The sequence below is a fragment of the Triticum aestivum genome, chromosome 1D (genome assembly GCF_018294505.1).
Source record: "Triticum aestivum cultivar Chinese Spring chromosome 1D, IWGSC CS RefSeq v2.1, whole genome shotgun sequence".
Lineage (NCBI taxonomy): Eukaryota > Viridiplantae > Streptophyta > Magnoliopsida > Poales > Poaceae > Triticum > Triticum aestivum.
This window is the reverse complement of record NC_057796.1, coordinates 229,575,649-229,647,737: the sequence shown is the minus strand read 5'-3', so window position 1 is coordinate 229,647,737 and position 72,089 is coordinate 229,575,649. Positions and strand designations below refer to the sequence as shown.

The window sequence follows — 72,089 nt, the reverse complement described above, 5'->3', positions numbered from 1 at the left end:
CCAGTCCGATCTCTTCATGCGAGGGAGAGGGCGTGTTTTGACGGCCGGCGGACATGGCTATCATTCCTCCTACTGCAGTGAGCGTCGGGCCAGGGAACTGGCGGCTACTCGCATCGCCTGGAGGACGTTCCGGTCGCTCAGCCATCAGAAATTCTCGATTGGATTGATGGAGGATTGGAGGCGGACAAGGCTGCAGCTGCACGCTGTGATCTTATCAGAAGCAATCACGTAACTATGGGAGTCAATATCGCACGTACAGGTTCAGTTTTGGAGCCGAGCCATACGCATGCGTGCAGCGATTGGAGCCGAGCTGCGTATCGCCTGGGGCAAAATTGAGGAGGCCGTGCGATGTTCAGCCTGAACACGTAGCAGGAGATGACGTCCGGGTTGCAAAGGGGAAGGTTTGCTTCTGGTATGCACGGATTTTTTTTCCGGACAAAGAACCTATGTGCATGCAAAGAGGTGGGGGAGGAGAACGTGGGCACAAGGATATAGTGGCTCTAAGCCGATTATTGCAACTGCCCGACGCCTCTTCCGTAGCAATCCAAGAGTAAGACAATTTGATTTTTGCTGTGAATACTACTCCATGAGGTTGTCAGACGCGTCTAGCGATTTAAAAGATCGGACAAAGTTAACAGTATATCTGAGAACTCTTTTTCGTCCGACTATATCATCCAATGTCGGTGCCCGCGTTTGTCTGACAAGTCACCAGGTGCTATCTTTTCTATATATTTCATTAGCACATATTAAATTGTTTGAGAACAATTACTCTGGTCTATGATATTTTTTCACAGGACCATTATTCCTTACAAAGGTGTCGCAAAAATGGTGCGCGTCAGCATTAATTTTGCACTAGCGTTTGTCCGTGCCGCGCTGCTGGACGGATACGTGTGCAAGTCGCCGCCCCCGCTACATCAACACACGCGACTGACTCATTGTCTGTGCCCACGGCTGACTTGCCCGTCTGTGCCGGCTTACAACGCCGCGACCGACTCATCTGTCTGCTCCCGTGGCCGACTCGCCCGTCATTGATTTCAGCTTCATCGCAGTGATCATCAACTCAGTGACAGATAAATTGCGGCTGAACATATCAGGTGAAATGCATCCAGTATATTTTTTACATATTCATTTCTTTAAAAAAGCAATCACTCTGGCTTGCAAGTTTTCCAATGCAGGACAAATTGTCTACTGCAAAAAGGGACTATTATATCACTGAGCTATTGGATAACTCATACCGGTCTATATCACGGTTAAATATGGAGAATCTCAAGCCAACTCCTCAAGTCGTCTTGAGACTCGGGGGCTACAATGATATGACTCGGCAGAATTGGCCGGTTTCAGTGAATTCAAGAATTCCCGATCATTGGAGGGAAGATAACCCGGTCCCGGAGGCTACCGCCATATTGGTGAAAATTTAAAAGCCGTCAAGAAATTTCCGGCTTAAAAAGAAGGATTCCGGTTTAAAATCCGGCTCATGGGAAAGTTGTCTCCCACAAAGCTTTGAAGCTCTCAATATCCGGTTTAAGAATTTCCGGTTCAAAAAGAATTAATCTCTCGCAAGTTCGAGTTCTTAGAAAAGTTAAAGGGACCAAAGAGAGTCTGTTGCAAAAGCACAACTCAAACATAGGTCCCCCCTGAGCACAGCTCAAAATATTGCTTGGGGGCTCTTTTGTTCTAAAGAACAAAGAGTCTATAACCTTGTGATAGGCTATAAAAGCCAGGCTTGGAAGCCAGCTGTATTCACCTAAAACCCCGGGTTATCCTGCCTTTTTAAGTAAGTCACTCCGCCCAGGTAATCCTGGAAAGACCCGTCGAACGTTTGACAAGTCAATCTTATACAGACCCTGAACTTGTCAAAGTTAAAATGACGATTGGTTAATGTGAGGTCCATCTTATAAGGTTTGTAAAATGGATTAACTCAGTGGCCTGGCAGCCCATGAAAAGCCTCTTTTTGGGCCTGCAGCCCATGAAAAGCCTCGCTTCTTGTATGTTTTTCGCAGATTCTTTCTTTTTGAGGTTTATTTGATAAGACTTATAAAGTTTTATGATTATAATTCACCGGTGTTTATTGACCCGGCCTGGTTTTTGACTATAAGTCGCCAGTATGAGATAAGATAATATCCGGTGTTTATTAACCCGGCCTGGCTTTGGACTATAAGTCGCCAGTATATATTTGGATTGCGCCATTGGAATCATGCGCTTATAAATCATTGGGTTATATTATTCAAATCTTTAATAGCCAACATGGCTGTATTTTTATTATGGTTATCAATAACCAGTATTATGATTGAGGTTTTCAAAGTTGCTTTAGCGCAATGGCTATTATTTCACCAATGGATATAATTTATTCTACAATGGAAGGAATAGTCCCGAGTCGCTGCAGGCTTACGACCCGGCACTTGCGGGCTACATTATTCAAGTTGAGATTACATCAAATATGCAAGTCTCATGTCGCTGCAAGCATGCACCATGACACTTGGGGGCTAATGCAAAGTCATTTTTACTAGCCTTACTGAAGACCCGACTCATCACATCATATTGAGCCGGCCCTTGGGGGCTACCAATTGCTCCTGTCAACAATTCAAGGTACACAAGTTAAATCCATTATATTGAAGGGTCCATTGCTTAGTTGATAAAGCACAAAGCTCTTAACATGGTGGACGTGGGTTCAAGCCCTACGATGGAGACTACATTATAAGATGTTATTTTTATTGAAGTATATATCAAGTCCCAGCTCAGTATTACCTTAATGACCTGGCCCTTGGGGGCTACACATCACTGCTCAAATGTACATGATTATATTTACAAAGTCCCTGCTCATTATTGCATAATGACCCGGCCCTTGGGGGCTACATTGGTTGAAGTTTTTATGAGCATAAGGCAATTTCAAGTCCCAGGTTGCTGCAAGCATGACAACCCGGCACTTGGGGGCTACATATGTGGAATACTCAGTTTATGACTTGTCATTGAGATGAACAAATCGGATGTCTTCAAGGTTGTGACATTTATATTGAAGCAAGTCTTAAGTCGTTGCTACGATACCTTCTTAAGACTTGGGGGCTACAAGTGATAGGCATATAAGAGGTGTATTTTCAAGCTTGATGTTAACTACAATTATGACCCGGTGCCATCAATATTTATAAACCGGCAATTTTGGCAATGATAAACTGAGAAGTTCTACATCCTTAAGTCGGCTGAAGATCAGATGAGTATTTCAAGGACCAATATTTTTGTTAAGCATTGGGAGCTGAGTCAAATGAATTATTCTTCATAATATTTCTCTGTGACAAACCAATGTTAGCAAATTGATTCTGAAGCTGGCCTATTGACCCGGATTTTCTAAAAGAAGGAAATGAAAAGGACTTAAGGATGATCAGGATTAGTTTAACATGGATAAATCCAAATTAAACTGGGGGCTAATGTCGGGGATATACCCCGCGGTATGACCCGGCAGGAGTTATAACCCGGTTGGGACTTGGTAAACTGGCAGACAGTTAAGACAGATGGCTAAGCCAGACGGTAAACCGGCAGGTGGTAAACCGGCAGACAGTTAACCCAGATGATAACCCGGCGGATGTTAAGTCAGATGATAAACTGGCAGATGTTAAGTCAAATGATTACCCGGCAGAAGATAACCCGACAGATGTTAAGTCAGATGATAACCCGACAGATGATAACCCGAGATGTTAAGTTAGATCATAACCCGGCAGACAGTCATAACCCGACAGACAATCATAACCCGGCAGACAGTCATAACCCGGTAGATAGTTATAACCCAGCAGACAGAGTCGTCTGGGGTTAACAAGCCCGAGATGTTAGGAAGCCCAAGATGTTAAGAAGCCCATGAAGAGAAGTCAAAATAGTTGAAGTCTTAATCCGAGTTGGACTCTACATGTAACCCGCCCCTTCAACTTATATAAGGAGGGGCAGGGCACCCCAAGAGGGGGGAGAAATAATCTTAAGGGTTAGACACATCTAGGAGAGCCGGTTTACGGCGTCTCCCTCGTGATGATAATGAGACCTAGCCTCAAACAGCATGTAGGGTTATTACCGGATGATGTTTTCCGGGGCCCGAAGCTGTCTAAATCCTTGTCTTGTGTGTTGATCCGCCTCGCGTCTCTCGATTCCGACCAACCCCTTCAAGCTACCGTGTAGATGCGTTGGCCTCACGACTAAGTCCTCACACTAGGACATCTGTCGTGACAATTCCACAACAGGAAGGGCCAGCTCAGAGCCGTTGTTAAGGGCAAAAATGACGGGTGTCGTCTGCCGCCGCTATAATCCGTGCAAATTCACGAGGGATCGGAATTTCTTGGGACCTTTTGCGGTGTGGTTGTGGTCGAACATCGAGAGCGGCACGCATAAGCCTTCACGTAGTTGTGTGTAAACGAGACCAAAACGCATCCCAATGCTAGCCATCGAGAGGGAACAAGTCCTGCTTGTGGACGGAGACCGGGGCCCGCACCTTCATCTGCTTCAGAACTCTGTGCCGCAAGTTGTGCGCCCTAGCCACGAAGGCACGTCCCGTGCACCGCACGCCAACTGGACCCACACCATGCATGCATGCATGGCCACGTAGACAACCACCGTTCAACCTTGACAATGTACAGATGACGCATGCGCACTCATTAGCCATCTAGCCTCCCAGCCACCTACACTCAAACCATGCACCGTTAGCCAGGTTGACCCACACCATACATCCACCATTGACCCCACCACGGTTCGTTGGACCTTCGATGAGTCCCTCCCGTCGGTATGCCAGGCATGCCAAAGAGACACGCGGCTACACATATTGCACACCGAGATCCGACATCATTCACTAGTGCTAGCAAACCTGTCCACATGAGCATCTCTACGCATGGTGGACACTAGCTCATTGTTTGGATCGAGAAGGCTAGCGGCGCATGTTTTGGCCCGGTTGGCTAGGGGTGCATGATATGGGTCCAGATGAAACGCATGGCATCGTGTGGATCAACATTCCCCTCCTCGGTATCGGACATCGGGTATATGGCAAACGAATCCGCGCGGTTGCTGTCGAAGTTTTGTCACATCCATTTGCCATTCCATTGTTTGTAAAGTTTTACAACATATTTTAGGACAAATATAAAACATGACACGTGCAGATGAAACAAGCCTACAAATGCAGTTGCCCTACTGTATGACTTTGTTCTGTGTAAAGAGGGAGCAGTTGCATTACACAATTTTTTGAAGGGAAGTTGCATTACTCCTAAATCATGGCTGTGCACGATCGGGCTATTCATTTTAGTGAGAAGTTGCGTTTTGACGTGGCAGAAGTGGTGGTGTGAACAACACACGGGGAGGAGTGAACGTGGCAATAAATGCGGTTGACTAGCCAAGGACTAAATCGGCTGCTCCGCTTCCCCATAGCACGCTCCGCTTCCCCATAGCATTAATCTCATCGCCGCCCCCCTCTTCCCGTACTCTTCTCCATCCACAAATAGCCACAATCAAGGGTTTTCTCCTCCCACGCCTCACCACTCGCCGTGCACTTCCCGCCGCTGCACCTCCGCCGTCGAGATGCCCAAGCGCACCATGGGAGGGAGGGCCGACGCCATGGCGCATGAAGCATCCAAGCCCCGTGCGAAGCTGCACAAGGAGAAACTCGTCCCCGCTGGCGAGGGGTCCAGCCGGCAGCAGGGCGGCCTTGACGTCGTCGACCACGTCCAGGCTCTTCATCCTGTGCAGGTGGCACCTACGCTAGAGCAGGTGACTCCTCTACCACGCCATCTGCCTCCTCTGCCGCAGCCCATCGTTAACGTCGACGGCGACGACGACGGAGAAGAGGTCAGTCATCTAACTCCTATTTTTGGAAATATCCTAGGTTTCCTTGTTCAGTCCTTTATCTATTTATGGGCATGGCTAGGGTTTCTGATTTTCTTCCATCTATGAAATCTGTACCTAGATTCGTTAGATCCGTTAGGTTTCAGGGCGGATCCACATGGTGTGGGGGTCGGCTCCTCATTGTATAGGTTATCTTTATTTAAGATATACCAACCACTCCGATCTCATGGCTCTCGTGCATCCAAAATGTGTTGATGCCAAATTTTGATAGCCGCAGCACCGGTACAGATGTACAGTAGTGGACCCGAATTTTGTTTTGGCCAAAATTTCTTATATATGGTAGTTGACCAGCATGAAACTGTCCTTGCACAGCCATTTATGTGGGCCCCGGTAGCTGCTCTGGCTCCTCATACGGAGCAGGTGTCTCCTCTGCCGCGTGTGATGCCTCCTGTGCCCGAGCCTGTGGTCATCGGCGATGTCAACAAAGACGACGTTAGTCATCTATCTCCTTTATTTTTTTGTAAAATCCTAGGTGTGCTCTGGTAAGTCCTTTTCTCTATTTTTGGGGAAGGCCAGGGTTTCTTTTTATCTTTGATCGATGGACTCCGTATCAATATTCTGTAGATGTGTTAGCTAACTAGCTAGGTTACATGTGTTGAGCCCTGTATAGGCAATATTTTGATCTAGATAAATTATTCTGCTAATAAATCCACCTACGTTTGGTGACTGTGCTAATACAAATACATAGCTGGACCTTGAAATTGAATTGCCTACGTAGGTGATTGTGAAAATATTTTCTGCAACTTAACGATAACAACACCATGCCTTGTTTATGAAAATGTCATATTGTATGGTCATGAAGTAAATAATCTTCATTTTCTGTCATTCATGTCAGTATTGTCATTACGATGGACAAAGAATCTTTTCACATGAAAAATTTACATATTACTCCTTCCATTTGAAAAATATTGTTGCGGTTTTAGTTTGCAATATAAATTTAAACATTGATCGATCTTTGGTTTAAATGTTCCATAAGTGGTTGCGGCAATGATTTTAAACATTGATTATCTCTAAGCAATGGTTATTTTAGAAAGAAATCGGATATCATCAATGTTTTACTTGAGTTGTTTCAATTAGTTCTTTTGTAGGGTTTTTATCATTTATGCCACCAGTTGTAAACCACTACTCAGTTTTTCCATTAGAAGTTACAGCCGCTCAAAAATGACATCGATTCGTGAGATGCTTACTCAAAAATGCCATTAGATGTATAAAAAATGCCATCATTCTGTTAGATGTTTGCTCAATAATGCCATTACACATTGTTATTTTCATGTAAAACTTATTGATCATCCAGTATGACAAAAAAAGCCTAGACCCACATTTCAGTTCTCTCTATCTCAAAATGATAAGTGTGGCCCCACTAGTGAGGAGTAAGTAAGCGAATAATTTTACAGGAAAATAAGAACGTTGTTGGGATCAAGTGGGCCCACACTTTATTGTAGTGAGATAGAGGGAGAGCTGGCATGTTGGTCCATAGGTATTGATGCCATTATAACATGTCAAAAGAGATTTGAGATCACACTAACATGTTGGTCCATTATCACATGCCATTATAACATATTTTGATCTAGACAAATTATTCTGCTAATAAATCCACCTAGGTTTGGTGACTCTGCTAATACAAATACATAGCTGGACCTTGGAATTGAATTGCCTACGTAGGTGATTGTGAAAATATTTTCTGCAACTTAAGGATAACAACACCATGCCTTGTTTATGAAAATGTCATATTGTATGGTCATGAAGTAAATAATCTTCATTTTCTGTCATTCATGTCAGTACTGTCATTACGATGGACAAAGAATATTTTCACATGAAAATTTTAGATATTACTCCCTCCATTTGAAAAATATTGTTGTGGTTTTAGTTTGCAATATAATTTTTTTAACACCCAAGTATGAAATCCTAGATCCGCAGCTGTGTAGCTAGATTACATTTTTTGAGGCATGTATATGTCATTTTTTGACCTATATAAATTATTCTGCTAATAATCCAGAACAGGTAGCTCCTCTGGCTTCTCTGCCGGAGTAGGTGATGGCTCCTCAGCCTCAGTCGGGTGTTCATCTGCCGCTGGTGTTGCCTCCTCTGCCCCCACCTGTGGTCGTCACCGACGAGAACGGATAATAGGTTAGTCATGTATCCCCTTTATTTATTTATTTATTTATTTATTTATTTTGTAATATCCTAGGTTTTCTCTGGTCAGTAAAAGGCAAATAAGGTATTAAAATGTTGAGTACATGTTTGGTTGCACTTGATCGATCTTTGGTTTAAATGTTCCATAAGTGGCTGCGGCAATGACTTTAAACATTGATTATCTCTAAGCAATGGCTATCTTAGAAAGAAATTGGATATCATCAATGTTTTACTTGAGTTGTTTTAATTAGTTCTTTTGTAGGGTTTTTATCATTTATGCCACTAGTTGTATCCCACTACTCAGTTTTTCCATTAGAAGTTACAGCTGCTCAAAAATGACATCGATTCGTGAGATGCTTACTCAAAAATGACATTAGATGTATAAAAAATGCCATCCTTCCGTTAGATGTTTGCTCAATAATGCCATTACACATTGTTATTTTCATGTAAAACTTGGTGACCATCCAATATGACAAAAAAAGCCTAGTCCCACATATCAGTTCTCTCTATCTCACAATGATAAATGTGGCCCACTAGTGAGGAGTAAGTAAGCGAATAATTTTACAGGAAAATAAGAACGCTGTTGGGATCAAGTGGGCCCACACTTTATTGTAGTGAGATAGAGGGAGAGCTGGCATGCTGGTCCATAGGTATTGATTGATGCCATTATAACATGTCAAAAGAGATTTGAGATCACAATAATGATGTGTAGTGGCATTTTTGAGCATGTGTCTAACGAAGCGATGGCATTTTTTAGCAGTAGAAATTCCTAGTGGCGATACTGAGTTGTGGGACACAACTGGTGGCATAAATGATAAAAACCCTTTTTTCTAAGTACAACATTTGGGATCACTTATTGTCAGAATTCATAATAACTACTTTAGCTAGAATGTTGAATGGTTCAGGAACATCGATAGGTGGGATATCGATCAACAGGGGAAACTTCCACGACGATAACATGGGGACTTTCAATATCCATCATCATAAGCACACAAAATTCTAACCCTAAATAGATACAGCTCAGTAGCTATTTTATCTAGTCATGAATGTAAGTTATAATTCTTTTTTTTGCATTAGTACATCTGTATGCTGCTCTGCCATGTTACATCATCAGTTCATGCATTTTTACGTAATAAGTGAATTTTGTTGCACTAAAGGGCTGTTTGGTTTGTGACTAACTTTGCCAAAGATTGCCACACCTAAAGTTAGGCAAGTTTGACCAACTTAAGTGAGTGTTTGGTTCCAGCCACACCTTAGGCAAGCCACACTTGGGCCCCACATGGCATACACACAAAAAGTGTGGCAAGATTCCCTTAGGCTTGCCAACTTGTGGCTCTCATTTTGATGAACTAACCTTAGGCAAGCTTGGGAAAAATGTGTGGCAAAATGTGGCAATGCTAGTGCTCTCTTCGACATGTATGGTTGATCCTTCATTTTTTTACTATATGGTACTATCCCATTTAGTTGCTTATGTAGCAACTAATAAATTATGATTTATTTTTTCAACATCATTTGAAGATATTTTACGCTGTCATCAATTACATTATGTTTCATAGACTATGTGCCTGGTGATTTCTCATATTAAATATACTTACGCAACATTTTGTACTACATGTAGGTCCTAAGTGACGACGTCGACAGTGACCCAGAAACCCAGAGGATCTACAAGAGGCAGAAGGTGAGGGAGCTAGACAGTGGTGCGCTCGAGAAACGTATCAGGCCTAGAATCGGAAGGGGGCTACGGATGCCCTTACTGCAACAAGCTGATGAAATGCAGCCTGCAGAGTGCCATTTAGCATCCACTCGGAACCTCTCAAGGCAGCATCAATAATGGCTACGCTTTCAGGGTGAAGCATGCCGCGTACGCCGAGTACTTGTTGAGATTGGTTTGAAGATAGAATGGCTACGCTTTAGGGAAGTGCGCACCCTCGTAGCTAGAACTGATGCTCTTTTGGTTTTAACTATGCTAAGTGTTATGGTTGAACTATGCTATACTTTGTTGGTGAACGTTTATGGTTGAACTATGCTATACTTTGTTGGTTTTGTATATATGGAAGCGTTGAACTAAGGTAGACCTATGTTAATTGGTGTGTGGTTTGGCATCTCTGCTTGTTAAACTCGTGCTTATTAATCATCGGCTCATTGAGATTAAGTAGCATAAAACCATGATTGGCTAGGTTCGTTTGAAGCTAGTTAAGCTTGTGAGCGCTCGTTAACAGATTCTGATGTGTTACGATATACATGATGAGTGTGTTGATGTGGTTTTCAAGAAGGAAGATGGTGACTCAAAAAGGAAATGCACTAGTTTGCTGCCTCCAAAAATGGCCGCGTAAGATGGAAATTGGTGTTATGTTGATACTAACGAGCTACTCGTGAAACTCGTTAGATCGTTCACTAAGAAGCGAGCAGTGTGCCCGTGCGTTGCAACAGATCCAAAGTAGAATAATGCATGGTCACAAACTTGAAAGAAAAACACTAGTTTTGGTATATATATCACTAAAAATCTAATCGTATTAAGTTTCACTCAAAATATATTCCTTGTGAATGTCTTGATGAGATTGGTTTGAAGATACTAAGGTGTTTCTGCAAATTGGAGCAAAGAAGTGTGGTCATGTTCCAAAAATGTCACAGCTTACATAACAGTCGTTAGATGCAGATCTGATGGTCAGAAATGACGGATGACATGCGCACCACCATCACAAACTGAGTGTTTTATAGGAGTAGAGAAAAATAAACTTAAATTACCCGGGAGGGGGAGGGGGTTAGTTCATTGCGTGCCCTTTATCGCTCCGCTACCATATTCGGGACATTTATAGCATTTCTAGGGTTGTAACCTCAAAAAATCAAGATCTAGATCACGGCCACATGAAACGGGACCCGATCAAGCCATCGAGAGGGAACGAGTCCGGCCTGTGGAGGGGGTGCGGGGCCCAATCCTTCATTTGCCTCAAAACTCAGTGCCACTTTATGTGGTCTCTAGCCACCAAGGCCCGCCCCATGCATCGCACGCCTGCTGGACCAACACGATGCATGCACACATGGCCACGTATACACCCATCGGTCAACCTTGACAACGTGGACATGACGCAGGCACACTTATTAGTCATCTAGCCACCAACCATGCACGCCTAGCCAGCTATACTCAAATCGTGCACCGCTAGTCAACTGCACATATTGCACACCGAGATTGGGCATCATGCACTATTTTGCCATAAAATGTGTCTAGTTGAGCAGCGTGTTGCCCATGGTGGACATGAGGGCATGGTTCGCATCGAGGTGGCTAGTAGTGCATGTTGCCGGCCGGGTTGGCTAGGGGTACATGATATGGGTCGGTATGAACGCTGTCGCATCGCACCGCACCCGATTCCCCTCAATGGTACCAGATGCCGTAACGACATGCATATGGTAGACGAACCCGCACGATGAGACAAATGTGAACTAACCGCTATGGTTTAGGTGCATGTTTAAATTCAATATTTAGGAATTATTAAATAAATTAAACAAATCAATTGTTTTTACATCAAAGCCGATGACCACTAGTTCTGAATTTACGTAACTTTTCATTTGCCATTGCTTTGTTTCTGAAGTTTTACAACATATTAAAAAATACAACATGACACGTGCATTACTCCTAAATCCTGGTTGTGCACGATCGTGCCCATCTCAAACCTGCCTAGCAGATCAGGGGCGGTGTGAACAACACACGGGGTGGTGTGAATGTGGCCAAAGTAGTACTAATTAAGTCATCCCAAAGTCTAGAGCCGGCCGCTCCGCTTCTCGATTATTAATCTCATCGTCGGCCGCATCGTCCTCTTCCCCATCCACAAATCCATAGACGAGGGTTTTCTCCTCCCACGCCTCACCGCTCGCCGTGCACCCTTCTCGCCGCTGCACCTCCTCCGTCGAGATGTCGCGCACCTCCGCCGTCAAGATGCCGCGCACCTCCGCCGTCGAGATGCCGCGCACTAGGATGGACCACGCCGGGGGCGACGCCCGGGCAGCCGGCGAGGGGTCGAGCGGGCAGCTGGGTCGTCTTGACATCCTCGCCGCCGTCCTGGATCTTCATCCGGAGCAGGTGGCTCCTCCGCCGGTGGAGGTGACTCTTCTGCCGCGGCTGCTGACTCCTCCGCCCGAGCCCGTGGTCGATGGCGACGACGATGGAGAAGAGGTCGGTCATTTATCTTCCTTATTGGGCCAAATCCAAAGTTTTATCTGGTCGGTGCTTTCCTCCTTTTTTGGGGAAGACTAGGGTTTTTGTTTTCCTTTAGTCGAAGAAATCCCTACCTAGATTCTGTAGATGTAGGTTCAGGGGTAGGTCCACATGGGTGCATGGGTGTACATCTCTACACCCCAATTTTTTGGCAGAAAGTTAAGGAAGGTGTATGCAAGGTAAAAGGACTAAAAGTGGTGTGCTTTTTTCCACTAAACTTCATGCCAATTCGTATAAAACTGCTTGCTTCTGGGAGCCCAATTACCATTGATTTCATTCTATGGTCGTGCAGTAAATAATCCTCATTTTCTATCATTCATGTCAGTACTATCATTATGTTGGAATAGAAATTATTTTCACATGAACATTTCAGATATTACTCCCTCTGTATCAAAATTATTTGTGGGTTTTTTGTTTACGATATAAATTTTTGAACACCCTAGTGTGAAATCCTAGATCGGCTGCTGTCTAGCTAGGTTACATTTGTTGAGCCATGTATATGTCATTTTTTGATCTATATACGTTATTGTGCTAATAATCCGGCACGGGCGGGCTTGACGTCCTTGCTGTCGTCCAGGTTCTTCGGTCGCAGCAGGTGGCTCATCAGCTGGAGCAGGTGGCTCCTCTGCTGCAGCCGGTTCCTCTGCCGCTGGTTCCTCTTGTGCCCGAGCCTGTGGTCGCCGTCGACGTCGACGAAGAAGACGTTAGTCATCTATCTCCTTTATTATTATTGTAAAATCCTAGGTTTTGTCTGGTCTGTCCTTTTCTCTATTTTTGGGGAAGGCCAGGGTTTCTTTTTTTTTAAATCGATGAAATGCCTATCTAGATTATGTAGATGTGTTACCTAACTTGCTAGGTTACATGTGTTGAGCCCTTTAGAGGTCATTTTTTATCTATATAAATTGTTCTGCTAATAATCCGGCTATGGTTGGTTATTGTGCTTATACTATTTCGTAGCTGCACCTTGGAATTGAATTTCCTATGCAGATGATTGTGATAATAACATAAAGATTGATTTGCGCTGAGCACGAGTTATGCACTAGGCAAATAAGGTCTTAAAATGTTGAGTAAATGCTTTGCTGCTTTTGTTCTTTGAGCACTGATTTTTGGTTTTAATTTAATGATCTACCTAAGTGATTGTGACAATGATTTTAAACATTGATTATCTCTAAGCAGAGGCTAATGCATAAAGAAACTGGATTTCATCACTGTTTTACTTGAGCATTGTTAATTAGTTTCTTTGTAAATACAAAATTTTGGATCGCTTCTTGTCAGAATTCATAATAACTACTTAGCTAGAATGTTGAATAGTTAAGGACCATTGACGGCCGGGGTATCAACACGGGAATCTGCCACGACGATAACATGGGGACTTTCAATATCCATGATCCTAATCGTAAGGTTAATAACACCCGTATGAGTCTTATCCAGCATGCACTCGGACGAGCCGCTAGCCACGCCCATGGATATGCTTCCAGGGTGGCACACGTCGCCCTTGCCGAGTTCTGGGAGGGGGTTTAGGGCAGTGCGTGCACCCTGGCAGCCATAATGGAAGCTCTTTTGGTCTAAACTAGGTTAAGTACTACCTTAGTTTGTGGTATGTTGGCGAGACTTTATGGATGAACTATGTTAAGAAGTATTGTATGCTTACTGTTGAACTATGGTACAACTATGCATGTTAAGTTGTGTGCCGACTACATATCTAACGTACCAGTGCAATGGAATTGCAGCCTTGAGCTGCATTCAGCTTGGTAGATGGAAATCCAAGCTTCTCTTATAGCAACCTAGGATTGGAATATTGATGCTTCAGTACTCCCTCCGTCCCAAAATTCTTGTCTTCGATTTGTGTAAATACTGACGTGTCAAATCATGTTTTAGTCAAAATTTTGGGACGGAGTATTTTCTTGTTTTTTTAAATTATTGTCACATGCTTGTTAGTTTATGGCATCATGTGATGACATTGCTAGCATCACAAATGCATGCGAGACATGATGACTATCGATGCATGGCTTGAGGGTCTAGGCGGCCAACGGTGCATGGTGTGATGTCTAGATGGCCACGGAGACCATCGTGTTGGTTGTGGCATGGCTACATGATGATCACAAAGTCTCGATCCAAGTAATACTATAATGGCCTCTACATACATTTCTTTCTCAGTTTGAAATTTTTAGATCACTTGATGACAATTTGATTTGATGTTTCACAAGTCTTCAGCACCAGGGTTTATGTACAAAATTTTCAATCCCCAACCCATCCACCCCGGACACGATCTTTGGATTGCATCACGTAGATGTACAAAATCCAGTTCCTAGCGCCTGCCCCAAGCGCCTACGATTGTGATTTTCTTCCAGGATCCTAATTAAGCGCCTAAATAAGCCCGCTGCATTGAATGTTCCCAACGCCAAAGTATTTCCGCTATAGTAGGTGACTACCAATTACTCCCCGCATCTCTCCCCCTAGGGTACGCTCTAAAACCATCGTCGCTGCTCACACGCCCGCCTCCCTGCCACCGGATATGAAATCCACTCGTGGAGGTCGATTGGCCGTCGTGACAGATCGGGGCCATGGACGTTGGGGCCTGTCATGGACGCCGCATGACAGATCATGGACTTGCGGGGCTAACCACCGATGTCGTCGTCCATCGCATGGACCAGGATCCCCATGAGAAAGCTTTGGACTACTCATGTCCGACCCAGAGAAGCATCATGTCAACGAGGAGGTGCACTACTCCGTCCTCGATCACAAGCAGCAGCACATGCACGGCATGGACTGGAATTCCTTTACGGTAATTTTATTTTTTTAACCCTACATCTGTCTTCAAGTTTAAGGTTAGAGGTTAATCATTAAACCATCAATTTGTTGTTGACTTGGCATAATGGAATCTAGCTCAAAATATACTATTGATCATCAGTACGTAATGATCATTATTTATTCAATCAATCTTTGAAAAATTAATGGTTCATCCACTCCACAATTTAGTGCGTTTTTGTTTTATGCTAAAAGTCAGACATCATAAAGGTTGTCCATGTTTATTGACATTTTTTTAAAAGTACATCATATGATTTATGCTTCCATATGGAATTGATATTGCTTTTTTCTCCTTAAATTTTCAAAGTTAATAAAATTTATTTTAAAAATAATTTATAGGCACTATAGTATGGAACTTAGGGAATATTAGTTACTGTAAACAATGGTTCAGCTTATATCATACATAATTTAAACTTGCAGCCTTATTCTGATGATTATGCGGACATTTCCGAAGGAGAGATGGATGCACACACTCAGAAAACCCTTGAAGAATTGCAGAATGGAAAGTGCAACGTGCTTAAGCGTATGGCTTATCGTTGCGCTTTCTATGGCAAATATCTGGACCCGGCTTTCATTAGTATTCTTGAGCACGCCGAAGGAGTTGCCAAAGGCTACCAAATGAAGCATGGTGTGAGGGTGAAACACAAGGCACTAGCCCAATATCTCAGGAATTTGTTGGACAAAGAGAAGGTCCGAAGAAGGCGTTATGAGAACCAGCATGCCAAATAATAGATGAATAATCGAAACCCTGAAGAAGTTCTGGTTGGCATAAGTAGTCATTTGCGGTTGTTTTTTTAAATACCAATGAATATTTTAATTATCATAGTTTTTGAAAAAATGTTATATTTATTAAATTTAATCATAAAAATGCATACAATTCAATTATTGATTTTTTTTAAAAATTAACCTTGCATCGAATAGTTTACCATTTTATTGGTTAACCATAATTTTCATATATATACTGTGGAGTGCTTAAAATTATTCAAGATCAATTGGTGTACTGAAAGACTCATGCACATGCAATATGAACAGCACTGTATTTTTAGGGTTTCTTCAAAAGCACACCAGTGGTGGTCCTGCTAGCCTGGTGATGCTGATCTTTTCTGTTTGGCCAGAATTGGTAAGCTGCCAAATCTGCATCTGATCCGGCCCAACACTTTGTTCCTTTTGTGGGCCTGTACAAGTGGGAGGCAGAGAGAAAAGCGAGCGATGGCCCAAACCCCAACCCCACCCCCATTCCCAATCCCACCACACTTCGTTCTTTGCAGAGACAGAGAGGAGACGCGAAGGGCGACGGCTAGGGTTTGCTAAGCCGTCACCTTGGCCGCCCCCGTCGTCGTCAAATCGGCCGGATCCGCTCCGGCCACCCACTCCCCCTGCTTCGGCCATGATTCTCCACTGCTTCATTAACAACAAGGTCTGACAACGGCAACTCTTCTCCCCAATCCCTGGCCGCGCCGCCCGAAGCTCCGGTGTTGCTAGCTTCGAACAAGTCTACTCTAGCCCCATCTGGTACCACTTCGCGGGTAAGATTGATCTTCCCTGCCCTTCGCATGTCAATCTGAACTTAATTTTGCGATCTAGCAGCACCGCCCAAGTTAAAAGCTGACACTTGCTTGTGTGCATGTTATGGGTATACGCAGATTTACTGTCAACTAGTAGGTCATATTGCAACAAGTAATTTTACAGCAAGATAATCTGACAATGTACTGCATAATCATGGTTTTACTTGTTTGTATGGGTAGTAATGGGTAAACACTTTGGTAGCAAGTAAGAGAAAAGGGTGGGTGTTGGCCAGCATACCTTGCTCGTCGACATAGCCTTCACTATACTATCATCTTGCTTGACAGATGCTATCAAGTAATTTTTCTCCCTGGAAAATGATCCCCCACAGCTAGATATAGAAAAAGTATATTCACAGGAGCATACACATGTTTTGGTTTGTTGGGATAGTTTGAAGACTGCGTATATGTATTTGCCGATACTTAATTATTAAAAACTAAAAGGCGAGCACAGAAGCAGTCCATGAGGAATTTTGTAATGATGGAATGAGGATCAGTTATAGTTTCATGTATTACTCGATGGTAGTATGATGATTAGTGCATATTCGAAGGACTTGTCAAGTATAGACGGCTCTTGATTGGTGCATGTTTTTGATGATATGTGCACACATGTAATATTTTTGGTTGGTGCATATTTTTGATGATTGTTGTTACTGCTTACTTGAATTATGTCAGCCTATCCCATGATATGGTATGGGCTTGTTGGGGTCAATGAAGATTTGTTGTGAGCTAGTAGTTCATATTGCAACAAATTCCTCATTGTTGGATTTTCTGCCATTATACTTCATAATCATGATTTCACTTGTTGGTATGGGTATAATGAGTAAATACATAGCAAGTATACAAAAGGGTGACTGTTGGACAACATACCTTGCTCGTTCTCATAGCCTTCATTATGCTGCCATCTTGCTTGAGAGATGCTACCATGTCCTTATTCTCACTGGAAAATTAACCTCCACAGCTACCTCTAAAAATGTTATGTACAGGAGCAAATGCATTATTTGTTTTGTTGGGGCAATTTAAAGACTTCATATTTATTACCTGATGGTACCACACAACAGCCCATCAGGAAATTTGCAGTGATCAAAGGTAGATCAGTTATAGTTTCACGTATTACTCGATGAGAGCAGTCAATCATGGTTCATTTTTTGAATGATTTGTTAAGTATGCAAGGCTACTAATTTGTGCATACCTTTGATCAAATGATTTGTTAAGTGATTGGTTGGCTACCAATCATGGTGTAACAATTATGGTTGGTTTATATTTTTGATGATTCTTTTTACTGCTTGTTCGAATTATGAGCGAAATTGGTTTGATACCAAATATACATGGCTAATAATTGGTTGGTTACCAAGTTTTCTTGTCCAGCTCACATAAATTTGCCAATATTTGGCAATGCCAACATTGGTAGCAAGTCAATCATGATCTGTCAACATGAATGGTTCGATGCCAAAATTTGGCATGCGATTATCTGCCAAAATGCCAAATGTTTGCTAGTGATTGGTTGGCTACCAACTATTTCTGCCAATGTCACAAACATATGCAAAAAAAATTGTAACTTTGAAATATCCTAATTGGTTCTGTCTACCCAATGATTATGAGTCTAACCACTAGTCTTCACTAGTCGTGCAAATAGTCTAGTAGTATCAATCTGGCTGTCGACTAGCTTTTTCATGTAGATGTTTATACATTAACTACGTACTTAGCAAGAAGTATGCGAAAAGATTATTCACATTGTATATGGTGCTAACAAGTTATAGTGTAAGACTGATTTCATATATCAATAACTAACATTTGTTCATTGCAATGTATGCAACCGGTTTGAATGGCAAGGGAAACCATCCTCATCAGCAATGAAGATAGAGATCACCGGACCACCTCAGATGATGCTTCATATTGCACTTCACATGGGAGTGACGGCTATAGCGGTGATGACGACACCTCTAGCGACTATGACACTGATGATAGTTCTGATGGAGATGGATATGTGGACCACGATCCCATCTTAGCACACAGGGGTAAAGTTCTATATGGCTGGTCAGATATTAAATGAACCGTGAACTATCTAAAGTTGATGTTTGAGTGACACTTGATTACCACACATTACTCTTTTTGGGTTCTAGATGACCTTCCAAATCAACATTGATTGAACTAGAGCTTAAATAGAGCAGTGTTTAGTTGTTAGTTTAATCAAATATTCAATTTTCCCATGTTTCTATGAGATAATTCTGGGTGGATGTGATTGGGTTATCTATGTCCTTCATTTCTTGATCATTGAAGTAGGCATTGATCATCAACCCAGTGTTGATGTTCTAGATCTTATGTATGAAATTATTTACTACTCTGTCATCTTAATATTTTTTATACAGGACTGGGATACCCGGGGAGAAGAGGAACTTTCAAGGATCGCATCTTCTATGGCAACCATGTATTGCTAAACCAGGATCGGTGGGACTGTCTCAAATCCATAGTAAAGCAGTGCAAAACTCCCATACCATACTATGTCAGCACCGTCACTCGCTCGGCAGTCATCAGAGGGAAGAGCAAGATGGTAAACACTTGGACTTTTTTTTGCAAATCATATTTCACAAGTGAAAATGCCATCATGTAGAGACAGAGAGGAGGACAGGCGTGGTTGTGCAAATCATACTTACTTTTCTTTGTGCAAATCATACTTATTTTTATGTAACATTATTTATTTCCCCGTGCAATCAGTGCTTCTCAAAGGATTATAGTCAGGCCTACCTCAAAGACTATCTGCGAAAGCCCATGGTTTTGCGTGTCACCAACATACATTTTGAAGGTTCTAAAAAGGTCTTGTTCAAGATGGGCAAGAAGGACGGGCGTGCGATCATGACGAAGAACTGGAGAGAAGTCGTTCAGGGCGCCAAAATGAAAGAAGATCAAATGGCTATCTTCAGGTTCATGGAAAGGAGTGGAGGTGGGCTTAGGGTGAACATGGCCAGTGGCATGAGGATTCGTTGACCCATGGGAGTAGTTTGACGCTAGTTTTATAATATGTATGTAGTAACCAGTAACTGGAAGTTGGTAGTATTAGCTTTTGGGTCCGGTAAGTGCAACTTAGTAGTAATTGGTACTTGGTAGTAACTCGTACTTTGGTGGTATAACTTTTGGGTCCGACTGCATATGAAGATCGTCTAGTAAGTGGAACTTGGTAGTAACTTGGTGGTAGTATGAACTTATGTGGCGTAATGTACTTGCTATGCAAGTCTGTTCTTACTACCACCAAGTACATTACGCCACCCTGGTACCCTCCCTGATAGAATTACCTTTATGGACAGCAAAGATATTTCCTTTTTTTGCCACAGTGATGCTAGTATTTTTAAAATCAAATCTAACCAGGTTTCATATGGATTAGATGCTACTTTCATTTTAAGCTAGTACGAGTTATTTTGAAAATGAGGTTTGTATGTGTTGCACAAAAAAATGCAATGCAAAAGCAAAAACTTGCGGGTCGAAGCTTTCATATTTAAAAAATGATGTTTCTGTTGTTTTCGAAATGGCATGCTATTTTCATAAACAGAGCAAACCAGCATGTTATTTTAAAAAAATTTAAATAGCGTAATTAAAAAAATGCAGTTTTCACAATCTTTAAAAACAACGTAATTAAAAAAATGTTGTTTTCAAAATCAGCATGCTACTTTCAAAACAGCATATTTAAAAAAGCATGTAAATTTTGAAATCAGCATGCTATTTTAAAAATAGCATATTGAAAACAACATTATATTTTTAAAAACAGGATGTTATTTTGAAATCAGCATTGTCGGGGTTTGGGTGCGACATATGCCAATGGATGGCTTATCATGGTGGGAGCGAGTAGAACGTCGCTGGTGCCTGGAAGCGGGATGAGGCGTAGACACGAACGCCGGCGCACTTTACCCAGGTTCGGGGCTCTCCTAGGAGATAAAACCCCTAGTCCTGCTCTGCGGGGTCTCCGCATGATCACTAAGGCACTAGTGAGTACAATGGTGCTCCTCAAGCTGTATGCTAGAGGTAGAAGAAGGCAAGGCTTGCTCTCCTCTCCCCCTAGCTGTGAGTCTAATTCTAACAGGTTGGAACCCTTTGCATGGGTGCCCTAGGGGGTTTATATAAGCCTACCCCCCAGGGGTACAATGGTAATCCGGCCGGGTGTGGGACTCGGCTGTCAGTCTCTCTGGTCGTCGGCTTCTCCGCCGACTGCCGGGGTCCGCCGCCTGGTGGGCCCCGCCGACTGGTCTGGTACGGAGCCGACAGGCCGCCGCCCCCGCTGCTCGCGGGTCTTGCCGGCTGCTGATTACTGTAGCCGTGATGCTAATGATGCAGGCTTGGTTAGGGGGTGTGGCTACAGTTCCGCCGCCTGGTGGGAGATCACTGTAGCCACTCCGCGTCTTATCTGGTTGATGGCGTGTGGGGCCCCGAGGAAGGAACGGGCCGACTGCTGGGAGCCGGCCTCCCTCGAGTCCGACTGGTGAGGCTCCCGCCATCTTCCGGGCTCTCGCTGACCGGTAGGGCCCGCCGTCTTCGCGCCGTACCGACAGGCGGTCGTGGGAACAGGGCTTCGCCTGACAGGAGTGATGTCAGGGGCGGAGTGGCAACAGTGCCGCGCCAGGCGGAGATCTCCGCCTGTACGGAGCACTGTGGCCACGCCCGGCCCTGGATACGGTGGGATGGGCTATACTGTAGCCTCACCTTGTCTTGTCTTCTTAATGGGGGCGCAGACTTTGAGGGCGCCATGGGCCGACTGCTCGGAGCCGGCCTCTCTGGAGGCCTCCTGCTAGGAGTCGGCCCGTCTTGGAGCCGCCTTCCTGAGCATGGCCGTCTTCTGGCAGTCGGTCGTTCGGCCAGCCGGCCACCAGAAGGCGGCGCTCCAACTTGACGTCTTGAGGGGCGCAGCTGGCCCCGATGTTTTGAAAGGTTCTGGGACTCGGGTTAGGCTACCCGTGGCCCATTACTCCGACAGTAGTACCCGAAGCTGGTGAGGCGCCGCGGCTGAGGAGCCGAGAAGCCTCAACAGTTTCCCCCTCCAGGTGCTATGGGTGGAAGCTTCATCCGACTCTTGGCAAGCTGCCTGAGAGGAGTCGGCCACGTCCAGTCGGATCTATCTGGAACTTTGAATGTAATGGTGGGAACTAGGTGGCGTGCAAGCTAAGCTTCTAGGCCCGCCGCCTGTCGTGGGCGTGCCACGTGGCGCCAGCCAGCCGGGCCAGCCTGCCAGCCCACGCGCGTGATGGGACGCGACTGTGGGCTGGGCCGCCACCACCGGGCCTCGGCGCGCGAGCGGATCCGCTTTGGCCGAGGCGCGCGGTTGAGTTTCCCCGCGGAGTTACCACGCGCAGTAACTCACGCGGTAAAGGTGGGAGCGTGGGGTCGTGGGCACAGTTAATCCCACGATCCCACGCCCGCCCCCTCGGCTTCATAGCCCGCAGGCTATAACTAGGGGCAGGAGAGGGAGCGGCGGAGCACGCGCGCCCCTCCACCCCATTCTTGCCTCTTTCTTCTTCCTCTCGCCGCAGCGCCCCCAAGCCATGCCAGAGCGCTGCCTCAGCTTGTCTCCATCGAGTTCATCCGCCCCGAGCCCTCTTTGCCCCGCACCATTCTCATCTCCCCCGCCACGCCATTTCCTCCGTCGAGCTCTTCATGGCGCGCGAGCGGGGAGGAGACTGGGACGGATTGAACGTCAACGAAGACCATATCACCTTCCTCCGCGAGATGCGGCGTCTTCCCGGCGCGAGCTAAGTGAAGGCGCGCGTGCCGCCGGAGGGGGAGATCTCGCCGGCGCCGGGGGAGGGCGAGCGGGTCGTCTTCCGCTCGCACTTCATCCGCGGCTTCGGCCTGACGGCGAGCGGCTTCCTCCGTTCGTTTCTCGAATTCTATCACCTCCAGCCTCATCACCTCACGCCCAACACCGTGATGCTCCTAGCCGCCTTCGTCACATTGTGCGAAGGCTATCTCGGCATCCTCCCCACCATCGAGCTGTGGGGAGCATTCTTCTACACCAAGCTGGGCACCTCCGTCCGGGAGGTGGCTGCCTAGTGTGGTGCCTTCATCGCGGTTCGCCGGGCCGTCGCCGAAGAACACCTTCCCCACCATCAAGCTGCCACAATCGGTCAAGATGTGGCAGCAATCTTACTTCTACGTGGAGAACGTGGACCCGGCCATCGACTTCATCAACCTGCCCGCTTATGTAGCCAGTCCGCCGGCTGAGCCTCAGGCCAGCTAGGGCTACAAGCCGAAGCCAGTATCGGCAGACGGCGCCGCCGCCATCCAACGACTCCGGGAGCTGACCAACACCAAGGGCCTCAAGGCGTCCGATTTGTTGGTCGCCTTCGTCGCGCGCCGGGTTCTCCCGCTCCAAGGCCGGCCGCACCTGATCAGCCGGATGAGCGGGCATCGCGACCCGTGCCGGCTGAGCACCAAGGAGATGCCGGCTGCCGAGGTCGCGAACTTGGTAAACAAGATCTCCGGCCTCAAGCTGGAGGGGTCTTGGAGCTTCGGCAAGCGGCCATATTCCCCGCTAACCCGCCGCATGCGGTAAGTTTTCCAATTCTTTCTTTCTTTGATACTCGTCTTAGTCTTGATCTTGGTCTTGATCAGCCGGCCTCTCATCATTTGAAATAGATCTACATGTCGGAAGCGACGGCCGCCATCGTAGGGGCGGGTGGCGATTACCAGCCGGACCGGGCGGTGAGCGACGTGGACGACCCCGACTTGGGGGCGGCTGCCTTGGAGGACACCGTGACAGGCGACGTCTATGAAGAAGGCAGCTCCAAAGAAGGCGGCATCGAGACCTGGCCCGATGATGATGAGGAGGAAGAAGAGCCGCGCCCTGCGCGGGGCGTCGGCAGGGCGGACGCGGGCCCCTCCATCGAGACGTCTACTCGAGGTGGCACGCGCAAGCGTAAACAAGGAATCGTCTTGTTCGGCAGCGCGCCAAAGAAGACCAAGAATCCGACCGCCACGACCAGGCGGAAGGAGGCCGCAGCGAAGGCGGCCAAGTACCAGAAGCTCCCAAAGGCGCCTCCTATGGTGTCGGCGTAAGTATCTTTTCCTTGTGCTCTTCTTTCTCGTTGATTCTTTCTGAACTTCCTTTGTTTTATTTTCTTGATTCAGGGCTCCGCTCTCTCTCGAGAAGTCGGCCGTCGCCTCCATCGTTGGGTCGGCGGAGACCTACAGCACCACCCGGCGAATCGATCCGGAGGCCGACCTCCGGGAGGCGACGGAGCGAAACGCGCGGGAGGCGCGCGAGGAGCAGGAAGCCGCCCGCCTGGAGAAGGCGGAGGCGGACAAGGTGGAGGCCGCCGCCTTGAAGAAGCTGGCGGAGGCCGAGGCCGCTACCGCGACGAAGGAGCAGGCTGAAGAGGCCGCGCGCCGCCAGTCGGCGATATTCGTCACCCCCCTGAACTCCGCGCCGCCACCACCAGAGTTCGTGGCGCCGACTGGGGAAGCTGGTGATGAGCACCCGATCATGGAGAGGGACGGCGGCGATGTTGTCATGCCGGATGTAATCGTGCCCCCGCCACCACCTTCTGAGGAGGCGCGACACAAGCAGCCAGCTGATCCGCCGGCGCCACCAGCCGGAGACCAGATGGTGACGGGCCCGACTCCCGAGGTCTGCACACCATCGCGTCACCGGTTTGCAAAGGCGGCCTCGGTGCCACGCCCGTTGGAGACCGGTGCCGCGAGCTCTTCGATCCCGGACGCCGAGGCGACCAGCGCCGCGCCCACTGGGTGGGTGCGGGGAGGCGGGACGGGCCCTTTGAACAAGGCGATCCTGGACGTCCAGGCCAAGCTCCGCGCTGAAGCCGATGCACTCAAGCGCTGCAACAATGTGTTCCTGGAGTCGCGAGCAGCCGTCCAGGTATGCTTCTTGCTTCTTTGTTTTTAATTCTTGTATTGCTCCGTGGGGGCGCGCCAGCGCACCCACTGGGTGTAGTCCCCGAGTTTCGGGCCGGCTGCTGAGCAGGCGGCTCGGAACTTTAATTGGCAAGCTCCGAGTACTAATATTGTCTGATATCTTTTCTGCAGGATTATCACAACCTCCGTGCAGCCGCCTTCAACTCCAAAGTCCAGGAGTTGGATCAACGGACCGTCGACTTGTCAGAGAGCTGGAGTAAGTCTTTTTCTTTCACTGCGAGGGCGCGCTGGCGCACCCACAGGCTGTAGTCCCTGAGATTCGGGCCAACTGCTGAGCAGTCGGGCAGGATCTTCCTGGCAACTGTTCTTCTTCTCTGTTCATATTTGATAACTTCTTTCTCCGCGAGGGCACGCCGGCGCACCCGCGGGCGGTAGTCCCCGAGATTCGGGCCGACTACTGAGCAGTCGGGCCGGATCTTCCCAGCAACTATATCTCTCTTTGTTGATTGTTGATGTCCTTTTCTTCTTCTACTTTTGCAGAGGCCAACGCCGCCCTGCAGCAGCAACTGGGCGAAGCCAACACCGCGCTGCGTGCCAAGGAGGCGGACTGCGGCAAGTTGGCCGAAGAGCGTGACCGGCTGGTTACGCGACTGGCGAAGCAGGCGGAGCTTCTCAAGAAGGCCCAGAAGGAGGCGGAGGACAAGGAGGCCGGCCAGCCGGCCTCCTTGCTGAGTTCGAGACCGAACGCTCCGCCTGGACCGACAAGGAGGCAATGCTGACTGCCGGCTTCGGCGAGATTGAAGACATGGTTGACGGTGAGCTTCCTTTTTCACTCTTTCATCGAGCCGCCGGCTTCTGATCAGGCCGGCTTCTTGTTTCTAATTTGGCTCTTTTGTTGTTTTGTCCGAGCAGACTTCTTCCCAGGTCACTCTGGTGCTGCCAACCAGGCTATCGAGGCCGATCGTGAAGGACAGAGAGCATAAGGCGAGCAGATTGCTGCCGACGCCCCCGCACTCTTAGCGAGCAGCTTCTTAGCATTCAGGCTCGTCTTCGGCCGGCTCATCGGATGCTGCACCGCCTTCAGCGTGTCGGCGCCCAGGCGATCACTGCCCTGTGGCCGGACATGCCGGCTACACGCACGCCCAGCTGGACCGCCGACTGGCTTGAGGTGGCGGCCGGCCGCCTTGAGGCCTGGAAGGGTTCCTCGGCCCGGGCCGGGGCACGCTGGGCCTTGGAGTTCATCAAGGCGTGGTACCCTAGGCTAAATCTAGCCCAGTTGACCATGTTTCGACAGGAAGCCCAGGAGGAGCTGGTGGCGGTGGAGGGTGATCTTGTCAAGCGGGCGGTGGAAATCGCCGAGTACACCAACACCAGCATCTTCATCCCGGAGCTGGCCGAGAACGGTGCCGAGGCGCCACCAGGGTGGTTCGGGCTGAACCCGGAGGATGGCGAGGACTCGGCCGAGGTGATTGACTCCAGTTACGAGGGAGAAGACGAGGAGGAGGAAGGTGAAGAGGAGGCGCCAGAGGTCGGAGCGGACGGCCAGCCTCAGCTCGACCGCGCCTCCAGCAATGAGCCACGCCCGAGCGAGCCGGCTGCTGCTGAAGGCGACCAAGCGGAGACCTACCAACCGGCTTCTCCACCAGCCGGCACCACCGACTCCACCATTCCGCCGAACCCGTCCACTGCTTCCTAGGCTGCCATTTTACCTTTGTTTCTTCCTGCTTATCAGTCTCGACAAACTTCGTTAACTTCGCACAATTCCACCCGCGGGGTGTATTTCAAACTCTTGTTGAATGTCGGCCAAGGGCCTTTTGATATGTAAATATTTTTGCCGAGTTCTATCTTTCCTTGCTTTCTGCTCTTTGGCCTTTTTCCTTTGCCGCCTTCCCTTGGTTGGTGTCTTGCCAGCCGAACAGCCGCTCTGCGGACTGTGGCTGGGTCAAGTACTTAGCCACTTCCGGGAAGGCAAGTACTTAGCCGATTAGAGTTTTTTAGCAAGTTAAGTAGAAACCGGCCGGCCGGCTGCTCAGCAGCCGGTCGGCGAAACAGGAAGCCGGCTTGAGCTATGTGTATGCCTTGGGTCCTTAGCCATTTTTCATGCGAACACCCTTTCTACCTTGACTCCTGCCCGCCGGACAGTCGCTCTGCGAGCTGCGGCTTCTGGCAGGAGAAGGCTTAAGTGCCAACTCATTACTTGTCCGGCTGCAGGAGTCATTACATAGCACAAGGCGGCGAGTCCCTGGGTCGACTTAGTCGAACCCGGTGCCAGGCGGACTAAATGAAATAACACGCTGATAGGCATAATACTTATCATATAGATAAAAGAGGGCAGTCCCCGAGCTCTTCTCGGGGGACCCGGAGTCTTCGTACTTAATACAAAAGTTGGTGTGGTACATACTGCATCAACTGTAAAACCTTCGAAGGAGGCTTGCATTCCATGGTCGCTCCGTCTCCTTGCCGGAGTCGTCTCTTTTGCATGCTCGAGGCTTCTGAGCATCGATCAGGTAGTAGGAGTCGTTGCCCACCACCTTGCTGATGATGAAAGGGCCTTCCCATGGTGCCGAGAGCTTGTGCTGGCCGGCTATTCGCTGGATCAGCCGGAGCACAAGGTCTCCCTCTTGGAAGGATCTTGGCTTGACCTTGCGGTTGTAGTATTGACACAGGCTCTGCTGGTAGATGGTGGACCGGCTGAGTGCCAACAGCCGGCCCTCTTCCAGCAGATCGACGCCGTCTTCTCGTGCTTCTTTTGCCTCCTCTTCGGTGTACATGGTGACTCGAGGGGAGTCGAATTCTATGTCCGTCGGGATGACGGCTTCGGCACCGTAGACGAGGAAGAAAGGCGTGAAGCCGGTTGACTTGTTCGGAGTTGTGCGCAGGCTCCAAAGGATGGCCGGCAACTCATCGAGCCAACAGCCGGCCGAACGCTCCAGAGGCTCGACCAGTCGGGGCTTGATGCCGGACAAAATGAGGCCGTTTTCTCGCTCCACCTGGCCGTTTGACTGCGGATGGGCAACGGACGCTAGGTCCAGTCGGATGCCCTGCGTCGCGCAGAAACGGGCCAAGGCGCCTTTGGCAAAGTTTGTGCCATTGTAAATGATGATGTTGTGTGGTATGCCATACCGGATGGTGATGTCAGAGATGAAAGTCACAGCAGTCGGACCATTCAATTTTTTAATTGGCTTTGCTTCTATCCACTTGGCGAACTTATCCACCGCAACAAGCAGATGAGTCATGCCGCCGCGTGCTGTCTTGAATGGTCCCACCATATCCAGCCCCCAGACAATGAAGGGCCAGGCAATGGGGATGGTCTTGAGTGCAGAAGCCGGGTGATGCGGCTTGGAACGGAACTTCTGGCACCCTTTGCATTTCTGGAACAAGTCTTTGGCGTCTTCTAGAGCAGTCGGCCAGAAAAAACCGTGGCGGAAAGCTTTGGCCACGAGTGCTCTTGAAGCTGCGTGGTGACCACACTCGCCTTGATGGATATCTTTGAGGATTGCTTGGCCTTGCTCCGGCTCTACGCAGCGCTGGTAGACACCAGTGACATTGCGCCTCACAAGCTCTCTGTTGACTATGGTGTACATTGCTGCCCGGCATTGCACTTGCCGGGCCGAGATCTCATCAGTCAGCAGCTCTTTGTTCACCAGGAAGTTGAGGATGGGCTGGGCCCATGAAGGTGCTGCAATTTCTTCGATTGCTAGGACTGCTACTTGCACGAGGGCGGTTGGGCCAGGAGGCGGCGGGTTGGAGTCGGCTGCCGCTTGCTGAGTCGATGAAGTCCCCGGGCCGACTGCTGCAGTCCCCAGGCCGGGTTCTGAAGTCCCCGGGCCGGGTGCGGCTGCTGCAGTCCCCGGGTTTCCTGCCGAATTCCCCGTGCCGGCTGCTGGGGTCCTCAAGTCGGATCCGACTGCTTCAGGAGGATCCGGCACAAAGATGGAGTCTGATTCAGGTGACGGCTTGACAGGCAGCTTGAGGAGGCGTTGCAGGGCTACGCCGGCTGGTATTGCTTGCCGGGTGGAGCCGATTCGTGCCAAGGTGTCAGCTTGCTCATTGTCATTTCTTGGCACATGGAGGAACTCGCAACCTTCAAAGTATCCGCTGAGTTGCTGGACGAGGAAGCGATAGCTGGCCATATTTGCATCCTTGCCGTCCCAGTCACCCGACGACTGCTGGACCACCAAGTCGGAATCTCCATAGCACAGGATCCGGCGAATGCCGAGTACCTTGGCAAGCCGGAGCCCGTGAATGAGTGCTTCGTATTCAGCAACGTTGTTAGAGGCGGCAAAATGGACTTGCAGCACATATCTGAGCTTGTCGCCTTTGGGAGAGGTGAGGACGATGCCGGCTCCCAAACCGGTGCGCATCTTGGAACCATCAAAGTGCATTCGCCAATGAGTGGAATCTGGCGCTGGCGGCAGGTACTGGGTCTCGGCCCAGTCGACGAGGAAGTCGGCCAGTGCTTGTGACTTGATGGCGGTGCGAGGCTGGTAGTAGATGGTGTAGGGGGCCAAATCTATGGCCCATTTGGCCACTCGGCCTGAGGCATCTCGGCTTCCAATGATCTCGGCAAGTGGAGCTGTGCAGACCACAGTGATTGGGTGCTCTTGGAAGTATGGCTTCAGTTTCTTGGCGGCAAAGTGCACGCCGTAGCACATCTTTTGGTAGTGGGGTAGTTTTGCTTGGAGGCGGACAGCACTTCACTTAAGTAATACACCGGCCTCTGTACTGGTAGTGCTTTGCCTTCTTCCTTGCGTTCCACCACTATGACTGTGCTGACCACCCGGCTGGTGGTGGCTGTCGGTGTCAAAACCGGCGGATCTCGGGTAGGGGGTCCCGAACTGTGCGTCTATGGCGGATGGTAACAGGAGGCGGGGGACACAATATTTACCCAGGTTCGGGCCCTCTCGATGGAGGTAATACCCTACTTCATGCTTGATTGATCTTGATGATATGAGTATTACAAGAGTTGATCTACCACGAGATCGTAGAGGCTAAACCCTAGAAGCTAGCCAATGGTACGATTGTTGTTGTCCTATGGACTAAACCCTCTGGTTTATATAGACACCGGAGGGGGCTAGGGTTACACGGAGTTGGTTACAAGGGAGGAGATCTACATATCCGTATTGCCAAGCTTGCCTTCCACGCCAAGGAGAGTCCCATCCGGACATGGGACGAAGTCTTCAATCTTGTATCTTCATAGTCCAACAGTCCGACCAAAGGATATAGTCCGGCTGTCTGAGGACCCCCTAATTCAGGACTCCCTCAGTAGCCCCTGAACCAGCCTTCAATGATGATGAGTCCGGCACGCAGATTGTCTTCGGCATTGCAAGGCGGGTTCCTCCTCCGAATACTCCATAGAAGATTTTGAACACAAGGATAGTGTCCGGCTCTGCAAAACAAATTCCACATACCACCGTAGAGAGAATAACATTTCCACAAATCTAATCTGCTGACGCATTTTGCAGCATGACATCACACCACGGCCCGGTCATTATTCGAACCGTTTTTCACAACCAGCCACTGCACATATTGCGAGGCGGTTTCCTTGGCATGTCTTGTCGAAGCAGAGATCGTGTCCCCTTATCACGGGATTCTCATCAATACGGGTGTGGGTAACCCAACCGCGCCATCAATTACGGCGCTTCGGGAATAAGCGATTTTACCAAGTAGGTGGGGAGGCGCATAGCTTCTTCCGCCCTTATAAAGGGACAAGGATTCACCCTTTTCACCCACGCCTTCTTCCTCCTTGCTCATCCATTCTTGCGCACTCGAGCTCCAGCGCCCAAGTTCCCGTTTTTCTCCTCAAACCACTCCAAGCATGTCCGGAGCGGGAGGCAAGTGGATGGTCTCCTCCGTTACGGAGGAGAACATCACAAAGCTGCGGGGAGCCGGATACTTGGCCGTGGATATCGCGCACCGGCTGCCAGATGCGGGGCAGATCATCCCTACTCCAGAACCCCATGAGAGGGTGGTTTTCCTTACCCACTTCGTCCGCGGACTGGGATTTCCCCTCCACCCGTTTGCCCGCGGGCTCATGTTCTACTACGGGCTGGACTTTCACGACCTAGCCCCAAATTTCATCCTCAACATCTCGGCCTTTATCGTCGTGTGCGAGGCCTTCCTCCGCATCAAGCCACACTTCGGCCTGTGGCTGAATACCTTCAATGTTAAACCGAAGGTGGTGGTCGGCCAACAAGCGGAGTGCGGAGGCGCCATGGTGGGAAAAATGCCCAACGTCACCTGGCTCGAAGGCTCCTATGTGGAGACCATAAAGGGGTGGCAATCGGGGTGGTTCTACATCACCGAGCCGCGCGACACCAACTGGGTGGCGGCCCCCAAATTTCGATCCGGAATCCCCATGCGGCTCACCTCCTGGAAAGAGAAGGGCCTGTCCTAGGGGTTCCCTGGTAGAGCTGACCGGACTCCAGACATGCATCAAAAACATGATGAGCAAGAAAATCAAGCTCGTCAACATGGTCCAAGTCATGCTCTTCCGCCGGATCCTCCCGTGTCAAAGACGGGCATTCACCTTGTGGGAGTTTGACCCGGCCGAGCACCAGACGCTGCGAGAGCTCTTCGACACGACGCACTAGGACGTCTGGAAGGTGCTGTTCGAGGGCGCCGAGGTACCTCCTCCCCTTACCGAGGACCGCGGACTCAGCGCAAAGCGCCCTGCGAATCCGGTAAGTCTTTTATCTCTTATAAGATGTTCATTTCCCCAGTATAACTACACGCGGGATCTAAGCCTCCACGCCGTTTAACAGGACTGGGTAGCGACATCGGAGCGGATCGATTGTCCGGCTCCCCTGCCCAAAGATCCAGCAGATGCTCTCCTAACGGAGATGCTGGTTCCGGCACCTTATGAGGTGCCGGAGAAGAAGGCCAAGAAGAAGGCCACGGGAACCAGGAAGGGTCTCCGGCACAAGGTTATATCAGACTCATCGTCCGAAAGCACCGAGGCGCACTCCTCCCGCGAAAACGAGGAGGAGGAAGAGGAAAGTTCTCCCCCCCCCCCAGCCGGGGGAAACAAGAAAAGGAAGGCCGCCCCGTCCAGGGCGGCCGAAGGGTCCAAGAAGGGAAGAACCCTCCTTCCGGACAACTCCACCGCCGCCGCCTTCAGCGAAGAGGAGTGGTTGCCTAGGGACAAGCCCCTGGCGAAGTCGTAAGTATCCGGATACCATAATAGTTTTGGTATGTTTCATTTTATTGCTCCTTATCATGCCGAACATGATCATGCAGTCCCTCCAAGGCCCATATTGACGTATCCTCTTCGGATGGGTCTTTGTATCCGTTGGCGATGAACAGCGATTCACTCCCGACCGCCACCTCCCCCCGCCCTACGGACGACGCCGAGGTGTTGTCTCGAAGGGTAGTAGCTCAATGGGAGATAGTCTTGGAGGCGCCCCAAGGCGACATCCCGGACACTGGGCGCATGGCGAACAAGACTCCCAAGGGCTCTAATGGCGGGGGCAACAAATTTGGCCCCCAGCCGAATACTGTGCCGGAACCTCCAGTGGTTCCGGACTCCGTCGGGCGACCCCTCGCTAAGGGGGGCGAGCCATCTGTGCCGATGACCTCTGTCCATCCAGAGGCATCGGACAACTTGCTGGCAGCGCTTCGCGGCGCTTCCATTGATGAAGAGCACCGTACTATCATGAGTGCGGTGGTCAAGAAGGTTCAGTCCGCCAAAAGCGGACTGACTGAAGCCTGTGCCAGCCTCCTAACAGGCTTTGAGGTAAGTAACCAAATTATAAGAAATTTATGTCATAGACAGTAGCCCCTGATGCTCTGTTTGACGTTCGCGAAGAAAAGCCGAATAGAGGATCAAATAATAATCGCAGGAGTCTAATCAAAATATGCCTATGTGCATATGCAGGCTTCACTGCTGGCCGCTGCCGCACGTACTGCGGAGGTCGCCGCACTGAAGAGGGACCTTGAGCGGTCCAAGGAAGAGCTCAGCCTTACCAAGAGGCAGCTCGAAGAGAACAAAGGTAGGTGATACCCCGTCTGTATAATGATAAGAAAAAACAAGAGTGGTTGCTTAGATCATAGGATCGTCATGAATTTTGCTAGGGGCCGCGACTGAAGTGGCGACCCTGAAGAAGGCGCTGTCCGAGGCCGAGGACAAGGCGGCCAAGGAGCGCATCGAGCGAGAGAAACAAGAGGCCCGAGTAGGTGAGGTGCAGCAAGAGCTCTAGGCCCTCGTCCAAAAGCATGAGTCCTTGGAGCGTGACTCTAAGACGCAAGGGTCCGAGCTTGCGAAGGCCCTCGAAAGTGCACAGCATGCCAAGGCCGAAGCCCAAAAGGCCCTCCAGGAAATTGAGGCGGTTAAGAAGATAGCGGCGGGTAAGGCATTCATTATGCAAAGCAAGCATGTGAAAGAAAATTTCCTTTTACTTACCCGAGTTCGGAGCTCTCCAGGAGCGTTCGCAGATCAACCCCGCAGTGTGTCAGATGCCGCGGAGTTCCACCGGGCCGAGGAGGGGAGCTCGACGGAGAAGTTGTTCTGGTCTCAGTATACTGGGACCGAACACCCCATGCCCTTGAGCGACCAGCTAAAGCAACTGGTCGAGCTCCACAAGGCGTCCGAACAGGCCATGAAGGGTCTTATAGTCAGGATATGGCCTGGCGATCCCTTGCCTGATAGCTACTTCATCGTAGTGAGACGGCTTGTGAATGCCTGCCCACGGCTTGAAGTCATAAAGCGGTCCGTCTGCATCGAGGGTGCGCGCAGGGCTTTTACCTAGGCAAAGGTGCACTGGGCGAAGCTGGACGCCGAGAAGCTGGTGAAGGAGGGGCTGCCGGAAGGCGAGGAGCATCGCCACCCCGAAATGTATTATAACAGTGTCCTGAAGGGTTCTCGCCTTGTGGCGGAGGAATGTGCTAAGGATGTAATATTCGAATGAATATATACTTATGTGATCCTGTAATATGAAACGAGTTCATTTGCGCTATGCAACGCTTGTGAATTTAAAATATTACCTTTTGTGCGGCCGTTTATTAAATCTGAGAGTTGGCCAGTTGTCGGCTTCTGCCCCCATGTAACTAGTACTGGGGTGTTCGGGATAAACCTGAGCACTCTTTATCCCAATTTTGGGTCCTTCGAGGGAGGTGTTCAGCACAACGAACCAGGCAATCGGACTATAAGGCTTTATCACTCTCACTTAGCCATAGAAGTCTACAATTTTAAATTTTGGTGAAGCCCCTAGTATTCGGAAGGCCGAATTTGGGGCGCTATATACGCCTAAGTCGGGCAAGGTCGACTCCTCGCCCGAAGCGGAAAAAGTCTTTAAGGACTTGAGACCTCTCGAACAGCGACCAGCTCTCGCCTTATCATGACAGTCAGTTTTCGGCTTTCTCTACTGAGGTGCTCGTCCGGAAGAACCGGGACACAATCGCAGTAGTTCTCCCAGCGCTACCTTAGCCGATATTGCGGAACGTAAGGTACTAAAACATGGGAGCCGGGCAAACCCAACTATTGACCCAAGACATGATTCGGAGCTGATGCATATAATGATATAAGTTCAGGGTGCCGCACTATCGAAAGTGTTCGGACTTCTCACGCCGTATTATGGGGTATACTGAAGCCCCTGGCGTACTCGTCGTACCAGAATGTACGGGTGCAATTTGTTGTAAATAAACAGACAAGGAAAAAAGGAAGGGTAATGCAATAATAGACTAATGCTATGCATTGTTATTTAAATAATACGTCGAAGCGTACTGATACAAGTAGTGCAATAAGAAAAAAATAGGACTATTTGACATGTCCTATCCAAGGGCAAGCTGAGTATGGGTATTTAAAACGGGTACTTCGATTGTTATCAGAGACCACCTGGGGATTCCCTTGTACGTCTTAGCTTCTTGCCTCCTTGGTTGTTCCTTCCTGTAATGTGTCCAGCAATCAGACTGCCGAAAAGGGCTTCTAGAGAGTAATGTCCTGAAAGAGAGAAAATGATAAAGGTATACAGCCCCTGGGGCGGTTGAGCCGCATTGTGGGACGTGCCCTGGTCGTGCCCCCGCCTATGCCCATGGTATTTTTAGTGCGTAATTATGTACGCGCGGCACAGATTTCGTCGCTTGACTGGGACTAGGACGGGGGCTGAATAGCTAGGCGAGCTCTGAATGTGCCAGGCGATCCTGCTGCAGGTTACTCCGGACTCGCTTGAAGGTATTTGGGGGCTTTATCGCCGAATTGGCGGTTTGCCTTAAAAAGCTACTTTGTGCCTCTGCTGCGAGGGCCGCAGTGTGCTCCTCCGTGCGGAGCGAGCGTTCTGTGTTTCCATTGACTATTATAACCCCATGAGGTCCTGGCATTTTGAGCTTGAGGTATGCATAGTGCGGTACCGCATTGAATCTGGCAAATGCAGTTCGCCCGAGCAGTGCGTGATAGCCACTGCGGAACGGGACGATATCGAAGATTAACTCCTCGCTTCGGAAGTTGTCTGGAGATCCGAAGACCACTTCCAGTGTAATTGAGCCCGTGCAATGGGCCTCTACACATGGGATGACACCTTTAAAGGTGGTTTTAGTGGGTTTGATCCTCGAGGGGTCTATACCCATTTTGCGCACTGTATCCTGATAGAGCAGGTTCAGGCTGCTGCCGCCGTCCATAAGGACTCTAGTGAGGTGAAATCCGTCGATGATGGGGTCAAGGACCAATGCAGCAGATCTGCCATGACGGATAGTAGTGGGGTGGTCCCTGCGATCGAAGGTGATCGGACAAGAGGACCATGGGTTGAACTTTGGGGCGACTGGCTCCATCACATAGACGTCCCTTAGTGCACGCTTCCGTTCCCTCTTGGGAATGTGGGTTGCGTATATCATGTTCACCGTTTCCTGTGCCTGGAAGTGGGATGAGGCGTAGACACGAACGCTGGCGCACTTTACCCAGGTTCGGGGCTCTCCTAGGAGATAACACCCCTAGTCCTGCTCTGCGGGGTCTCCGCATGATCACTAAGGCACTAGTGAGTACAATGGTGCTCCTCGAGCTGTATGCTAGAGGTAGAAGAAGGCAAGGCTTGCTCTCCTCTCCCCCTAGGTGTGAGTCTAATTCTAACAGGTTGGAACCATTTGCATGGGTGCCCTGGGGGTTTATATAAGCCTACCCCCTAGGGGTACAATGGTAATCTGGTCGGGTGTGGGACCTGGCTATTAGTCTCTTTGGTCGGCGGCTTCTCCGCCGACTGCCGGGGCCCGCCGCCTGGTGCGCCACGCCGACTGGTCTGGTACGGAGCCGACAGGCCGCCCCCGCCGCGCGGGGGTCTTGCCGACTGCTGATTACTGTAGCCGTGATGCTAATGACGCAGGCTTGGTCAGGGGGGCGTGACTACAGTTTCGCCGCCTGGTGGGAGATCACTGTAGCCACTCCGCGTGTTATCTGGTTGATGGCGCGTGGGGCCCCGAGGAAGGAACGGGCCGTCTGCTGGGAGCCGGCCTCCCTCGAGTCCGACTGGTGAGGCTCCCGCCGTCTTCCGGGCTCTCGCTAACCGGTAGGGCCCGCCGTCTTCGGGCCGTACCGACAGGCGGTCGTGGGAACAGGGCTTCGCCTGACAGGACTGATGTCAGGGGCGGAGTGGCAACAGTGCCGCGCCAGGCAGAGATCTCCGCTTGTACGGAGCACTATGGCCACGCCCGGCCCTGGATACGAGGGAACGAGTTATACTGCAACCTCACCCTGTCTTGTCTTCTTAATGGGGGCGCAGACTTTGAGGGCGCCATGGGCCGACTGCTCGGAGCCGGCCTCTCTTGAGGCCGCCTGCTAGGAGTCAGCCCGTCTTAGAGCCGCCTTCCTGAGCATGGTCGTCTTCTGGCAGTCGGCCGTTCGGCCAGCCGGCGACCTGAAGGCGGCGCTCCAACTTCACGTCTTGAGGGGCGCAGCCGGCCCCGATGTTTTGAAAGGTTCTGGGACTCGGGTTAGGCTACCCATGGCCCATTACTCTGACAAGCATGCTATTTTTAAAAACAACATATTCAAAACAACATGAAAATCAGCATGCTATTTTAAAAGTAGCATATTGAAAAGAGCATTATATTTTTAAAAGTAGCATGCTATTTTTAAAATCAGCATCATTATTTTGAAATTAGCATGCTATTTTTGAAGCATTATATTTTTAAAATTAGCATGCTATTTTAAAAGTAGCATATTGAAAAGAGCATTATATTTTCAAAAGTAGCATGCTATTTTTTAAATCAGCATGCTTGTTTTAAAAAACAGCATATTGAAAACAACATAATATTTTTAAAATCAACATGCTATTTGTAAAATCAGCATTATATTTTTAAAATCAGCATGCTATTTTAAAAACAACATATTAAAAACAACATTATATTTTAAAAATCAGGATGTTATTTTGAAATCAGCATGCTATTTTTAAAAACAACATATTCAAAACAACATGAAAATCAGCATGCTATTTTAAAAGTAGCATATTGAAAAGAGCATTATATTTTTAAAAGTAGCATGCTGTTTTTAAAATCAGCATCATTATTTTGAAATTAGCATGCTATTTTTGAAGCATTATATTTTTAAAATTAGCATGCTATTTTAAAAGTAGCATATTGAAAAGAGCATTATATTTTCAAAAGTAGCATGCTATTTTTGAAATCAGCATGCTTGTTTTAAAAAACAGCATAATATTTTTAAAATCAACATGCCATTTTTAAAATCAGCATTATATTTTTAAAATTAGCATGCTATTTTTAAAATAGCATGGTATTTTAAAAACAGCATATTCAAAGCAGCATGCTACTTTTAAATCTGCATATTCATTCTATCTTCAAATGAACATGCTTTTTTTCAAATGAGAATGCTATTTTTTAAATATCAGTATCCTTATTTACTATTTCAAAATATACGATTTTCAAGGTTATTTGAAAACGAGGTTTCTATTTTGATTTCAAGTAGGTTTCTGAGGAATCGGTTTGTATTTTATATTTCAAGTATGAAATTTACCTACACTTTTAACAAATTTCAGCAATATATTATAGGGACAATTGCATTTTTACCCCTAGTTGGTTCCGACCCACGGGTTTTGCCCTTACTTTTCGAGCTTGCTCAGTTTTGCCCTTACTTTTTCCGTCGAGGTCCCTCGAATGCCCTTTGACCGTTTGACCAAAACTTTGAAAATTCATAACTAATTCATATGAACACAGAAAAATGCAAATAAGATATCAAAATGTTCAGATAAACATTACCTTTATGTGCATATCATTTTCATTCAGGACAAAAGCATCGTTTAAACTACCTGAGGTAGTTAATGTTATTAACATTATTAAAAATAAAAAGGTATAAACAATATTTTTTTCATGAATAAAAATTACATGCAAATGTAGGTGATGTTTTCTGAACATCCTGATATCTTATTTGCATTTTTCTGAGTTCGTATCAACTTGTTATGAAGTTTCCAAATAATGGTCAAAGTCGTTAGAACATTCATAACAAGATGATATGAACTCAAAAAATGAAAATAAGATATCTGGATGTTCAGAAAACATCACTTACATTTGCATGTAATTTTTATTCATGAAAAAATATTGTTTATACCTTTTTATTTTTAATAATGTTAATAACATTAATTACCTTAGGTAGTTTAAAGGGTGCTTTTGTCCTGAATGCAAATGATATGCACATAAAGGTAATGTTTATCTGAACATTTTGATATCTTATTTGCATTTTTCTGAGTTCATATGAATTAGTTATGAATTTTCAAACTTCTGGTCAAACGGTCAAAGGGCATTCGAGGGACCACGACGGAAAAAGTAAGGGCAAAACTGAGCAAGCTCGAAAAGTAAGGGCAAAACCCGTGGGTAGGAACCAACTAGGGGCAAAAATGCAATTGTCCCTATATTATATAGAAAATGAAAAAAATACAGAAAACCAACTTCACTAAAAATGCATTGTTTGATAGATGTTGATAAATCATAACTAGCCGACCATGTCAACCTGTCCATAATAAAATGAGGGTGTACCAATCAAACGAGGTATTCAGAAAAATAGTGGCAGTCCATCAAATAGGTCTAATACATCATAAACAAGGTGGATCATGGCACGGAAACAATTCAGTTTGTTCTAATTTTTTTGACCCCAGAAATCCTTTTGTTTCATCTGCCTGACCCTATGCATCTAAACATCCTCTCTCGACTTCACTTTAGCTTTCCTGCATGAAACAACGTTTGTTAATAGGATAGCAAAGAAGATTTGAGCATGTACAGTACACTTGAACACAAAAAACACTAACTTCACTGATTTTCTCTTCATAGCTGCAGAAGCTTACTTGACAGCTCTTATTCACTCAGCCTTTGGTACATTCCTAGCAGGCCTTTTTGTCTTCATCACCCCTTTCACCTGTTCTTTACCGCCCTTCCTAGAGTATTTCCTGGAAAAGTGAAGAAACGTCAACATAGTACTAGCAAAGACCTGAGTTGTAGAGCGGACATGTAAGTACAGACATTAACTTCACTGGTTTTCCTCGCGCACCCTTGTCATTGTTATTTTTATTCCTCCCAGCTTTGACATTTGGAGCGCCCTTGCGTTTCCTAAAAAAATGAAATAGATGAATCTGCAGCCAGCATCCGAAAACATGTTGAAGTATGCACAATTGTGGTAATGCCCACTTGTTTGGTTTTGCATAATCGTCTTCTGCAACCTCCAATGGTCTCTTCCTAGCCCTCCTCAGCCCACCATCTTCTGCATCTGAATCTTCCTCTTCTTCTGCATCTGAATCTTCCTCTTCTTGTGCAGCTGAATCTTCCCCTTCTTCTGCAGCTGAATCTCCCTCTTCTTCTACATCTGAATCTTCCTCTTCTTCTGTACCTGAATCTTCCTCTTCTTTTGTATCTGCGTCTGTCTCTTCTTCTGTATCTGACTCTGTCGCTTCTTTTTGCTTCCTCCTCCTTGTGACCATTGATTTCCCCGCTTTTTTCCTGCATAAATGGAAGAAAAACATGTGAACACTCTTCGGGAGAACATATTAGCACTGTAAGCATGTATGGAAATGAACAATGAGATTAACATGTGCACTAACTTCGTTGCTTTTTTTCGAGCTTCCTCTTCTTCTGTATCTGACTCTGTGTCTTCTTCTGTCTCCGAGTCTTTCTCTTTTCGCTTCTTCCTCCTTGTGACCTTTGATTTCCCTGATTTTTTCCTGCGTAAATTGAAGGAAAACATGTGAACACTCTCCCGGAGAACACATTAACACTTTAAGCATGTATGGAAATGAACAATGAGATTAACATGTGCGCTAACTTTGTTGCTTTTTTAGAAGCTTCCTCTTCTTCTGTATCTGACTCTGTGTCTTCTTCTGTCTTTGAGTCTTTCTCTTTTCGCTTCTTCCTCCTTGTGACCTTTGATTTCCCCGATTTTTTCCTGCTTAAATTGAAGGAAAATATGTGAACACTCTCCCGGAGAACATATTAACTCTGTAAGCATGTATGGAAATGAACAATGAGATTAACATGTGCACTAACTTCGTTGCTATTTTTCCCTCTCATCCGCTCGCGCCTGGATTTAATCCTCTTGTTCGATTCTTCGGTAGTTGGTCTCCCTTTTGGAATTATTTTGATTGGATTTTCCACGTCATCAGTGCAGGATTCGCAAGCAGTAGAGAAGTATGTTGGCAAAGGAACAAACGATTTCTGGCCTTCATCCAAATCAGTTTTTTCTCCATCAACCAATATACTCCGGAGGAGCTCCATCACCTGTTCTGACTGTGAATCGCTAGCTGCGGCTGTGAATAAAGCGTCACTAGACATGTTGCGTAGTTGATGATACTTATTCATGTGATCAGACCATACATGAGTATTTGCAGTCCTCGAGGAAGGGAATGCTGGCTTGGCATGCATTGTCCATCTTTTCTTCACATTTTTTTTTGGAAATGTGCGTACACCAAGATGATCCAGAACACAGAATATATGTGCACATGGGTAATCCTGACTTTCCAACTTTTTACATTTACAAGCTGCAGCGTCCAGTCTTGCTCCTGTAAATAGACAAGTCACGTGATATATAAAATCCACAGGCTTAGCATCCACGCCTTGTGCATCCAACTTTTTTGCATCCAACTCCTCACTGTCCTTACCTTCCAAGTCATTGGGATCCTTAGCATCCAGGTTTTTTGCATGCAAGTCCACACCATCCTTACCTTCCAAGTCATTGGGATCCTCAACATCCAAGTTTTTTGCATGCAAGTCCTCAGCATCCTTACCTTCCAATTCTGTAGGAACCTTAGCATCCGAGTCATTACCGTCCTTACCTTGCAATTCTCTAGCATCCCTCCCATATGGGACTTTGCGCAAAACTCCAAACACGACCAAACCATCACACGCTACCCGGTCTGTGACCTGCTAATTTGTTCCTTCGACAATCTGACGCTTTGCCCGTGGAAACATCACAGTTGTATAAATATAAGAGGAAGCAATCTCTAGAGGGTGTGCATTCAGCTTAGTGAAGGGTATCGTATGTGTCGCCACTGCGTCTAATGCTGCTTCATTCTTACGCATTATGGATACACAGTGCTCAACATGCTACAACAAATCAACAAGCTGCATCTTCCTGTTCATGTGCACATGACGCCTTGAGTTGAGAGACTCACTCCTCTGATTACTCATCATGCCTAGGAAATATCTACCCTTTGTGTATGCAGCAGCCCATTTGTGTCGCAGCTCGTACATCCTATTAACCCATGATGACATCTTGCCTGTTGGTTTTATTTTGAACCTAACCTTATAAGCCTCCCATCTTTTCTCAAACTCATCAACATCCCAACGACGGTAAATGAATTCCCTAAATTCCTCAAGCTTTTTCTTGCGGAGGTGGATCACCATATTCTCCTCGATATGCCACGTGCATGTACTTGTTAGACCGATATGTACCGTCGAACACCACGACACCACCAAAGGCAACATAGTCAATCCTGGATTGTGAATCAGCCCAGAATATGTTCCTCAAATAGCCTTCGCTGTCTTTTGTGTATTTGAAAAAGAATTCCGGGTCTGCTTTTTTCTGTGCAATCATATAGGTGAGCAAATATCTAGTGTCACTGCCTTCTATCTTGCGCTTCTTCTTGATTGAAACATGGTTGTATAGATCTCGATCTATAAATCCAAGCTTGTCGGGACCTCCGGCATTCTTCTCCATTACATTCATAATCTGATGTGTTCGAAGTCCACCGATAGCATACTCGATGACATCAGCCTTTTGTGCGTCAGTCTTTCTACGATGAGCCGATAAGTACGGAGTCAGGTCAGCAGGGACAAACAGATGGTTAAGCTTGTCCATAAAATTCTTGACGAACCAGAGGCCACTGCTATCTTGTGGCTCAACCTGAAAAAGAGCGGGACACCCACACCGAGAAAGACCCCTCGGTGTTCTTTTTCTTTCAGCTCCGTTAAAGTGCTTAAGGGCCCGCCATCCTTGTTTGAAGCACTTGTATGTCCTTCTGTATGCATTTTGTTTCGGACCCGGACCCCTGTACTTCAGATCATCCTTTCTAACACCAAACCCTTTTTTCTCGCATAGCCTACGTAGAACATGTAGGCTTCTTCCTCAGTCCTGAAAATCTTCTTCACAATCTCTAAGTATTCCACACACTCATTCAGGTCTGAACCAGCCATGCCTTTATTATCAATTCCTTTACCTTGCATGTGTACATCATCCATGTCTATGCCATCCTTGCTTGCATCCTCATTGTCCTTATCATCCATGCACATACCATCCATTCCTTTGGGGTCCATGGCTATGAAATCATTGTCCTTATCATCCATGCCTTTGCCTTCGTTGCCTCTATGACAAATGTCCTTGTCATCCTTGCCTGTATCACCCAAGTTTTTGCCATCGTTGCCTTTATCATCCATGTCGTTATGCTGCCAGCGAAAACAGATAGTCAATGTTACGGATGGATAGCATACGTTACCGAAATTATGCACTACTCTGCTTAAATAATTGATTTAATTTTTCATATCGGATTCATGTACCTAACTCAGCCCTTCAAAAGCTGTAAGTAAATATGCCCTGACTAAATCTAGAAATTTGTAATTGATTGTACTAGCTCTAAGTGATGATCTCCTAACTAAATCCAAAGTCCACGAGTCCTTCAAATGCCTTGATAGATCCACCCTGATAGATCAATTATCTCCAAACTCCATTCAAAATTGTCTCCTAACTAAATCCAAATTATCTCCTAACAAAATCCAAAAGTATCTCCTAACTAAATCCAAATTATCTCCTAACTAAATCCAAAATAAGTCCAAACTCCATAGAAAATAATTATCTCCTAACTAAATCCAAAATATCTCAAAACTCAATTCAAAAGTATATCCTAACTAAATCCAAAATAACTTTCTTTGAATCCAAATCTGCTGACAACTTTCTCATGCCACATAACCCTAACTAAGTCCTTCAATATGTCCTAGCTACATCCAACTTACACTTCCTTTCAATCGTAATCTCGTCACAACTTTCTGAAAACATAAACCCTAATCCTCACATGACATATCCTAAACCCTAACCAAATCCGATCGAAATCTCGTCACAACTTTCTGAAACGATAAACCCTAAACCTCACATGACATATCCTAAACCAGAATCAAATCCGACCCCTATTGGTGCTATATGCAGAAGGGACCAGAAAAGATTTGAGATGGCTAGGCACTTACAGCAAAGATCCGGCATGAAAAAGTTGATGCACGTCGATGAGGATGATGTGGCCTCTCGGGTCGGGGAAGGTGGCGTCCGCTCGGCAAAGGAGTGGATTAGCGGCTCGTCGGAAGATCTGGCGCAGCGACCTGAGTGGGGTGACTTGCGATGGAGGGGGGAGGGGGAGTAGGAGCAGGAGGGGTAGACACGGCGGGTGCGATAGGCGGCGATCGAGGGCGCCGGGGGCGATCGGCGGCGATCGAGGGCGCCAGAGGCGATTGGCGGCGATCGAGGGCGCCGGAGGCGATCGGCGGCGATCGAGGGGGCCGAGGTTAGGGCTCGAGAGGAGGAGAGAGGACGAACCGCTTGAACCAAAATTCAAAAGAGTACGCACGATGATGGGACCTCTATAATGAAGTGCTTTATTAATGCAATTAATTTAATCGAAAAATTTAGGACGAGAATACCCCTGGACCTAATTTGGCCGATTAAAAGTACAAAAAAATTTAGGTCGAAAATACCTTTGGACTCAAAAAGGCCCAGTTATTGTTATCCGTTAGATCACCCATATTAATACACGTGCTCTGGTGTATTATAATGCACTGTAAAATTTCCCAACTTTTAGTATAAACTAAATGACTCGTTGCGCCAATGGCGCAAAGGGCGAGAGGGAGACAACTATTGTGAGAATATTCAGACACCCAAGTCTTTACTACTGGTACATAGATGATTAGTTACAATGTGGTACACAAAGGAAGTAGATAGGAAGGGGTAGATTATTAGCTTATGAAAACCAAACGTGGCCAACACTGCCGCATCCTCTGCTTGGAAGCCGCCTTTTCTCACCGGATCTAACAAAGATACATGATCACAAAAGGAAGCAAGACCATCATATATAATGGTCTACTTACTCATTCAGGTTAGTGATCAGGTGGCTGGAACCGCAAAGTATAATGGGGCTTGACGGACAATAAAAATAGGTGTTGCTCCTCGTCTCCTCCTCCTCCTGAGTCTGGATCGAGGCCTCACTCCTCTCTTCTCCTGAATGACAGCTTGAAGGAAAGGACACACAAAAGCGCAGTCCTATACATTGACTAACCTGACAGAAAATAGAGACAAATGTAGATATGGTTATCTATTATGCCGCTGATAAAAAAGTAAAACACTAAACAGAGACAAATAGAAGAATAGTGAGGACTGGAGTAACCTCTACATAATAATTCAGATTGCATCACTGAACATATGAATGACAGAGAGCCCCAAAGAAATTGGCTTTATCAGGTATATGAATGACATTATAGAGAGAATTACCAAATTATCAGGTAAGTGACATGATAGAAAGAGGAAGGTGCTCCATGCTTGTTGCTTGAAACTCCATCAACTACCAGTGCATACACTACATAGGTTAATAATAAACTAATCCTTGAATTCCTCTCATACTTTTTTGTGTGGCTAGTGGATGCTGGAATTTTGCTACTGCGACGCTGCAAATCTTGTTTTGTTTTTACCGAAGGACCTTATTATGGTTTGAAATGTAGTAGTATAGTACTTCGCTAGTTAGCATCCTCTCCTCTCCTCTCAAGAGAAAAAAGAGAGAAGAAATGGGTAGGTGTCTCAACTGGACATCTGAAGAGGATCTGACCACCACGCTTAAATCAAACAGAGTGGAAGCAAAAACAAAACAAAAAAACCTTAATTGGCCTAGAACCGGACGGAGTTAACACAGAGGTTAGAGAGGTGAAAGGGACCTTGATGAGCACAAGAGCGGTTTCGGCTGTCAGCGGTGGGGAAGGAGCTTTCTTTGGCTGTCAGCATCGTCCTGGTGGATGGCCGCTGTAAATTTATAAAAGAATGTAGTATAAACACAACTGAAAATTCTGTAACATAGTTTAGAAGATACCATATTAACAGCAAATACAATATAAAAAAGAGCCACTGTAACTGTAAGGCATAATGGTGATTCAGTGCTGGTTTTCAAATAAACGCAAACAATGCTACTACCATCGCAAATTAAGGCTCGCAATATAAAACAGAGCAATTGCCCAAGTATTTATTTGTGAGTGGCGAAGCATGATAAATGTGAGCGAAAATCCTGTCTTATTAATGAGCAGTTCGATTTTCTCACATGATATAGTACCTGGTGCACCAGTGATTGGATTACTGCTTGTTGGTGGGAAAGCAAGCATAGCGAAGCTTCAGAAATACCACTATAGGGATCGCCATATTTTACAAATAAAATTTTCACTGTTAGCCTGTCCACAAAGTCGACAGAAAAAAATCACTGTTGCTTCCAAAATCATACCAGCAACTTTACCATGTTATACAGAGAACCTAAAAAACATCCGAAAATAAGTACCCAAATATTATAACAAACAAATAAACCTACTCGAGAAATTGTTTCCCATGCTACCTATATGCCCTACCTAAGAAAAAGAAAACCTACCTAAGAAATTGTTTCACACGGCTCCTAAAATCTAAATCCAATGGGCTGTGACCAAACTTATCTGCACCACCAAACCATTTTAAAAGGTCAAACAAGCAGTCACATTGTTCCAACGGGCCATTTAGCTCACTGGCAAGTACAACCTCTCAATAACACCTAAGAGACTCAAGACAAAAGCTAGCCCAATGTTCCTCGCAGCTAATAGAAACACCATGAGAGAACTGTTCTGCAATAAAAATGAAAATAGCAACCATAGTGATAGTAGCAGGGTTCAGAAAACTGCTTTGTTTTTCTACAACCAAACAAACATTGTTTTCAACAAGTTTCAGAGTCTGACATGTAATATTTTATGAAGTGTAAATTAGATTTGAATTATTTGATAAGAAGAAACTCCAGGAGAAACAAATAGCATGCAGCTCTTCTTTTGTGTTTTTTACATAGATAAAACCTGTCCAAATCTATGTTTTTGGGCCTTCAATGCCATTATTAAGAACAACACAACTACAAAAGCTTATGCCTTTCCACAACACTTTCCTCCCAACTTCACTAAAGCATAGAAGAATATAATTTTTATAATCGGCAATAGCAACCATAGTGACAGTAGCAGGGGCGAGTCCTCTCAACTATATATTGCAAAAGAAATTAGGATTGTAGCAATCTCCGGCTTGGCTGGTTTTACCTGGAACAAAATTCAGTCTCATGAAGCCGGAGCCCAAAACTTGGATCCCGGAAATCACGATCTATAACAAGAAGCTGAGACAATGTCACATCAAGCTGCGGTAAGGTAAGTTTAACGTCAGAAACCGTTAACCTCAACAACAACAACAACAACAACAACAACAAAAGAAAGAACAACAGTTAGCAAACCCACTTGGCTAAACAGTGTATCGTAGATAGCCATGAGGCCACTCTGGCCGACGGCAGCGCAGGCCTTCCCATCCAGGTCCAACTGTGGGTTCTGCAGATCGGCAATACTTCAAGCAAGGAGAATTATCAGCACACAAGCAGTGACGATAACAAGAGGCAATGACCGTCAGTAAACTGCTGTGAGAAAAAACTCTCTGCAACATGGTTGTTGATGAACTTTCGGTACTTGAGCCTCTGCCTCCCGATGCCAACGGCGCCGGAGGCGAACAGAATCACCTCATACCCCTGGAAATTAAGCTTCTTCACCTGAAATAGTTCCACATATTTACCGGTCAGCAACTGTCAGAATGATTTTTTACAGGTTTAGAAAGCTCCTTGGTCAGAAAATTCAGTTACCTACTCGCAGAGGGCTCCGAGCCTGCCCATGGCCAGTCGGCCATTCTGCCCGGTGACAACAGCAGTGCCGACCTGGATGCACGAGAAAGTGATTAGATGGACCCAACGAATAGAATACCAATTTACTTAGCGAATAAGCAAATTATTTACTTGATTTTTTTACTTTGCAAGACAACCAAAATTGACTAACAAGTTGTAAACTAACTTTAGAAATTTCATGCTGCGTAAACATACGAAGTAATTCCTCCTCTCCTCTTCTCCATTTTTTCACTCAGGAGTAATTCACATGTTTGTCAAAAAACCAAAAGGAATCTAACCCAAGGCAGAAAATAGCTTGCAGCCACACAAGCATTTTATCGAGCAGGTCAAGAGCATGGGAAAAAGAGAGAGGCTCACCTAGGAACAAACACAGTGAGCAAACGCATAGCAGAAGACGAGGCAGCAAATCGCACAAATAAGATGCAAGGGGCCCGCAAGAAGGCACTTATCTCACGAGAACACCAAACCGCATGATCACCACTCAATAATCTCACAAGAACAGAGGTTCCCATCTACTATGTATGTCTTGGATCCTCAAGAACCACTAAAATCACTGAACCTAAACACCGAATTACCCAAGCATCCAAGAAGCAAGAGCAAAATCACAATTTTGCAATAATGGACAACAGGGGTAAGGTAAGACCCAATTTCCCAAAGCATCCAAGAAACGACAGAAATCACAATCAACATTCATGGACACCGGGGGTAGGGCCAAGAACGGTGGAGGATCCCGGCACAATTGCACGCATCAAGCAACGAATTACAGAAAGGGGGCGCCACGATTCCGCATGGACTCGGCGGCAATGCAAGATCATGACACACACAACCATGTCATACCAAGAAATAGGGAGGGGGACGAGGGCGGGGGATGGGGGCGCACCAATATGCATGCGCTTGCACCCGGAGCACTTCTTGGTGCCGGTGGCGCTGCACTCGGCGCAGGGCCCCAGCTTGGCCCCGACCTGCTGGCTGGGCCCCTACAGTGAGGGGGGCTGCTGCTGATCCCCCTGGGGCGGCATCGCGTAGGCGGTGGCGAAGCCCGCAGTGTCGACGACGAAGTAGCGCGAGGCGGCGCTCCGCAGCACCAACGCCATGGCTGGGCCAAGCCGCCTCCCTGGCTCCCCACGGTGCCCCATCTGAAACCACGGAGCCGCAGCCAACCGCCCCGTCCCGCCCAACCTTGCCAGCACATGCCGACGCCGGTCGACGCACCTCCAGCTACTCTCTCCTCTCTCTTTCTCCCTCCTCTCCTTCCTTCTCTCTCTCCCTCTCATCTTCTCTCTCTCCTACAGCAGGGACTAATCCATGGCGCTGCATCATCCACATCATGAGTTAATGACAAAGCATGGAAGACCCAAACAAAAATTGCAGTTTAAAAGAAAATGAAGCAGTTTGCTAAATTTTAAGAAGAACAACAAAAAGGACTACAGGATAAACACTTGGTGCTGCTATTTTCATGGTATTATCTAATCTAGAATGAAAAGTGTTTATCCTAAAAAATTGTGATATACAAAGATGATAACTTTACCTCATCACCACATGAGAGAACATCAAGAACAGCGTGTGTAGTGCATTGCTTAGCCCCATTGGTCGCTAGCACATGATCTGGGCTATAGGTTAGACCATTATCCTCTGCATATCGATAACCGAGCAACAAGGAAGCCAATTAGACTACTTATTCAATATGGATATTCTGAAAATAAGAAATGCATCCGTGTGCACGTACCCTGAAGCTTGTTGCAGATAGCCTTCCTGAGCTCCATACACCCGGCATTAGCGGTGTAGCTTGTCCAATTTGCTACACCTACAGCACACGTGCCTACAGAAAGTAAAAAAATTACTATAAGTCTGAATGATACAAAGGAATGCCTGAAGCTAAACTGACAGATTGCCAGGGAAATCCGAAGAATTTTCTTGCTACAACTACAGCACACGTGCATGGGATACAAAGAGAAGCCTGCACATTTTTCTTTGTCGCTCAGTACAGCTAAACTAACTGGCAATTTGACTGTTTAGAAGAAAAAAATGAGATTGAGTCGAGAGAAAGAGTGAGGGGCGGCGATGCGCATCACAAATCCTCTCCTCGTCCCTACAGAAACCCCAAAGCACCCCCTGCAGGCGGAAGGATTGGATTCACAGAACACGCAAAATCTGGTGGTTGAGGAGCTCACCAAGATCCGGGAAAATCCATGGGAGGGACAGGGAAAAAGAAAGATCAGACGAATTCGATCTCACCTTCTCTTCTCGCTTGGCGTCGGCGGGGACCAAGGAAACGGCGAGCTGCTGCTTCCTACCGGCGTCCTCTAGGCGACGGCGACGACGTCACGGATGGCTCGAAGGCAAGGACGACGGTGACGACACTGCGGACTGTTCTACAACGGGAGAGGAGTTTAACCTGCCGCGGCATCCTCCTCTAGGCACCTCATACACCGCGACGTGGAGCCGCCCCTCCGGCCACCGCGGCCACGGAACGCCACGCCGCCCTCGTCTTGCCTCCCCAGCTTCTTCAGCAACACCCGCTCTCTCCCTCGCCTCCACCCCCATGTCCCGTCCTGGCAATAGGCACGACGCCTCTCTCCATTGGAGGAGGGGTGGGGGAGTTGGAGGAGGGGAGTGGGTGCAGCAGCTCGCCCCCGCACCCGGGGCGGACGAGATGCTGGGGAGGGGGGAGGGGGTGGGGGAGGGGCGGAGGAGGAGGGGCAGCGATGGGAGGAGAAGGAGGGGCGCGACGAGGAGGGGGAGGCGAGCGGGACGGGCGGGGCGGCGGGGTGAGTGGGTCGGGCGGGGCAGCAGATGGGGAGGCGGCTAGGGTTCTACATTGCACGGGAGCTGCTGGGATTTATACCCAAAGGTGAAATGACTAAAATGCCCTTGGCAGGACAAGGAATTTACAGACGGTGGCACGAGTATTTAAAGGCGACGTGGCTGGCTTCATCCTGCCTAGCGGTTCTTCAAGGTTTATAAGTTAAATCAGGAATTCTAGGTAGCAAATATGGAAACCTGCAGAGACCGGGGGTAATCCTCCTTTATATGGAAGCTATCAAGATGACAAATTTTTGATACACGGTTTATGATCTCGTGGCGAAATACTTATCAATTGTGTATGTAATTTGGAAGCCAATAAATGCAATAATCTTGTTATAGAATGCTAATTAATTTTGTATTTAATTTGCGGGAAACAGTAAATGACGTAATCTTGTTATGGAATACCAACTAATTTCGTATGTAATTTGTGGGAGACAGTAAATGGCACGATCTTGTTGCGGAATGTCAAACAAATTTGTAGTATGTCATTTTTGGGAACCAATAAATGCCATAATGTTGTCATGGAAAACTAATAAATTTGGTATGGTAATTTTCAGGAGCCAATAACTGACATAATCCTGTTATGGAATACTAATTAGTTGTGTATGGTATATTTTGTAGCGAATAAATTCATACCCACAGGATATTCCATGATGCGCGTATTATTGGAGGATCTTGATTAATTACCGCGAACCATAAAAAGGAAACACTAATGCAGGAAGTAATTAAACTGCAAAAATTGGCACTCGAAGGCGCCTCTATATAAACAGCAGCAGAATGAAAGCACAACACCCAGTACAAAAAAGGACAATAGGAGAAGGAATCAAAGAAACAGTAAGAACTTTGCCATGGCTCCAATCAACTTAAGGTTTCTGTGCTTGATGGCTCTTTTGATGATCTCATCCACTTGCATGTCGAGTCAAGTATCAGAGAGCAACATAGGTAGTGCATCTATTTCTAGGAGAGCTTATGAGTTATAGAGAGATTTTTGGTTTCTGGGATATATTTATCCCTTTTGCATGATTCTACTGCTTCCAATGATATGCGTGGGAAATAATATTTCAATTTGAAACTTTTTCACTATTTTGAAATAAGAAAAAGATCCAAATCTAAAATGGGAATTACAGAGAAATCTTAATCTATTGCATGGCCTGGATATTTTTGTCACTGTCCATGTTTTTGTTTAAAGGTTCATTTGGCTGCTTTAGGTGTCTTCAAAGTTGATATTCTTCGTGCAGCAAACATATACAGTCTAAATTTTAACAATGGCCGTTGTTTTGCCCGTGTTTTTATGATTAGCACCCCTTTACTGCCGTGGTACATATCTTAATAAATGGTTTTGCTAGTAGTATTGATCTATCGAGTGCTAGCCATGGTGGTTGTTGACTCCATCCTGATATATTGATTCCATCATAACTTCAATGATGACCTGTGCCTGTTTTTGTATAAGCATGCCACTTCTATCCTGATATTTGCACACTACATTGTTTTCATAGTATCTGAGTTTAATTACGAACTGCTCTCGATTCTGATGCACCTTTTTTTTTGCTGGCATAGGTCTGGAAGCCAAAGCATGTGTTGGCCGTGAAGCCTACCAGTACAATTGTACGCCTGAAGGCTGTGTTGTTGCCTGCAAAAAACTGGGCTGCGGAACTGCGGTTTGCCACAAAGATGGTAGCTGCATTTGCAGCTAGATGAGGCTGCTCAGTCCTCAGTGGTTGCTCTAATTTGTCGCAAGAAAAAGACCCAGATTAATAAGCTTAGGACATAATGTTGAGCTGTCTTCAATTCCTTTGATAAGTTAAATGGAGATTCTTTATTTTCCTGTGGTTTCCCGTATCATGTTTTTTTTTTAAAAGAAAGAAATGGTGGTCTTTTGGCTTAGTCTACCACTTGTGTTAAAAAACTTGGATGTTGTGGAAAAGCATCTTTTGTAAAGCAGGAACACCACATGAGGCAGTGCCAAATCACTTAGAAAATTACCTTCTGTAGAACTTGATTTAAGAACATAACATTGGACCAAATCGTTTCACTGTTCCCAAACACACAAAAATCACCACCGGCACAACCAACATAAGTTCCAACACAGCGCCGGCTCGACCTGAGCTGTTTACGTTCCAGCAATTTATTTAGCTTTAGAGCCCATTCGGCAGTCATCCGGCTCTGCAGAATACGGGAGCGCACGGAGCGCCTGTTTGTCAACTCCCAAAAATTAGGCTGCGGACCGCTCCGCTCCGGCCGCTCCAGGAGCGGAGCGGAGAACTGTCGAACAGGGCCTTAATGGAGTACTCATAGCTGCTCTTTTCTTCCCTTGCACATGTGAGCTTCAGTTGGGATTGCTTTTCAAGGACTAGGGATTCAGCGTAGCTTTCCAGCAATCTGCACCAGGCTCGAATCGTGTTTCTAATGTACCAAAAAATCTTGAAAAATGCTGTTTTTGAATGCCAATCAGCTGTTGCAGCAGGCAAAGTATCCAATCCCCCTCTTCCACACACACACAGAGGTATCAGATTTCTCCACATGCCGGTGTTTCTTGAGGCTATTTTTGTGCATTGCCAGGTAAGTCCCAATCTAACCGGGCAAGCCATCTGTAACAAGGTGCCAAATATAACGTTACGTTTCTTTTCTGAGGATCAATAGAGCGTTACTTTTTTTTAGCAAAAAATAGAGCATTACCGGTAAAGGAGGCCCACTCCTGTGACTAACGGGCGGGCCCATGTAGACTATTAGGTGGGCTTTCTGGTTTTGAGAACATTCTAAAAAGTTTCCCTAGGTTTTCCGGCCGATTTTATTTGTTTTTTCGAAGGTCATTTTACCATTTTATTTTGTTAAATAAGTATATTTGTATTTTCTTCAAATTAGTGATTTTATAGAATGCATGAACTTTTCTTTAGATTGAAAATGTTTTCCAAAATTCATGAACATTTTAAAATTCACGCACATTTTCTAATTCATGAATATTATTTCAAATTCTCATGTTTTTAAAAAATATGTAATATTTTCTAAATTTACAAACATTTTATTATATTCGCAAAAAAACAATTCATGATTTCTTTTTCAATTCGTGAAGATTTTTGGAATCTGTGAACGTTTTTAAATTCAAGAATATTCTTCAAATTAGTGAAAGTAAATAAATTTGTGATTATTTTAAAAAATCTATGAACATTTTTTAATTTCACCATTTCTTTAGAAGTTACCGGAAAAAATGACTGTTTTTTTTCCTTAAGACAGCAAACCACCCTCAGCACAAGATGGGCGAAAAATAAAAAAGCAAACCAGAATGAGGGGAGTCTGGCCGAGCGAGTACAACGTGTGCGAGCAAGTTATTTGGGTATGTCCATTTTGCTCGACATGCGAGCCATAGCAACATTAAGGCGCAATAGGCGCTGAATAAGAGCTCCTGTCAATCGTCGCCGAAGGGTTTTCTTTCGCAATAGGCATCATGATCATTGCATAAACATATAATTTAAAATGTGAAATTAAGGATAACTCAAAACCTCCTTAAATGCTTTAGAATGCATCGCGAAAATCGATACACTAATGTATGTCCTTCAGAAATCCTGGAATATTCATCATAGCTTCACCTATACGTGAGAAGTCTACCTGTAAATTTTCATGAACTGTGGATGGACAAAACTCCAGAAATAAATTTTCAACCCTTAGTAACTTTAAAATGGTAGATTAAATGTATATTAAATTGGGGGACTTCCGCTTTGTGAAATATCTTGAAAATTTATGAATAGTCTTCCAATAATATTAGGAAGCTGCAATAGATTTTCATAACTTTTGGAATAAAAAAATCACAATCTTGTAGTTTAGACCCCAATTTAAATAAAGTAGCTTGCCTTCTCTCAAACTATTTGTATCAAGAATGTGGCATCCCAGTCCACACCAAGAAACAAGGGATGAACTGAATTGCTTGCCTTGTGGCAGGGGTCAGTAGCTTGCCTTCTCTCGAACTATTTGTATCAAGAATGTGGCATCCCAGTCCATGCCCAGAAACAAGGGATGAACAGAATTGCTTGCCTTGTAACAGGGGTCAGTAGCTTGCCTTCTCTCAAACTATTTGTATAATTTGCTCAGATTCTGTTCTATTTAATTGTTAGTGTCACTAACTTGCTCTAAAAGAGCCCCGCTTCGGCACACCCTCCTCACAAAACGTATAAAGGGCAATATAGACTTTTCATGAATTATACGGTCGTCTGTTGTATACATATCAATTAATGTATGTAATATATTTTTTAGGTGAATGTACGTAATAGTTCAGTTTTCGGTAAAAGTGGCGACCAAATGGGCCGGGCCAATGCAAGTGCTGAGCAAATGCAGGAATTTCGTGAAAAATATAAAACCACATGTAGCAAGAGTCGAAACCCAACATAGCCATGCATGCTAACGATACTAGCCAGACGAGCTAGCCACTGACGACGGCTTAAAAGCAGCCCTAAAGTTTAAAGTACCAATTAAAGTGGCAGGTCCTTTTTTTAATTTTCATTATTTCTTGGAAAAAATGTGAACAAAATTTCTTGGAAATACGAACATGTTTTGAAATCATAAAAAAAATTCGAATATTCTTTTCTTAAATGCGAACATTTTCTTAGTGTACGGTGAACTTTATTCAAATACACACTGAACATTTCTTAAAATATATGCTGAACTTTTTTGAAATGCATGCTGAACAAAATTTCTATACATGAAGAACATTTTTTTATGAACAGTGAACATTTTCCAATATATGTTGAACATTTTTCTTCAATACGGTGAACTATTTTAAGATGATGTTTTCTGAAAAATGAACAAAATTGGAATTTTGAACTTTTATTGGAATTTGGAATTCCATTTTTTTAAACGTGAATAATTTTGAAAAATATGATTTTTTTTAAAGACATGAACAAAATTAGGAATTTCAAACATGTTAGAAAATTCTAAACATTTTTTGAAAATTTTGAATTTAGGAAAAACAAAAAGCAAACAGAAAAAAGAAACAAAATAAGGTAAGAAACAAGGTGTGAGGTGACGACCGGGGTCCAAAAATATCTAGACGACGACGAGGAATGGAACAAATGGACAAGAGAAGTCTGGACATGATCGTCAATGATGCCCTCAGATCTTTACACATTTTTGTACGAATCATTGACGCCACATGCCGATCCTATCTAGCATAAACAAGCAAATTAAAAAACTGGGGTAGAACCATGTTAAAAGTCTCCAAAATCTTATATTTCAATATAAGGTCTACTAAATGGGGTAATATGTGTCACAAATGTACAGCTATAGGGTAAAAGGTGGAATTCACTCCAAAATAAATTATATAGGCAAAGTGTTTTACATGGAACCATATGACTATATGATTCATCAACTGGGAACATCCGTGATGCACAAAAACCAAGCGAGAGATAACATGGTTTAGTTGAACCAAACATCCATGTAGCGAGACAAGCTATCCGACATAGTTGCGTCATCCATGCATATAGAAGTACTTCCAATGGGCCTGGGGAAGGAACAATACAACCCCTCAGGTCGCTCCCGTGGGCGGCCAAGGGGTGAACCCTAGTCGCCGCCAGTCAAAGCCCTTCCTCTTCTCATCCCCTCGCTGCTGTCGGCGGATGCTGCCTGGGCAAAGCCTACGCGGCTCAGCGGCGGCGGGCCATTTCCTCCTCGTGTTGGTGCTACGCCAGCACGGGCTGCTAGCCACGGCAGGATCTCGGGCGCTGGCCTCGCACCAGTGCGCACACTGGTTGGGAGTGGTCGCGGTTTAGCACTGGGAGGCGTGCGTAGGGGCGGTGCAGCGTGGCTGCATCAGGGTGGCCGTGTCCCGGCGATTCGAGGAGCGCGGCGATCTGGAGCACCGGCAAGGGGAGGCGCGACATGGGGAGGCGTGTGCGAGGGATGTAAGGGGAGCACGGATTCTAGCGGCCTGCGCGGATCTGGTGCTCCGACGTGGGGAGGCGCGTTGAGGGATCCAGCGGACGCGGATCTGCGCGTGGTGGGCCCAGACGGGCGTCCTGGGCGTGCGGGAGGTGTAGGCAGCGCGGATCTGCTGTGTGGGCATCGTGGCAAGGGCGCTGGGCGTGCAAGGGGCTCGAAGGTGATGGTGGTGCTGTGGCAGCAAGGTGTGCAAGGGGCCTGCGGCGACGAGGTAGTGCAGTTGCGTGCCGTGGGCATTTCAGATCTGGTCTCTGGTGGGTCCTTTGTGGCGTGCATGGTGCATGTTGACGCGCTTGATGCATGACTGCGGCCCGAATCCATGATGGCTCCTGGCCTCGGGCAGCGTGCCTATACCCCTTGCCGGCATGGTGCTTGGTATGGCATGGCGGCTTGCGATGCATCCAACGGTCCTTCTCCCGGGCGACAGTTGATGGATTTGGCGCCTCGTGCCGGAGTTTGACCGCCGGTAATCTCCGGGTGGTGTGGTCGACTATGGTGGTTTTTCGTCCACGAGCAGGTTCGTTGGTGGTGGTGGTGATGGGTGGGCTTGTCGGCGTCGGTGCAGATTGATGTGCGGTCGAGGGTGTGTTGGGAGCTGGGGTGAAAACCCTGTCTCGGCCTTGTGTCGTGACTAGTGATGGCGGTGGTTGCGGCTGTCGTTGACCTTTTGGAGGCATTGCTGCTCTGCTGTTGCAGACCTCTCACACGGATCTAGCAGACGGTGCAACTCTGGGGGAAACCCTTGATCCTGAGTGATCGGACGATGGCGGCGCCTTGGTGTCGTTTTCCCTCTACGGGACTTCGTCTTCGGAGCCAGACATCGACATGTAGGACAAGTGGATGGCGTCGGTGTTCGCGTCGAGGCTTCTGTGGCAACAATAATGGGGGTGAGCGAGGTCGGAGATGTGGCGTCGGTTGAGGTTGTCGGCTCTTCTCCGACGTGTCCGTGGGATTGCCTCGGCTGTTTGTCGCGGTGAAGTCTAAGCTGCCGTGGCGGGACCAGGTGGTATACGATGACGAGCGATGGGTGGTCCGTTCGGTAATCCTCCACGGCGCCAACCTTGCCTACTTCTCCTTCGTAGTTCTCCGTCAGAGTTGGAGCTGCGCTGTCTTGCCGCAGGTGGCTGAGTTATGGAATGGGCCTGCATGTGACTCCACATAGCCTCTTCCATGTGGGTTGGGTCGATGATCATCTGCGACAAAGTCGGAGTCGTTTGCTTAGTGTTTTAGGGTTGGCGATGAGGCCTACTAGAGGAGAAGTGATGACGATGACGTCTACATGCGGTCTTGATGATGCCCTCGTTGGAGAGTGTGTGTGGTATCCTGTGTGCCGCTCAGCGGTTTGTGATGTTTTTTCACCCGGTTTTTCAATAATTAACTAGTCTCTTCTCCTTAATGAATGGATGAGGCAAGGCAAATCCTTTGCCTCTGTTTCGAAAAGAAAAAAAAAGTACTTCCCATGACATCTGCTCGATACATATATCCACAAATATATGCGTGAAATCATCTCACGTCTCAAATCCAGCTCATTACTACTAAATCATCCCACAAGTTTTTAGTAGTGCTACCACAACATTATCTCAAATAGAATTCTAGTTATAAGTAGGATGTAAGGGCATTATCTCTCCATCAGGCCATGAGGTAAACATTTAACAATCATTGGATGAACCAACGATAGTGAGATCCGCCTTCACAACGCAGCTCGATCCTACTACATAGCCTCCCGATGGGTCCTTGAGTTTCTTGAGTCCAAGGAAATTAGCCCATCCCCAGCTGCGTCCACCCGTAAACACCAAGAGACCTGCGATCACCATAAAAGTAAGAAGATCAACTGTAATCATCATGAGGTTACGGACACTAGCTTCTTGAATCACACATATCAGTAGGACTGATACTTGCTAAGGAGAGCTGAACCTGAAGTTCCAGTCAAGCGTTTCCCGTTCTTTTGGTCCAGGATGGACAGAGTCATTACAACCACCTTCTTGGACTTGAGATGGAGCTCATCCGAGACATCCAGGTATAAGTACAAGCTGAGGCAACCAGTGCTGTACTTGTCACCGCGGATACATGCGGACGTACCTGTTGAAGAAAATGGGAAGTGTCACTTCAAATATAATTGGGTACCCGGGAAAATATATTTGAAGGGCTGGTTACTGAAATCAGAAAGTTGTGGCTGAGCTTGGCTGTAGTCAAGAGAACTTTGGACACAACATGGTAGCATTACAATTGTACAAAAATTCTGAACAATATATCACTACAGTAGAAGATAGAGTACAATGTTACACAAAAACAATCTGAGAAAATAATCGATGGTATGTGGCACATCCAAGAACAGGTGGTACCAAATATATACATAATGAAATTCTAGCTTTTATTCAACATAGAATTTAGTACTAGTTTCCGAATCTTTGGTGCAGCATGATTACAAAAACCTGTTTCTATTGAAACTGGAATGCCTACGCATATCTGTAAATAAAATAGAAGTACAGTTCGTTGGTTGTATAATGCTAAACTGTCCAGTTAAAATATTTGAAGGACCTTGCCTTGCACAAAGAACTAGCCATCACTAAGTTCCTAAAGTGAGTAGGTACCATGAGCTAAAGGATACGTATAAGCTAAAGTGTTGGATAACGCATGCATGCCATTTATATAAATCATTTGGATGTAACTGCCTAACTGGTAACAGGTGCATACCATTTATGCCCACCAACTTCAAATGTAGGAGAACGGACAAAGTGATCCAAGTCCAGTTCAAGGAAATTGTTCATGTTCCAAGTGTATGTCCCTTTGACGAACCCCTTCTTCTGAACAAAGAGGTTCTGAACTGTCGTAGGCTTCTTCTGAACCACAACAGCGTTCTTTTCAGGAGAAGAGACATCAATTTTTAATATCTCCACACCGAAGACACAGCTATCATCAACTAGAAAAGCAGATGATTTCAGTAGCTCCTGAAGAGGAATCAAGCAATGCTCCTTCGAGAAGATATTCTTGAAATCAAAGTTGTAGCTAGCTGCATTTAGGTAAAGGTCAGAACTTGGAAGATTAGACAGCGAAGAACTTGTATGCAAGAAGCAAATATTACCAAATAATATCTAACCAACCTTCACCCTAGCTAAGAAAGCAAGGTAGTGAATTACATCAAGATGATGATAATCAAATTTAAAGAGAAACATGTGTATGCTATCTGAACCATAATAGTCTCAAGTGTGAAACTTGTAATGTCTACAGAGAAACTTGTAATGTCTCGAGTGAGATACATGTGTATGCCATTAGAACCATCCAAATTCCTGAAGGTCTACAGAGAACCTTGACAGCAAAGCAACTACAATGCGACTTGTTAATGACAAAACGTTGTATTTGATCATATTTGATATTTACAGATATTGACTTGTAATGATAGAATCATGGTATTTTTATCTCAAACTTATGACACACAGAGGAGTATGGATTCATAGCTGTAATCTGATGGACGTGCTTGAAAAAACACATCCATGAGACTACCTTTGCAACCACAGTACATTCCTCTTGAATGGTTGTATATTGACAACTCAAACACCGCATGCACCATGTGACCTGGCACCAAGCTTGGTCGGAATGCCACAAGACGAAGAGCAACATATGGCATTGCCGAACCAGCTTTTTTATGCATTGATTTCACTTCCAGGTGCCTGGTAAATGAAATCATAGGAAAAAGCCAAAGTCACTCTAAAATTCATAACTGAAGTAGGAGTGCAGTCTAATTTCTTCACTTCATGCACTGTATCAACTTTAGCGACAGACTGTTTGTTTATGAGATTGTGATTGCTAATTTGATTACATCGATGATCGATCGAAACATCATTGTGAGTGAATGGCATCGTAAATCAATGTGTATATGGATAACATATAATTACCTTTTCTACTAAAACAAACCAGATGGTATTTACAGCCAATACATGAATTTTGCAGAGTTTCTTTTGCAATTATGGTGCATACCAGTTATACCCAGAGCAGTGAAAAGTGTCAGATGTTGCTGACTTAGCTCCTGTCTCAACCAGCGATGAGAAGTCATTAATCCTCCATTCTAAATCTGGAACATGGGTCTTTCCAAAGTCCTGCATCCTCCATTCTGAGTCCGGATCAACATGGACCTTTCCTAGGAGTGCACGAGCTGATATTTGCACAAATGTAATAACTCAAAATTACAAAACAAAGAAGGAGAGAACATGCTATGAGAAAATTCATGTGCATGTTGCAGTTCCAAATGAACAGAGTACAATATCAACAACCGCAAGAATGAACAACATCATATAAGTTTTGTATGTTCTGATTAAGATAAATGAATCAAAATCTTGAACGCATACTAGGTTATTCATGTCACCAATCAGGGGTAGAACAAAGCAGAAATACTTGTACTTTCTTATAGTATGTCATTAGCCCGTACTACCGCTTCTAATCAAAAAGACATCAAGACCAGCACTCAAACGACTTCGTGTTTCCAGATAAGGAGAGTGACAACCCAACATACTAGCTAGCCATCTTCAATTTAGAGCTAGGATTCATATTCCGCCTTGACTTTTGCCAAGGATTTAATGCTGTAAATTACACCTAACTTTTATAGTTTATAAAAGACACAGTACAAACATCGAACTTCTATTTGGTTTATAAAAGACAGTCGAAACATCACGATTGACTAGACATACATACATGAATTCTTGCAGTTGCCCATAGATCTGCCCCTTCCTCTTCTCTCCTCGTCTGCAAGTGAGATTAAATCATATCACATCTCAGGTAAAGGTAGCACATCATCATATAGACTAGTAGTACTAAAGAACCACGGTAGGCACACAAAAATTGTAACTATCATGCCATAATGCAGGGTTAAGAACATACAGAATCTTGAGGGGTAGAGTCAACCTTGATGAAAAATAATTACCACGGCATGTAAAAATCATTACCCGCCAAAATAAAAGAAAGAACAAGAAGTAGAAGTCCCTGTACACGAACAGATCGATTAAAAACCTACGCGCTGTACGCCTCGATCGATTGGGAAAGAAAGCCAACAATTTGCAGCCCAAAATCCTGAATCCCTGTTTCGTGAAAAGAAATAAAACTGGAAGTCTGAAAAACCCTCAACTCCAGAAGAACAAGTGAAGAACGGTAGGATGCGATCCGCGGTAAGGAGACGGGATTTGCGGCTTCCATGAAGAACCCTGAATCCTGTTTCGTGAAAAGAAAAAGGAAAAGCTGGAAACCCCCAACTCCAGAAGAAGAAAGTGAGGGACAGCAGGATGCGATAATCCGCGGTAAAGAGACGGGATTTGGGACTGCCATGAAGAAGCGGAGGAAGAGAGGGACCGGGATTTGGGGGCGGACCGGGAGTACCTCACAATGGCTTCCTCGGTGTTCGTCGGGGTCCCGAAGCCGGAGGTGCGAGGCAGGGGAGTGGGGTTTTAATGGTGGCCTAGTCACAAAGAGGAAGAGCGCTTGCCCCCCACTTTCCTCTCCTCTTGTGGCAAAATTTCGTGTTTTGACCCTTTTCACGTCTAAAATCAGGATCTGACCCCGGTTTGAAATTATTTCGACATTTGACCCTTTTAGCTACCGCCGTCCTCCCTGACGGTAGATATGTACAGGCTACCGCCGTCCACCCTGGCGGTAGGGTGCTCTGATGGCCGTCTGGCCGTTAACGGGGTCTGACGTGGCAAAGGGACCTACCGTCGCACCCCTCGGCGGTAGGCTCCAACACCCTACCGCCGAGGTCTCTAGCGGTAGGGTCCTGGAGATAAGGTTCGGTGGGGTCCACTCACCACCCACCCACTCCACTCATCTTCTTCCTCCCCGAGCTCACACTCTCTCCCCCTTTTCTCCCCCACCTAAACACCCACTAGATCCACCTCCATTGCTTGAGATTTGTCCCGTGGATCGAGGCCATTTGCATCACCCAAGGTACCTCCCCCATCCCTCCTTCATTTGATTGGTTCAAATCATCTAGTTTTGTTGGAATCAACTAGTTTTGCAACCCCCCTAGTTCTTCCTCTAGTTTAGCATTTATTGTGCATTTATGGGGCATTTATGGTGTATTTATGGTTGATCTAAGTAATATGTGTCACTCTTTGTTGTGGCAAGCTAGCTTAAGAGTTAGGGTTAGGGGTTTAGTTAGGTTAGGGTTAGGGTTAGGGTTAGGGTTAGTGCTATGATTAAGGTATACTAGTTGTTAGATTCAAAATCTTATATTTTAGATAGTTCATCCATATGAAATGACCGGTCCATGGATGACTCAATTTTGTTCCATTGATTTTAGATGGATAAATGAATGTGCATTATTTGGACAAGGCGGCTTTCATGGATGGAAATGCCGACGAAGGGGAGGAGGCCATGGTTTTTTACACAAGCCCGAGCTATGATGATATTGTCGTGAAAGTGAGAAACGTCATCAATTGGATTAAGCCAAGTGATGGTGTGAAGCTTATTGGACGGTATGATATGGGAGTGGGAGTAAGATCCCGATTAAAGAGTATGCCCATCACCTCTCAATTGCATTGGGATGTGTATAAGGAGAAAGTTGAGGGATCACAAGACAAGTCACTTGAGTTATTTGCCACAAGACAAGTAAAGGTTGAAGTTCCTCGGCCACTACTTGACTTGAACCGGAATGTGTCCTCCCCAATACATGATGCTGTCGTGGTGTATGACCACAATGCGGCTAGCCAACCACTAAGTAGCCAACCACCAAGTAGCCAACCAAATGAAGAGGACATCAATGCTAGAGCAATAGTTCTTGTAGGTGATGATCATGTTGAAGATGAGCCCGTTGCTCATGTTGATGAACATGCAAATGTTCATGTTGATGAAGATGCTATTGCTCATGTTGATGGAGATGCTATTGCTCAAGATGATGTGTATGCGGAAGAAGAAGAGATTCATTACAATCCCATTGGTGACTTGGATGTCATTGTGCATCAACAAGACATGGACTGGAACCTACCTTATAGCCGTATGTGTAGGTATGAGTCGGATGATGAGGGTCCACCGGAAGAATTGGATGAGGATGGATTCACGCCGCAAGAAAATCAAATTTACAAGAAGGTCAATGGCAAGGAAAGAGGACCCTCTTTGTTTCGTGATCATAGCCTTGCCGACAAGGCCGTTGTTGATGGTGGCATGAGGTTGGGCTTGATCGAACCATCGCCTTGCCCGAGGATGGGTGATCCAAGGCCACCGGGTGAGGACGAGAATGCTCATTTGAAGAAAGGGATCAAGTTTGGTTGTTTGCAAGAGTTCAAGATATGGTTGAGTGACTATGCCATTCGGAACCATAGGCCGTTCGTTGTTGGTCATTCCAACAAAAAATTGCGCTACACAATCAAATGTGACAAAGAAGGTTGCCCATGGAAGGTCCGTGGAAGAAAGATCAAGGAAACCGGGAAATGGGAGTTGAAGAGTTGTGTGGCCACCCACAAGTGCATACCGCCGGAGAAAGCGGACCGAAGCAAGGGACACTGCCAACTCATGTCCGAGTATCTAGGCTATAAATTGTTGAATGAGATATCCCATGATCCAACCGTGAAGGTGAAGTTCCTCATGAGTTCGGTCTTCGAAAGATTCGGGTACCTGGTCAAGTATGGAAAGGCGTGGATGGCGAAGGCAAACGCTATAAGGATGTTGCATGGTGATTATGTCGCCGCGTACAACATTCTTCCGAGAATGTTGGGATCCATTGCTCATCGGAACCCGGGCATGCGCCATAGGGTCGAGTCAATCGAGGGAGTGTTTCATCGAGCTTTTTGGAGCTTTGGGCAATGCATCGATGCATTTAGGCATTGCTGCCCCGTGTTGTCAATTGATGGCACGTTCTTGACCGGAAAGTACAAGGGCACGTTGATGGTAGCAATGGCCCACTCGTCCAATGACAATGTGTTGCCGGTGGCATTTGCGTTGGTGCCTTCCGAGCATGATGATAATTGGCAGTGGTTTATGGATCATGTGAGGACGAAGGTGATTGGCCCCAAAAGAGAGGTGTGCATCATATCGGATCGCCATCATGGGATTCTCAAAGCAATAGAAGTTGACATTCCAGGCTATCCAAAGCTCCAACACCGTTGGTGCATGAGGCATTTCGTGGCAAACTTTTACCGTGCAGGCAAGAGCTCTGTTGGAAAAGGCAGTGCCTAGGAGGCGCTTAGGCATGCCTAGGCGCTAGGCAATGGCCAAACGCCTCGCCTAGGGCATAAATGGAGGTCTAGGCAGGGCAAGCAAGGAATTGCCTACCCAAGCAAGAAATCATTCCCCATACTACACTGATATGCCAAACGGGTTATATTCCAATGGCAGTAGACAGTAATTAACTTATTTATATGCCCTAAACAAATATCAACACCCATATAATAAATTAATAATCACAAATGCACTATGAATAAAAACTATATCACCGTCTAGGCCGCGCTTAGGCACTGCCTCGCTTATGCCTACCGCCTTTTCCAACCTTGGGCAAGAGTAAGGAGTTTTGCAAAGATCTTACCCATGTTTGTGTGGCATTCAACACCGACACTTTCCAAAGCCGCTATGATAAGCTATTCACGGCGTTGGAGAAGAACAAAGGAGGGAGAGAATTCTTGACAAGGAATTTTCTGGAGAAGCATAAGTGGTCACGTGCTTACGACGAAGGAGGTTTCCGATACGGAGACATGACAAGTAACATGGTGGAATGCTTCAACAATGTGCTCAAGGGTGTCCGTTCTTTGTCGGTCACTGCAATAGTGAAATATACCTTCTTCAAGCTCAACGAGTATTTTCTGAGGCATTCCGAAGAGACGGCCAAATGGATAGGTGAGAAAATGGAATTTCCCTTCAAAGTTGAGGATTGGTTGAAGCATCAAGCGCGCAAGTCTTGGCGTCAACAAATCATTAGTTTCAATGAAAAAGAACAAATCTACCAAGTCAATGAGCCGAGTGGCACAACAAGGGACGGCATGACATACGGTGCAGTAGCATATGAGGTGCGCCTCAAGACCCGGTGGTGTCAGCGCGAGAGACCTCACAAGTATCATTGGCCTTGCTCGCATGTGATGACCGCCGCAAGGTTCAGAAACTTGAAAGTATCCGATGGTACCACCTTGCGGTTGCATGAGTTCACATTGGAACGAACAAGGTTGACATGGGCTCCTAGGTTTCATCCCTTCCTAGATTAGTCACAGTGGCCTGAGTATCATGGGCCACACATCGTCCCCGACCCCGAACTCATGGTGCCTACAAAGGGAAGAAGAAGAAAGAAGAGGTTTAGGGGTGACATGGATGACCTAGCTGGATACACCGGAATGAAACAATTTGGTAGCGGCCATTTCATGGAGGCACCGGACATCAACAGTTCTGGTAAATGTGACGAGCCGGGACACAATGTTAGGAAATGCACCAAAAAGCCACAGACCGATGCCAACACTCCGGATCCTAGTCAAAGTGGTGCCCAAAGAGGAGGTATCGGTGGCACACGAGGAGGTAGGAGTGGTAGTGGACGAGGAGGCAGGAGTGGCGCACGTGGAGGACGGACGAATCTTGGCGGTAGTGGACGAGGAGACAGTATTAGAGGGTGTGGGGGACGGTCGGGTACCGGTGGCCGTGGTCGTAGGACGAGAAGGGTTGATAGAGGAAGGCCTATTGACATCTTGCTTAACCCAGATGGTTGAAATAAGGTGAATGGTACTTGTTATTTGGTCTTGTTTATTTGTTTTTTTGCATACATACATGTTATTTTACTTTACTAACTACCAAATTTGTCTTTATGGGCATGGCTTCTTCCGGTTCCGTGACGAGGCCACCGTGTGCTAACCGCGAGGATATGCCGGACAAGTGGACAGACGCCGAGTTGGATAAGGTGAAGGACAAAGGTATGAGAACTCCATCATGTTGGTGTGGAGATGTTTGCAAAGTTAAGGTATCCACCGACCGCAAGAAATCATGGACGGAAGGAAGAAGATATTTTGTTTGTCCCAACTATGCCTACGATTGTCCTCGTCCAGCTCACGCGTATGATGTACCGCTGGTAAGTTGTTCAAGTTCAAACATGTCGTCAACCATTGAATCTATCTTACTAATGACCACATTTGTTCTTTATTCGTACCTAGTCGCCGCCTCCACTTTGTAAGTACTTCACATGGATAGATCAAGATGTGCCAGAAGATGTTAAGAAAGATCAACATCGAGATTGTCTAAGGAGGCAGCGGTTGTTTGAAGAAGCATTTCAGAGAGGCTTGGATGAAGAGCGTCGTGAAAAGGAGAGGATGGAGCGCAAGAAGCGTGAAGAGGAGAGGGCACGCAAGGAGAAGATTGCTCGTCAAGAGGAGAGAGCAAGAAAGCTTGCAAGGGCTCGTGAAGCCCAAGAGGAGGATGAGGCACACGACAAAAAAGGAAAATGGCCTCGTGTGACCCAATAAGGCCTTCGTTTCAAAAAACTAGTCATGAACTATGCCTTCAATCTCGAGAAACATGTGATGAACTATGTCTTTGATTTGTGATACCTATCATGAACTATGTACTTTATTGTGAAACCTGTCATGAACTACGTCTTCGATTTGTGAAACTTGTGATGAACTACGTCTTCGATTTGATGAAACTATGTCATGAATTATGTTTGTTTTGCTGTTGCTGTGACTTGATTTGTCTTGAAGTGATGAAGAAGAAAAACAGAGCAAACTCTGCTCTGCTTTGCACCCTACCGCCAGACCTCATGGCGGTAGGATATGAAACCTTACCGCCGGGGGGTATGGTGGTAGGTTGGCGAAATGTTCTGTGACCGAAACGGTCCCCTGTTCCGCGGTAGGGTTGGCCACCCTACCGCCAGCACGCTCGGCGGTAAGCCCCTACCGCCGGGGATCATGGCGGTAGGGTTGGCCATCCTAACAGCCATTTTTCTGTGACCAAGTCGGCCACTGGTTTTACAGTAGGGTTGGGCACCCTACCGCCGGAGATTATGGCGGTAGGGTTGGCCATTTTTTTGTGACCAAGTCTGCCATTATTTTGCCGGTAGGGTTGGCCACCCTACCGCCGGGGCCTATGGCGGTAGGTGCTGCCTTTATTTTTTAGCCCTTTGCCTTTCCATTTCTTACAAATTTTTATGAACTAAGCATCCAGAAATGATCGAGTAGCAAAGACATCAATAACTGAGCATAGTTCATTACATCCACAAATGACACTTTTCTAACGATTTGAATGACATAAGTTCAAACTACAAATGATCAAGTAGCAAAGACATACATAACTGATCCATGTCCATGTCCCCCTTCTAGCGATTCGAATGACATAACTTCAAACTACGAAGCTCAAGCTCGGAGCATACATTTTCTACTTCGGAAAGAAAGATCTAAAACGCATAAGACATTCAATTTGTGCGTCACGATCACGATTAGGCGTCAGTTGATAATCCAACGATCCCGCCCAATTCTCCAACCCACCTTTCATTTTGCCGAACCAGGCCCATCGAGCACGGCGTTCCGGAATCTCTGACTTGCCTTGTGTGATTGCCCATCCAATGACCTGTCCGGGTTTTCTCAAGTCCAGCTCGCGGAATTCTTCTATGTTCACAGAGAAAAATATCTCTGTTGCCACAGAATGTCTGCAAGCATATGCCTTCTCATGCAGCTCATCAAGTATCTTCTGTTTTTCTTTCACAAGCCTACGAAAAACTTTTCTCTCCTTAAGATCAGAAGGTTCCTCCATGAATGGATACTTGTTGAAATCCATCATGGCAGCAAACTCCTCATCATTGCTCTTGAACCATGCTTCAAGCTCCCTCTTGATAGCAAGTTGTCGCTCTGGTACAATCTTCTTAGACGCTGCCGCCAAACTCTTAGATGCAATGGCACAACACTTCTCATATACTTTCTTCAACTGCTCCGGGGTCATGTTTTCCATGCTACATGAAATGGAACAAACCATAACTCAAATCAAATGATACAATACAAACACAAAGCATAACTTATTTATAATGACCTAGGTTACATAATGTTCTCACTGGTTCAAAATGACATAGGTTGCATAAATGATAAGGGTACATGCCATTACAGTCCAAATGACACTACAACATCATTTGTTTCAACCCCCTCTACTACTCCATCAATAAGACATCTTTGTCGTATGGCCCGGGGTTGCAACAAATGACATCATTTCTTTCACGGATCCAAGCCCAACGAGCTGCCCGACTAAGTATCGCCGACGATGCTTGCCTAACTAGCCAATCAATGATCTGGCCAGGGTTGTTAAAGTCCATCTCATTCACTTCATCCCTTGTTCCACATAATGCAATTTGCCTTGCAAGAGCGCGTCTATGATTTTTCTCTTCATTCTTGAGGTTGCTTATGTTTTTCTCTTTAGCTTGGTATAACTTAACTCTGGCATCGTCGCACTTCGACACATAATACTTTGAAAAATCTCTACAAGCCGCATTCAATGCATCAATGGCTTTGACCCACAAGTCCATCTTTTCCTCAATGACTGCACGTTCACGCTTCGCCGTCGCCTCCGCGGAAGTCTCAACAAAGATGATCGATCCCATCCTACAAGTCGAGGGATTACTATAACGGTCATCCAAGGCAAAAATCCTAACCGTGTCTCGACAAAAACTAGAACCCTAGGAGTAGATCGAGCTATAATTCAAGAGGTACCTACTCTAACAAAACCCTAATTAAACTATAACCATAACGTTCGTCATATAGGCATTTACTTAAGCATAACCATAAACACAACCTTAACCCTAACCATGTCATTAACCCTAACAAAATCCTAAATGATATTTCTTACTACCCAAACAATGCTAGTGACACAATACATTGTCAAAGCACAAACTTTACCCTAAATGCATCATATACATTGATTTCACCACAACAAAACCATGAACTAGTGATTCTAACAAAATGAGAAAAATGCATGATTTGGACCAACCAACTGAAGGGGGGATGGGGGAGGTACCTTGGGTGATGCAAATGGGCTCGATCCATCGGCCAAATCTCAAGCAATGGAGGGGGATCTAGTGGGTGATTTAGTGGGGGAGAAGAGGGGGAGAGAGTGAGAGCTTGAAAGAAGAGTGGGGTGAATGAGTGGGTGGGGGAGCAGCACAGCCCCCTCCTTCAAAACCTTATCCAGAAACCTATCGCTAGAGAGCCCGGCGGTAGGTTGCAACAACCTACCGCCATAGACCGCGGCAGTAGGTCCTTTGCCACGTGTACACGGCCGTTAACGGCCAGACGGCGTCAGGGAACCTACCGCCACGAGGGGCGGCGGTAGCCTGCACAAATCTACCGCCGGGGTCTCCGGCGGTAGCAAAAGGGTCAAATCTCGAAAATTTTCCATAACGGGGTCAGATCCTGATTTTAGACGTGAAAAGGGTCAAAACACAAAATTTTGCCTCCTCTTGTCTCCGTGGCTCCATTTTCCTCCCCGTGTCTTTTCTCGTTCATCAAAGCACTCAGCTGCCATTTTGCCATTTTGGTTCAAGGTTTCTTTTCCTTGCATTAAAGTTGACTGACGCGTTCACCATTTTTACTTCTGGGCGACGGTCACAGGTCACACAGAGCAAGAGCATTTGGCCGCCACTTTTCTATCCTCTGTCTCTCCTGCGTACGTCTCCCTGTTTCCCTCTCCCTCTCCCTCTCTTTTCTCCTTTTTTAAGCTTTTTCTCCCTTATTAAAAGCACTCAAATACTACCATTCTCTTGCAAGGTTTTTTTCTTTCGGTATATTAAAGCAGACTGACGCGTTCACAATTTGCGTCTCTCTCTCATTTACCACGTTGCTCGTGTATCTTGCTGGTGGTTGGTAGATGCTTCCTTTTTCAGGAAAAAAAATCGAGAGTACGCAAATTGCGTACCATATTTTTATAGAAGATAGAAACAACGAACAATCCGAGACCAAAAATCACTCACACCAACTAGGATACACAAGCCTACTCTCTCACAAAACGATGTAATCCTCCGGCCACCCTTAGAGCATCTCCAGCCATTGCCCCCCCAGGACGCATAAAAATCACCCCCTGGGGGCGAGCCGACGATACAATCGGCGCTGGGGGCGGTTTTGCGCCCAGTCGTTGCCCCCAGCTCGCCCACAAACGCTGATATTGGCCCATTTTTCAGCCCCCTTTCGGCGAATAAAGGGCCCATATGGGCGAGAATAGGCCCATATTCGGCGTGGTTCGCCGTGGCTCGGCGTTCAATTATAAAAATAAATATTTTTATCACATATTTCATCACAAAATCAAATACTTCAAAAAAATAGTACAACAACAAATAGTTCAATACAAATTATATAGTTCAACAAATAAAAACTCATATTTCATCACACGTCGCGCCCGGCGTCGCCCTTGAGCCTCCATAGGTGCTCTATCAGATCCTGCTGCAGTTGATGATGCACCTGTGGGTCTCGGATCTCCTGACGCATACTGAGGTAGGCAGTCCAGGTTGCCGGTAGCTGGTGATCAACTTCGGCTAGAGGACCCTGCCTGTAGTATGGTTCAGTGTCAAACACTGGGTCTTCTTGCTCGCTCTCGATGATCATGTTGTGCAAGATGACACAGCAAGTCATAATCTCCCACATTTGATCTTTCGACCGGGTCTGAGCGGGGTACCGGACAACAGCAAATCGAGATTGAAGCACACCAAATGCCCGCTCGACATCCTTCCTGGAAGCCTCCTGAATCTTCACAAACCAGGCGTTCTTGCCTCCTGGCACAGGGTTTGAGATCGTCTTCACAAATGTCGACCATCTCGGATAGATGCCATCAGCTAGATAGTACCCCTTGTTGTAGTGCCGCCCATTGATCTTGAAGTTCACCGGAGGAGAATGACCTTCAACAAGCTTGGCAAAGACAGGAGAGCACTGCAGCACGTTGATGTCATTGTGAGTTCCTGGCATGCCAAAGAAGGAGTGCCAAATCCAGAGGTCCTGTGTGGCCACCGCCTCAAGTACCACACTGCAACCGCCTTTGGTGCCTTTGTACATCCCCTGCCAAGCAAATGGGCAATTCTTCCATTTCCAATGCATGCAGTCGATGCTTTCAAGCATCCCAGGAAATCCTCTTGCTGCATTATGTGCTAGGATCCGAGCAGTGTCTTCCGCATTGGGTGTTCTCAAGTATTGCGGTCCAAACACTGCCACCACTGCCCGACAGAACTTGTAGAAACACTATGCTGGTGGACTCGGCCATTGCTACCTCTTGAGCACTGCGTTGGTTTTTCCTTGAAGAGGAAAGGGTGATGCAGAAAAGTAGCGTAAGTATTTCCCTCAGTTTTTGAGAACCAAGGTATCAATCCAGTAGGAGGCTACGCGCGAGTCCCTCGTACCTACACAAAACAAATAACTCCTCGCAACCAACGTGATAAGGGGTTGTCAATCCCTTCACGGTCACTTACGAGAGTGAGATCTGATAGATATGATAGGATAATATTTTTGGTATTTTTGTGATAAAGATGCAAAGTAAAATAAAAAGCAAAGTAAAAAGCAAAGGAAATAACTAAGTGTTGGGAGATTAATATGATGAAGATAGACCCGGGGGCCATAGGTTTCACTAGTGGCTTCTCTCAAGAGCATAAATATTTTACGGTGGGTGTCGTGGAATTGTCACGGCAGATGTCCTTAGTGTCAGGACTTAGTCGCGAGGCCAGCACATCTATGTGGTAGCTTGAGAGGGGTTGGGCGGAATCGAGAGACGTAACACAAGACAAGGATTTAGACAGCTTCGGGCCCCGGGAAACATCATCCGGTAATAGCCCTACATGCTGTTTGTGGCTAGGTCTCATTATGCTCATGAGAGAGTCGCCGGTAAGCTGGCTCTTTGTGTCTAGCCCTAGAGATTGTTTCTTGTTGCTTGTCCCTCTTTGGGGTGCCCTGCCCCTCCTTATATAAGTTAGAGGGGCGGCTTACGTGCGGAGTCCTAGTAGGACTAGGACTAGTCTATCTTTTCTTACAAGTTAAATACAAGTCCGGGTCTTGCTTCCTCGTAAAGGAAATATTCGTCATCCCTTTCTCCTTAAGCCGGCCCACCAGAGTATAAGCCAGCCTGCTGGGCCTTGGGCCTTGTCGTCCGTCTGATCCGCCCGCCGGGTCTCCAGTGAGTCACAATGTCCAGGCGGGTTACCTGTGAATCGCCATGTTCGGGCGGATCACCAGTGAGTTGCCAAGCTCTAGCCAGGTCTCTGGTGAGTCGCCAAGTCTGGCCAGATCTCTGGTGAGTCGCCAAGTCTGGCCAGGTCTCTGGTGAGTCACCAAGTCTGGCCGGGTCATACCGCGGGGTATATCCCCGACATTAGCCCCCAGTTTAATTTGGATTTATCCATGTTAAACTGATCCTGCAAAATAAACACAAGAACAAACTTGATAGGTTGTGTTCCGGGTTAAATATTTTCCTGAACCGGCACCTGATCATCTTTAAGTCCTTGTCATTTCCTTGTTGATATGTATATGTCCATGATCTCATAGTAAATCTTCTTTAGCAAATATGTTTCAACTTTGTCAATGCAAAAAATCCAGATACTTCTTTTGAAAAGTCCGGGTCAATAGGCCAGCTTCAGAGTCAATTTGCTGACATTGGTCT

General features: G+C 46.4%; 1 long non-coding RNA gene and 1 pseudogene across 4 annotated transcripts; both read right to left on the bottom strand.

The window, feature by feature from the left end:
• Window positions 1-43,576: 43,576 nt before the first annotated feature.
• On the bottom strand, window positions 43,577-49,517 carry LOC123167773 (uncharacterized). Of its 4 annotated transcripts, none has more exons than XR_006484093.1 (10): window positions 49,041-49,517; window positions 48,532-48,624; window positions 48,334-48,437; window positions 47,686-48,116; window positions 46,767-46,838; window positions 46,375-46,676; window positions 46,183-46,277; window positions 45,186-45,312; window positions 44,809-44,893; window positions 43,577-44,159 (listed from the first exon to the last, which is right to left on the bottom strand). It is a non-coding gene; the product is annotated as an uncharacterized lncRNA (long non-coding RNA). The 4 variants fall into 4 exon arrangements; XR_006484094.1 differs by having other exon boundaries at window positions 43,577-44,154; XR_006484092.1 differs by having other exon boundaries at window positions 43,578-44,154; window positions 45,198-45,312; window positions 49,041-49,515.
• Window positions 49,518-56,989: 7,472 nt separating this feature from the next.
• LOC123181154 (uncharacterized) lies at window positions 56,990-61,017 on the bottom strand (annotated as a pseudogene).
• Between the last annotated feature and the right edge of the window lie 11,072 nt (window positions 61,018-72,089).